The sequence below is a fragment of the Pelophylax lessonae genome, assembly GCF_965119305.1.
Source record: "Pelophylax lessonae genome assembly, chromosome: 5".
Taxonomy (NCBI): domain Eukaryota; kingdom Metazoa; phylum Chordata; class Amphibia; order Anura; family Ranidae; genus Pelophylax; species Pelophylax lessonae.
In genome coordinates, this window is record NC_138772.1 from 429,443,915 (window position 1) to 429,516,003 (window position 72,089).

Genomic DNA, 72,089 nt, shown 5'->3' on the forward strand with positions numbered 1-72,089 from the left:
ATCTATCCCACTAGACCCTAAATATTGTCTGTTGGTTATGCTGAGTGATCTTTTAACTGAGGACTACACAAGAGTGGAAGTTAACCATGCTTTCTTCCAAGCCCGTAAAGTGATTCTATTACTTTGAAAATCCCCAGACCCCTTCGCATTAAATGTGGGTGGCACACATGGGACACACCCTATTTTTTGTAAAAACTGGATTTTTGAATTACCGTAAAATCCTTTTCTCTTAAGCTCATTGACAGATGCAGGACTCATATCTTGATATCCGTATGGTATTGTTGCCCCCTACAGGAGTAGGACACTAGGCAGAACAAATGTTCTGACTACACCTATGGGCAGTCCCAGGGGGTATACCCTCTCTCTTCCTGCTATAGGATGCCAGCTATGTAACAAAGCAGAGTCAGAAAAAAAACACACCAACCCAACTCCAAGAAGAGAGGCGGGTGCTGCGTCTGTCAATGAGCTTAAGAGAAAAGGATTTTACGGTAAGTCAAAAATCCAGTTTTCTCTGTCACTCATTGACAGACTCAGGACTCATATCTTGATATCTGTAGGGAAGTCCCAAAGCAGTGCCATAATTGAGGGGTGGGATAGCAGAAAAAACATTCCATAAGGCCAAAAACATAGCCAACCAGGAAACATAGGAATCATCGGAACAAAAGGATGAGACCCACCTGAAACCCAAAACAGAACCCCCGAGGTAGACCAAGGGTCCCCTCAAACAGCAGCCTGCAAAACCTTGCGGCCAAAAGAGGCATCCGCAGATGCCAGCACATCAACCTTATAAAATGTTGTAAATGTATGAACAGACAGCCAGGTAGCCGCTTTGCAAACCTGAAGCACAGACGCCTGATGGCGGAAAGCCCAGGAAGCACTAAGTGCCCAATTAGAGTGCGCCTTAACAGGGAAAGGAGGAACCTGACCCTTAACCGAATAAGCCTGCACCACCGTCTGCCTGATCCATCTGGAGATAGTTGCAGCAGATGCAGGCAACCCTTTCCTAGGCCCATCCATGATCACAAAGAGCGAATTAGACTTACGAAAAGAGGCAGTAGTGGCCAGGTACACCCTGATTACCCGAACCACATCCAAGGTGTGCAATGCAAATTCCTTAGGATGGCTGGGCTTAGGACACAGGGAAGGCAACACAATATCCTCATTTAAGTGAAAACCGGAGACCACCTTAGGAAGGAAGGATGGATCCGGACGAAGAACCACTTTATCCCTATGAACCACCAGATAGGGGGAGCGACAGGACAACGCAGCCAGTTCCGACACCCTGCACGCAGAAGTAATAGCGACCAAAAAGGCCACCTTCTGGGATAAGGTAAGCAGGGGAATCTCCCTAATATTTTCAAAGGGAGGTTTTTGGAGAACCGACAGCACCAAATTAAGGTCCCAGGGCGGTAAGGGAGAGCGCACCGGAGGAACCAGGTGCCACACCCCCTGGATGAAATTTCACACCAGGGAATGAGTGGCCTCTGGAAGAAAATCGCCAAGGCCGAGACCTGACCCTTGATAGTACTCAAAGCCAGCTTCTGCTCAACCCCCCGTTGAAGGAAGGCCAAGACCCGAGCCACCGAGTAAGAACGTGGGGGGAATCCAGAGGGACTCACACCACGCAATATAAGGCTTCCATGTACGATGATAGCTCTTTCTAGAAGTCGCTTTCCTCGCTTTAAGCAGAATAGGAATAACAGAAGCAGACAATCCCCTGTCCTTCAGCACCTAGCTCTCAACAGCCAAGCCGTCAAAGCCAGTGACTGTAAAGCAGGATGGAAGATCGGTCCCTGAGACAGCAGATCCTTCCTGAGAGGAAGCTGCCATGGAGCGTCTGCGACCAGCCTGACCAAGTCGGCATACCAGGCGCGATGAGGCCAGTTCGAAGCCACAAAAATGACCGGAATCCCTTCCGCCTCTATCCTGCGAAGAAGTCTCGGCAGCAACTTGAGTGGAGGAAAGGCATACAGTAGCTGATACTGCCCCCACGGGGCCACCAGCGCGTCTTTGGCGTCTGCCAGAGGATCTCGGGATCGGGCCACAAACCTCTGCACTTTCCTGTTGAGCTGGAACGCCAACAGATCCACATCCAGGGTGCCCCAACAAAGGCACAACTGGTGAAACACCTCCGGATGAAAGGACCATTCCCCTTGATCCAAGGTTTGTCGGCTGAGAAAATCCGCCTGCCAATTTTCCACGCCTGGAATGTGAACCGGAGAGAGCTGGAACAAGGCGTTCCGCCCAACGGAGGATGCCGGTCACTTCCAAGGCTGCAAGGACACTCTTGGTGCCTCCTTGGTGGTTGACATAAGCCACTGCCGTGGCATTGTCCGACTGAATCCGCACTGGACTGCCCCGAAGACGCTCGGTCCAGTGAACCAGGCAAAGCCTGATCGCTGTCAGTTCCAATACATTTATCGGCAACCTGGATTCTTCCAGGGACCAGATTCCCTGAGCAGAAAACCTGCCGAGAACCCCTCCCCACCCGGATAGACTGGCATCCATGGTGACAATCGTCCAATAGATTGGAAGAAAGAATTTCCCTTGAATGAGCACCGGAGACCGAAGCCACCATATCAGGGACTCCCTGGTCCGCTCGCTCAGCCGGATCTGATTGTCCAGGGAATCAGGATTCCTGTTCCATTCGAGAGTGCGGCGTCGCAAATAAATTGCAGCCCCTGTACCATCTGGTCCAGCAACTCCGACACAGCAGGGGGGAGGTTTCTCCCCTCCAGGTCACAGCGTAGTAACTTGGTCCATTCCGTCAAAGTTTGCGAAACCAGGGCATTGGTAAACACAGGCCTGAAGGCAGACCCCGCCAGGGAGAACATAGTGCGGGACACAGACTCCGCCCTACGATCAACCGGATCCCTAAAGGACGGGGAAACCTCCACTGGGATCACAGTAGCTTTATTCAGCCTGGAAACCAGTGGATCCACCGTAGGCGGCACCGTCCACTTTTTAATGAGGGACTCCTCAAACGGGTAGCGCCTAGCAATCCACCTAGGCATCCCAGGTGGACGTTTCGGACGGTCCCACTCTTTCTTAATGATATCGTCAAAGCATGCAGAAAAAGGAAAAACCTGTGTCACCCTGGAGGGCTTTAGAGTGCCAAATGCAACCTGCGCATCCATCGCAGCTGCGTCCTCCAGCTTTAGGGTATCCTGGATAGACACAATCAGTGTGTCCACCAGCGCCTTGTCTTGCGCGACAGCGGAGGCAGAAAGGTCATCCTCACTATCAGAGGAGACGGGGCGCGAGACAGCAGCCCCAGAGGGGAGACCTGTGTCAGCAGCGACTGGGTCAGATTCAGAATCTGAGGCATCAGATGAGGCAGGGGTAGGCGGAGGTCGTTATTTAGCACCTCGCCCCTGAAAGGCCACCTCCACCGGGTCACAAATGACTCCAGGACCGCCAAAAGTGCATCAATAGTGAGCTGGGAACCGGAGGGCCCTGCGGTCACCTCGAGTAGATCAGTTGGGGACACATGTTCAGCGGGGTCCATGGTACACCAGAGGAACCCGCTAGCAAAATTATTTTTTTCTAAATGTCTCCCAGCGCTACAGCGTCCCCCAGTGGCCAGGCAGCATGCCTAGAAACCCCCGCAGAGAGAGAGAGAGAGAGAGAGAGACCCCCCCCCCCAAGGCTCACCACCCACAGGGAGATGCACTAGAAGTCCTAGGATGTCTGCTCAGCAGCGTTCGTCCTCTCAAAAGGAAGGCCTGCAGAACGAGGTGCCCAGGTCTAGGGAGGGGCTCCACCCCCTCCCCGCCTTCAGGAACTCTCAGTAGCCCAGCTCTGAGGAAAAAAAGAGCTGGGTGTACCAAGATGGCCGCCGTCATGTAAAGCACATGGAGGCTTCAAGAAATTGGCAACTGCGGCGGTAAAGAAGGCCTCCGGGGGCCCCTCTCCTGACTGACAGACGATCGACCGGCAGGTGGGCCCTGGGGAGCCAGGTAGGACCCCCCCCCCGCACCACAGCCGTCGGCACCAGGTTTCCCTCTCCTGACTGACAGACGATCGACCGGCAGGTGGGCCCTGGGGAGCCAGGTAGGAACATCCCCCGCCCCCTTAGCAGCCTGCACGCAGATCCAGACTCTCCACATGTCCCCATGCGACAGAGACCCCCCAGGAGGGGGGAAAAGGGAGGGGGAGGAAGGGGGGCACCATAGGTGGGGGGTGCACAGTGGAACAGAGGGGAACCTGGAGAAACGGGGGTCCGACCGTCCCAGGGAGGGGCCCACGTCCACCCCAGAACCCGACATGAGGAAAAGGGGGGAACAGTTACTCACCATACCGGAACAGGCGGGCGCCAAACTCCTGACAGAACCCCTCGCGGCCGTAGTGGGGGGGGGGGGGGGAGTCGGCCAATAGGAATGCTGCGACCAGGTGAGACATTTAACCCGCGGGCCAGTCCCCGTCCAGTTGGACTATGTCGCGGCCGACCCAGTGTGGAGCTAGGGCCTGCACGCGCTCGCCGGCTGGGGTGACCACTGGATCTCAACATCGAGCTTGTTGCCCAGATCCGGCATAATTGCTTGTAGATCTCACAGTACAAAACCAGAGAAAAAAGCTAGCCAAAAAAAAAAAAAAAGAATTATCTAAAAAGCTCGCCAGGACCAGAGATCCCAGCAAGGAACTTAGGTCCTTACTCCTGACTAAGCAGAAAAAAAACTGCCATCCTATAGCAGGAAGAGAGAGGGTATACCCCCTGGGACTGCCCATAGGTGTAGCCAGAACATTTTTTCTGCCTAGTGTCCTACTCCTGTAGGGGGCAGCAATACCCTACTGATATCAAGATAGGAGTCCTGCGTCTGTCAATGAGCAACAGAGAAATATGTGTACCAGCACAGGGGTTGTGTGCATAAGTTTGAGAAGCTATGGGCATCTTGGCTAGACACCCCTGGACTTAGTCCATGGGAGCTGGTCCAGATGCGACTGGTGCAGTGTCCAGATGGGCCGACATTATACAGTTTAGGGGGCGGCAGGTGAGATGATGGAGGCTGGACATGGTGCGATAACAATAGAATTATCCAATGTATCTTGAGGTTTAATATATGAGACCTGTATATGTGTGCTCCAAATACACGTGTTTTTTTTCTACTGAATTACTTGGTCTAAAAGTTTAAACTGGATGTGGTTCATTGATATTGACTTGTATATCTGTCAATGTATGCATTCAACTCAACTTTTTCCAAATAAAAATACCTGTGGGATAAAAAAATAATTATGCTACCCAAATTAGTTTGTGCTGTAAAGTGCCTCAATTATTGCTCCCGTTTCTTCTTGCCGGAGGCTGTAATTTTACTGAAGCCAAGAGCCCCTGAACAGAAGTAAATCTTTAGGCTGTCAGCAGATTAGCCTCTACAAATTCAGCACAGTGCCTAAAAATAGAGAGCAACTAAGCATGTTCAGGACAGGGTGAGACACTATTTTAAACAGCAGAGACACCTATTTTTAATGTTGTACATAGCTATACCTGCAAAAGGGGCCAGCCCGAAGTGATCTAGCAGGACTTACAGTGGATATAAAAAGTCTACACACCCCTGTTAAAATTTAAAGTTTCTGTGATATAAAAATATGAGACAAAGAACTGCTCGAAATGGCGGCGTCACAGTCTGTGCTGCTCCAAGGACGTTGCCAGGAACGGAAGAGGACAACATCCACGGTCCTGCCCTCTCTGGACCTCGAGAACAGGAGACAGAGGTCAGCCCCTATTGCAACAGTAAGGGGTACCACACTTGGGCAGGAGAAGATGCATCTTTAATCCCGATCTTCAAGGACAGTCTTTAATGTGACCTATAAACTGTACAACTCACTTGAACAGCAATCTGAAATATTTTAGGTGGAGGGAAGGAAAAATTAAAAACAAAATTAATATGGTTGAATAAGTGTGCACACCCTTAAACCAATACTTTGCTGAGGCACCTTTTGTTTTGTTTTTTACAGCACTCAAGTCTTTTGGGTAGGAGTCTATCAGCGTTGTATATCTTGACTTGGCAATATTTGCCCACTCTTCTTTGCAAAAACACTCCAAATCTGTCAGATTGCAGGGGCCTCTCCTGTGCACAGCACTTTTAAGATCACCCCACAGAGTTTAATTTGGATTAAGGTTTGGGCCATTCCAGACCTTAAACTTTAATCTTCTTCTGGTGAAGCCATTCTTCTGTTGATTTGGATGTATGCTTTGGGTCATTTTTATGCTGAAAGATGAAGTTCCTCTTCATGTTCAGCTTTCTAGAAGACTGAAGTTTTGTGCCAATGTTGACTGGTATTTGGAACTGTTCATAATTGCCTCTACCTTGACTAAGGCCTCTGTTCCAGCTGAAAAAACAGCCCCAAAGCATAATGCTGCCACCACAATGCTTCACTATGTGCTTTTGGTGATGTGCAGTGTTGTTGTCCCGCCAAACATATCTTTTGGAATTATGGCCTAAAAGTTCAACGTTTCGCCAGACCATAACACATATTCCCACATGCTTTTGGGACCCTTCCGATGTGTTTTTGCAACATTTAGCCGAGCTTGGCTGTTTTTCTTCGTAAGAAAAGGCTTCAGTCTTGCCACTCTACCACATAGCCCAGACATATGAAGAATACGGGGGATTAATGTCACATGTACCACACAGCCAGTACTTGCCAGATATTCCTGCAGCTCCTTTAATGTTGCTGTAGGCCTCTTAGCAGCCTCCCTGACTAGTTTTCTTCTTGTCTTTGCGTAAATTTTTGAGGGACGTCCAGTTCTTGTTAATGTCACTGTTGTGGCATATTTTCTCCACTTGATGGATGACTGTGTCCCATGGTATATCTAATGCCTTGGAAATTCTTTTGTACCCTTCTCCCGAACCGATATTTTTTTAACAATAAGATCCCTCTGATGCTTTGGAGGCTATCTGCAGACCATGGCTTTTGCTGTAGGATGCGACTAAGAAAATGTCAGTAAAGACCTACTATAACAGCCAAACTTAATTTGGGGTTAATCAGAGGCCCTTTAAAACGATGGCAGGTGTGTACTGACTCTTTTAACATGAGTTTGAAAGTAATTGCTTCATTCTCAACACAACTCCATCCCCAGTTATAAAAGGGTATGCACACTTATGCAACCACATTATTTTAGTTTCTTATTTTTACTCCTCCAGCCCAAAAGATTAAGTTTTTCTTTTTTATTTGATTTTGTACAGTTAATAGGTCACAGTAAAAAAATAAACGTGTGTCGCTAAAAATAATGTGTATCATAAAATAATGATCAATACATATGAATCCAGAATAAAAATAAATAAAAGTGGATGGAAAAAGTCCATATAAAAGTCCATAAATATTCAAAAAAATAAAAAAGGAAATCAATCCAATGGTGAAAAAAAAGAAAAAAAACTTGTGCTTAAGGGATAACCACAAGTCCCAGCATGCAGATAGCAGTCTTCTCATGGCAAAACCGGAAGAAGCCACCAGTGGAATATGTGCAGACAAATGGCCGCTTACCAGATTATAGTGGCCTCCAAATTGATGGAAAAGCCAATCACACTTGAGGGGGATTAAACCCACCAGGTAAAGATCATCAGAAACATCCGTTCCAGTACACTTCCAGGTAGACACGCGAGAGCAAAATAAAAGTGAAATATATAAAGTCCTAGCCATCAATAGAGATGGCCCTTTCGGAGGTTTTTATGGAGGACGTGTTGGGCAGACAGAAGGGGTGGCATTAGGCCTGGAAATAAAGACTTTCTGGAGATGTCATCTCCAGAAATAAAACATGAACAAATGTGAATGTATTGCAAAGATGAATTGAATTTTTTTAAAGAATAATTTTGAGAACCTCACTTAAGCCACCAATAAAGTAGGCAAAAAAAGGAGCCAGAGAATACCTTTATATGTACACCCTCGCTGCCCTGCTGGAGCCCACAAATGTTCCAAGAAGATACAGATTTGCAGAAGGTAAATTCAAGAATTCAGAAAACAGTTTGTCAACCAAAGCAACAGCAGTCTGCTAGGGTCGTTTCTTTTACAGAGGTGTGCCTACAGGTTTCAGCTCTGACATATGCTAAATTTTATAGACAGCACTATAAAGCTTTTTATTTTATTTTATTTGAGGAACACTCTGAATTTGCAATTCAGATACATCATTTGCTGTGTCAAAAAGCAGCAACGCACTGTGCTTTTTATTATTCTTTTTAATAATGTTACTTAGAAGGCTGGAGTGAAAAAAAGTCACATTTTACTTAAAATAAGATTTTAGCTTCCACCAATAGATCTTCAAAGCAGAATCTTAATAGATGAACACTTTGTTAAATCACACATTCTCCAAAGTCAATACTACTTTTAACACAGTCCATATTACAGTCTCTTGAACCAAGTGCGGTCATTTTGGCTTCCGAGCTGCACAAACTCAGAAATTATACAGCAGAAAGTCCTCTGGTTTGGATACACCAAGCTGCACTGACAGTCAAACCATAGACTCAAATTTCAGTTTTTGTAAACAAGTCTTAAAGTATAGTGTATAATCTTTTAGATCTTCCTTTATTTATCGGTGATTTTTGAAGCTAACTTTTCAACAAGTGCATTATGGTCCATCCCCATGCTAGCTAGCAATCCTCCTTCATTTCCATCTTGTCCAGTATAATTTATTTCTTCTCCTTTAAGGTTAGTCATCTGACCACCAAGTGCATTGAGTATCGCATTTCCTGCACAAATGTCCCACTTCTTGATAAAGGTGACATGAATATACACATCAGCTGTTTCTTGTTTTTCATTCCCAGTCACATCAAGCAAAGAGAGAACTTTATAACCTTGGAGGGAAAAAAAAAAAAAAAGGGAGAATTATTCAAAAATTCTAACATCTGTAAAAGGAACATAAACTAGACTACTGAGGCGATCTTACCAATGACTGATGGAATGCAGAAACTACTACTATATCAGGTTTGGTGCGTCAAAACTATAAAAAGGAACATGTCAATGGCTTTAAAAGTTAAGGACTCTCTGACTTTGGTTCTCAAATTGATAATATCCCAAAGTTAGCAATAAGTTTCAAATCCGCATCTTTACATAAAGTCTTTATATAGGAAGACTAACTTTTTTCTGTATACAAAACTTAGGCTATGAATTAAGGACTTATTTAGCTAATTAGCTCCAGAGGATTTTCCTGCTTAACGTCCAGGCCACTTTTTTCAACTTGGCACTGCGCGACTGACAATTGCGCGGTCATGCAATGCTGTACCCAAACTGAATTTACGTCCTTTTTTTCCCATAAACAGAGCTTACTTTTGGTGGTATTTGATCACCTCTGCGCTTTTCATTTTTTGCGATATTAATAAAAAAAAAGAGCAAAAATTTTGCAAAAAAATTTAAATTTTCTACTTTGACAGTTAAAAAATATCCAATATATTCAATTTTTGTCATATATTTATTTAGGCCAAAATGTATTTAGCTACATGTCTGACAAAAAAATTCTCAATGAGAATATTTTGCGATTGGGCACTGCGTTACTTTAACGGACAATTGCGCGGTCGTGTGACGCTGTACCTAAATTAAATGAATGTCCTTTTTTTTCCCCCCCAAATAAAGCTTTTTAGTGGTATTTGATCACCTGTGCGATTCTTAATTTTTGAAAAAAAGCGACAATTTTGAAAAAAAAAAATATATATATTTTTCACATTCTGATATCAAACATTCCCCCCAAAAAATGTACAAATCAAAATTTAACATTTTAGGCCAATTTGTTTTCTGCTACATATTTTTGGTAAAAAAAAAAAAATCACAATAAGCATATTTTGATTGGTTTGCGCAAAAGTTATCACGTTTACCAACTATGGGAAAGATTTGTCATTTTTATTATTATTTTTTTTTTTTACTAGCAATGGCGGCGATCTGCGATTTTTTTTGCGTGACTGCAACATTGAGGCGGACAGATCGGACCCCTAACTGACATTTTTGACACTTTTGGGGGGACCAGTGACATTACTACAGTAATCAGTGCTAAAAATATGCACTGTTACTGTAATAATGACACTGGCAGGGTTAACGCTGTTGGTGATCAAGGGGTTAAATGTGTGCCTCACGCTTACTGACGTGTGTGGGGGGAGGGGGCTGTGTGACACAGACACAGATTGCAGGTTCAGCTATGCTGAATCCTGTGATCTGTCCCTGCCTGTCACAGAGGAGATCCGCCTGCTTTGTTTACACAAGCGGGCGGATTTCCTCACTCTTACCCCGACAATCGGGAAGAGCGACAGTGATCACCGCCTCTCCTCCCCTGGCCCGACTCCCGCTGTGTCTCAATACAGCGGGAGCGCGACGCCGAGAGAGGGAGGAATACGGTCTACATCGGTAGACCCAGCCGAGCTGCTCTGCTGCAGTAGCAGCAACGTGAGCAGTCGGCTAGTGGTTAAAATCCTTATAATTTGAGCATGCTGGGTCCAGAGATGATAGGTGACTAGCATTTTTTCTCCACAGTTAATAATGTATTATAGAAAGAGTTAAAGTGGTTTTAAAGCTTTAAGGCTTTTTACCTTCATGTATTTTTTGCATGTAGGGTAAAAAAACCTGTGTGTGCAGCAGTGCCCCCCATAATACATACGTGAGCACCATCTCGATCCAGCGATGTGCACAAGAGCCTCGGCTCTCCCAGTTCTCTTTCTCCCCATTGGCTTAGACAACAGCAGTAGCCATTGGGTCCCGCTGACAATCACAGACAATGAGCCAATAAGGAGAGAGAAGGGGCGAGGCCGAGCAGCGCTAGGTGTGGATTAGGACACAGAGCGGCAGCTCAGGAGCTTGCTCGAGTGCTCCCATAGCCAGCTGCTTACTACCCGGGCACCTAAGATGAGGATGCTCTGTGCAAAACCGCTGCACAGAGCGGGTAAAGTATAATATGTTTGTGATTTAAAAAAAAAACTGAACCTTTAATGTCAGTTTAATATATGAGTAATATCCTATTAAGTGAGAGGCATTTGTATATTGAGCCTTTAATTATGCTTTCAAAAACTGAGTAGGCAGGCACTTTTTTTTTTTGCAGAGGAGACATGCAATGTTTCTTCTGTAATAAGAGACCCATCTGCCTGCTCGCAGTCTTCTTAGCAATGTACACTGAACTGCGCAACCACATCTAGTTTACATTCTGCAACAGCATCTGTGTGCCGGGATGACTGCGCTCCTGCGCATGCACAGTACCAACGTCATTTCTTGCACTAGTCAATGAGGATGACTGCAGCCTGGCACCCAGAAGAAACCAAGTAGAAGATGTCAGAACCAAGGGATATCAAACAACTGAAGGGCACAATTTAGCTCTACTTTAAGCCTAAAATTGGCATCAAAAGGAGGCCTTAATATCCACCTGGTAGAACTTAAGTTTTTTTTTTTTGGTTTACAGAAGCCCAGGTGGCAGTCATGTAAAACTGAGAACTGATGCCAAAAAGCTCATGGGAAGGGAGGAATCATATCCTTCAGACTATAGGCCCTAAAAATAACTTGTCTGATCCACTTAGCAATGGTGGAGCGAGAGGCAAAAAGATTCCTGCAGGAATATTTATTAAGCACAATTTGAATCCGACTGCCTAAAATAAGAAGTAGCTGAGAGCTAAAAACTCACAGCACCTACCATGTCTAGAAAGGGAAAATACATTTAATTAGAACGTTTTGAAGAAGTAGGACATAAAAGAGGACAATGCCCTGGTTATGGTGGAAAACAGAGTGCTTTTGGGAGAAAGGAGGCCTAAAGGCCCGTACACACGTACCGATTGTCGGCCGAAAATGTTCGGCCGATTTTCGGCTTGTTAGTATGATGCTTCCAACAGCGCACTTTCGGCCGAAAAGAATCTGTCATGCAAGCATTAAAATTTTTGTTGGCCAACACAAGAACAGCCGATTGTTCGCCAGTCAGTACAGAATTCGGCCGACAGACAGCAGATTTGCAAGACTGGGCATGCTCAGAAAAGAAAAAACACACGGAAAGTTAACCATCACATGACATCACTTCTGCAGTCGGCTGTTGTTGGCCGACAAAATTCGTGTGCAGTCTTTTGCAGTTTTCAACAGACAAGACAGCCCTCGGACAAAAGACGGCTTTAGGCTCTTTGTCCTCGTGCAACACTAAGAAAGGATAGGATAAGGCTGCAAACTCAGAATGACTGCAAACTCACCATGCAATAGTGATAGCAACAAGAAAGGACAGACATAGGAATATACCTGAAAACAAAAAGGCAGCTTCTGCACAGCCAAGAGGACTAGGCTGAGGTCCCTAAGGGACACAAAGCAGCACACAAGGTGAGAATTGTAAGCCACACCCTGAACGCAGGCATATACTAGGGAGTAAAGCCTGTACACACGCACCGATTGTCGGCCGACCGTTCGGCCGTCTTTTGTCCGGTGCTGTCGTGTAGGTTGAAAAGTGCTAAAGACTGCACACGAATTTTGTCGGCCAACAACAACCGACTGCAGAAGTGTCATGTGATGGTTAACTTTCTGTGTGTTTTTTCTTCTCCGAGCATGCCCAGTCTTGCTCTTCTGCTTTTTGTCGGCCGAAATCTGTACTGACTGACGAACAATCGGCCGCTCTTTGTTGGCCTACAAATATTTTATAGCCTGCACACCAGATTTTGTTCGGCCGAAAAGTCGCAGTCGGTTGTCGGAAGCATCATACTAACAAGCCGACAATCGGCCGATCGGACGTTGGCCGAATATTTATGGCCGACAATCGGTACTTGTGTACGGGCCTTAAGAGGCAAAAGTGTTCTAAAACAGAACAGTCAAAGCTGAGATTTATTCTTTGATGGTACTCAAAGCCAGAGGCTCTCAAAAATTTACAGTTAGTGCTGCAGGAGTGCCGTGAAGTGGCTCTGCAGCTTAAGCTTGTATTTGCAAATGTGTATTACCTATACCCCTGTTTTTAACTCAAATGGTTAGGCAGGATAATTTGGTTGGTTGCAGGTTGGATGGTAGGTTGAGCTAGGAATTTACTTTGGCTTTGTTTTGCATGCATGGCCCTTCTAAGTGCTCCTTGCTGCGAAGGCCAGTATAAGGTGGGGGCAGTGGCCATTTGTTTGTATTCCAAGCCAAATGCTGATCCACACTGGATTGGAAGAAAGACCGAATAGGTTATACAGAGTACTTTTTAGCATGAAAGTTCCTCAACTCGCACCAAGCAAAAACAGGTCTCCCAGGTGCAAGTGTAGAATATTTGAAAAGTCTACTTCCTAGCCTTCAAAGAGGGAGAGATGACAAACGAAAAAGGCACCTGTCCATCAGGATCGTAGTTTCAACAGCCATGCCGTTAAAGCCAGCAGCTGAGAAGGATGGCATATTGGCTCTTGAGACAGTGGGTCTGAATGATCCAGAAGGGCCCATGAAGCATTTGCCTGGGCCCCATATCAATTTAGTGCAATGATATTAACCAGAATGCCCCCCATCTTGAACCTGCAAAGTAGGCGAGCAAGTATCTGGAGTAGGACTGATTCCATGGCATCACCAGAACATCCACTGTTAACACCTGAGGGTCCCTGAACCTGGCAGCAAACCAGGTGTCTGTCTTTTTTTTTGTCAACTCTGTATGCTGGAGGACCCACAGCTGGTCTCCCCCACCTTTGCCAAAGTGCGTGAAATGCTTGAAGATGGCAAGCCCATTCCGAAGGAAGGGGAAGAGGCAGGGTGCAGAAACCCCAACAACAGACAGCGCAGTAGATTCCGTAAGCACTCGGTTCATACAGACACACTAGGATCCACTCAGGGGATATGCGCAGGTACAGCAGTGCCCAATGAATGTACTAGTGTAATACAGGTGGCACCAATTTTAAAATAGCACTAGCAAGCTCTCTGAGGCCACCCACAGAAGGGGGTCTAAAGAATAAGAGCCACCCTGTACTCACTGGGGGATCTAGTAAGCAGGATTTAACAGGGGATTAATGCCATCCTGGCTTCACCCTCCATGACAGGCTTACACATGCAAGAATCTTCAGGGTCAGGCTATGCCTCTGGCAGACCAGGGTCCTGCACCTGCAATGCACCCTGTGTCCAATTATCCAAGCTGCTTTTCTTGCCAAGGGGAAAACTCACAGTAGGATCCAGTGCATAGAAGCAACAATACAGCCAGGCCCGCACCTTGAATCTTGGGGTTCTAGGCATGATCTTCCAAGACTCCGCTGAGTAGTCAACAGATTCAAAAGCTGCATGAGGAGCCCAAGTGGCTATTGTGCAGGAGGAATCCTGATAGAAGAATCATCTTGGAGGAATATCATATTGTCATTCAGTGAGAGAAAGAGCTAAAGAGAAACAAACCACAGAAAAAGGAGGTAAGCTTCTCAGAGGGGAAAAAAAAAAAAAAAACAGGATTTTTTGACTTACCATAAAAACCATTTCTCTGATGTTCATTGACGGACACAGCTCCTGATCGTCTTAACCATTGCATTTTACTGCCCATTACAGGAGTAGGACACTAGGCATAAAAAAAAGTCTGGCTATGCCTTTGGGCAGTTCCAGGGGGTATATGCCCTCTCTCTGCTATTAGGTACTCAGTTTTGTTACAAGCAGTGTCAGAAGAATTACAACTCCACAGAGGGGTGGGTGCTGTGTCCGTCAATGAACATCAGAGAAATAGATTTTACAGTAAGTCAAAAATCCCACTTTTTCTTTTGTTCATTGATGGACACAGCTCCTGATCTTCTTAACAATTGGGACGCCCCAAAGCAGTGTTAAACATGCGGGGTGGGAACAGCGAAAACAAACTCCCAAGGCTAACTATAGCCAACCAGGTTAACAGGAGCTCAACCAAAACAACTGGAGCACATCTGAAAAAAAACAAACACACCCTCAAAAGAGGTCCAGGTCCTCTAAACAGCAGCCTGCAAAACCTTGCAGCCAAAGGAAGCATTCGCAGATTCCAACACATCCACTTTATAGAACTTTGTGAAAGTGTGTACAGACGACCAGGTGGCCATCTTGCAAACCTGCGTCACTGACGCCCAATGAGGGAAGGCCCAGGACAGGGGGAAGGAAGAACCTGACCCATGATGGAATAGGCCCGAATCACAATCTGTCTGATCCATCTGGAAATAGTCACAGAGGAAACGGACAACCCTTTCCAAGGCCCATCCGTGAGCACAAATAGGGAGTCTGACTTCTAAAAAAAAAAACTCTATAGCTGCCAGGTACACCCTAATTGCCCGAATCACATTCAAGGCATGCAAAGCAATTTCCTTTGGATGTTTTGACCTGGGAAACAAGGAAAGCAACACAATGTCTTCATTCAATGAAAATCAGAGACAACCTGAGGAAGGAACGATGGACAGGGGCAAAGAACCACCTTATCACTGTGAACCACCAAGTAAGGTGAACGTCAGAATAACGCAGAGAATTCCGACACCCTGAGCGCAGAGGTGAAAGCCACCAAAAAAGGCCACCTTCTGGGACAGCGTAAGCAGGGAGGCTTCCATAGGCCAAAGCACCAAATTGAGGTCCCAAGGCGGCAACAGAGACCACACCAGAAGGGTCAAGTGCCTAACTCCCTGAAGAAAAGTACGCACCATGGAGTATGTGGCCAAGGACTGTTGAAAGACGGCCGCTAAGGCCGACACTTGACCCTTGACCTCAAGGCCAGTTTCTACTCAACCCCCTGTTGAAGGAAGGTCTAGATTTGAGCCACCGAAAAAGGAGAGAGGATGAACCCCAAGAGACTCACACCACGGAATGTACGTTCTCCATGTATGATGGTAGATCTTCCCAGAAGTAGGATTTCCTAGGTTTTAACAGCGTTGGAATCACCAACTCAGACAAATCTCTATCCATCAGCATCTGGCATTCAACAGCAAAGCTGCCAAAGCCAGCGAATGTAAAGCAGGATGGAAGATTGGTCCTTGGGAGAGCAGATCCTCCCTGAGAGGAAGCTACCAAGGAACGTCGGCGACCAGCCGCACCAGATCGGCGTACCAAGCCCGGCAAAGCCAGTCAAAGGCCACTAAAATGGCAGGAATCCCTTCTGCCTTAATCCTGCATAGAAGTCTGGGCAGAAGCTTAAGAGGAGGGAAGACATAAATCAGACGATACTGACACCACAAGGCCACCAGCACATCTGTGGCGTTCGCCAGAGGATCCCGTGACCGAGCCACAAACCTCTACATCTTTCCGTTTAGCCGAGACGTTGAAAGATCCACCTCGTGGATGCCCCACCAGAGACAACTGATGAAACACCTCCAGATAAGGGGATCACTCCCCTTGGTCCAACGCCTGCTGACTGAGGAAATGCGCCTGCCAGTTTTCCAACCCAGGAATGTGTATGGCGGAAAGAGCTCGAACAAGCGGTTCTCCAGAGCCGCCAGGACACTTCTTGTGCCCCCCCGGTGGTTGACATAAGCCACGGCCGTAGCATTGTCTGACTGAATGCACACTAGACATCCCTGAAGATGAATCATCCAATGTTCCAGGCACAGTCTGATCACTTGAAGTTCCAAGACATTGATCAGTAGTCTGGACTCTTCCAGTGTCCCGATCCCCTGAGCAGAATTTTTGCCGAGGATGCCTCCCCAGCCAGACAGGTTGGCATCTCTGGTGACCACTGTCCAATACAAGGGGGGTAAGGATTTTTCCAGCTGAAGCACGAAGCCACCATAATCAGGAACTCTTTAGTTCCCCGGCTCAGCCAGATCTGATTTGTCCAGAGACTGCAGATTCTTGTCCCAGCTGGCCAGAATCTCCCTTGCAGGGACCTCGTATGGAACTGTGAAAACTGAACCGCCTCAAAATAGGTAGACACTATCAGGCCCAGCACCCGCATGCAAGTCCAGAGGGATGACCTTCTGCTGGACAGCAGGAGACGAATTGCAGCCTGCAGCTTCTGGAGTTTGTCCAGAGGAAGGAGCACTCTGGCTAAGAGTTTGTCCAGAGTCAGACCCAGATAATCCAGCTTTGTGGAAGGAACTAGAGCAGACTTCTAAAAATTCAGAACCCAGCCAAACTCCCTCAAGCTCGTATAGTGATTTCCAGGTTTTCCACCAGAGCATTAGGAGACTCTGCTCACAGAAGGAGGTAGTCCAAATAGCCCAGTACCGAAATCCCCCATTGACATAATGCTGGCACCGGGGCCAACACTTTTGTGAAAACCCGAGGAGCAGAGGCGAGATCAAAGGGCAATGCCAATGCCTGGGGCCAATCCTGTTTAATTTATTCATAAATGATCCAGAGGAGGGGAAATCGAGTAAAATCTCAGTATTTGCGGATGATACTAAAATAAGCATGCCAATATCTTCTGGGCAGGATGTGGAAACCTTACAAGCGGACCTGAACAAAATAATGGCGTGGGCAACTACATGGCAGATGAGGTTTAATGTTGAAAAATGTAAAGTAATGCACTTGGGTGCCAGAAACCAGAAAGCAAGCTACTCATTAGGGTGGGAACCTCTGGGTGAGTCTAGGATGGAAAAGGACCTGGGGGTATTGGTAGACAACAGGCTTGGCAGTGGCATGCAATGCCAAGCCTCTGCAAGCAAAGCCAACTGAATACTGGGATGTATAAAAAAGGGGATTCACTCCAGAAATAAAGAGATTATTCTCCCACTCTACAAGACTCTGGTCCGGCCACATCTGGAGTATGCTATCCAGTTCTGGGCACCTCAGGAAGGATGTCCTGGAACTGGAGACAGTCCAGAGAAGGGCAACAAAAATAATTAGGGGAATGGAGGACATCAGCTATGAGGAAAGACTACAAGCACTGAACTTATTCTCTCTGGAGAAGAGACGATTGAGGGGGGATATGATATCAATGTACAAATACTGTACTGGCAACGCTAGCATATGGAAAAACCTATTCAGAGAAAGGGAATACAATAAGACACGTGGCCACTCACTACAACTAGAGCAGGGGTGTCAAACTGGCAGCCCTCCAGCTGCTTTGGGACTACAAGTCCCATCAGGCCATTGCATGTGGGAGTCAAGCTTGTAACTGTCAGCCTTGAAATGCCTCATGGGACTTGTAGTTCTGCAACAGCTGGTGGGCCGCTAGTTTGACACCTGTGAACTAGAGGAAAGGCTGTTTAACCTTAAAATACGCAGGGGGTTCTTCACTGTAAGAGCAGTAAGGATGTGGAATTCTCTTCCGCAAGCAGTCGTATCAGCAGGGAGCATTGATAGTTTCAAAAAAACTATTAGATGGGCACCTTAAAGACCACAACATACAGGGGTATACAATGTACAGTTAAACACACACATCATAGGTTGAACTGGATGGATTGAGGTCTTTTTTCAACCTCACTATGCAACTATGCCAAACTGATAATGTTCCTCTCTTAAAGGCAAAGCAGAGAAAGCGCTGGAGACCGACACATATTGGAATGTGAAGGTAAGCGTCCTTGACGTTGATGGAGGCAAGAAAATCCCCCCTGATGCAGGGAAGCCACCACCATGCGAATGGACTCCATTCTGCACCTCTGCACCAGCACAAAGCAGTTCAACACCCTAAGGGCCAGAATTGGACACACTTTGCCTTCCTCAACAGGTTTGAGTAAAACCCCTAAAAAACATTCCGAAGTCGGAACTGAGACCATCACCCTTTAAAGTAAAAAGGTCTTTAACAACCCCAAAAAGAGCCTGTAAGCAGACCGGGGACAGTCACACATTGGAAGAAGAAGAACCTTACCCGGAGAGTAAGAACAAAACTCGATCTTGAAGCCAGACCGAATGACCTTGTAGACCCACTTGTCTTGTACCAGGGGAGTCCACGGGTTGGGAAACCAGCAAAGACGCCCCCCCACCTAAGATATGGGTGAGGATACATCTGCATGCTGAAGGGGCCCGCTTTTGACTTGCCAGACCAAGTTCGCTTGGATCCTCCAGTCAGTCAACCCTGAGGGCCGAAAAAAAAAAAAAACCTATGAGCTGAGGAGGAGGGCCCACATCTACAACAAGGGTCCTTTGCCCTTATGCCTCGCTTCCACTGAGCGGTGCGTTTCAGTACATTTCAGTACGGTTCGGAACGATACACCTTGATCAGGCTTGCGTTTCCACCGCCAACAGTACCTCAGCTCAACAGTACCTCAACAGTGTAGCTCCACCCTGTTGGTACAGTACTAATCTGCTTGGTACCCCAACGAAGGTGGCCCAAAAAAGTGGTACGGCACGGTTTGGAATTCGGGTACCATTCACAACTTTTTACAATGGAAACGGCAAAAATTGCGTACTGTACCGAACCGTATTGCTCAGTGGCAACGAGGCAATAATAGCCTGCAACGAAATGTACTCTCCCCCCCCCCCCCCCCCCCCTGTGAGACCATTAATGATGTCATCCTGGGCAGCACCAAACAGGCGATCTCCTTGAAAGGGAAGATCAGTTAGGCCTTTTTAGAAGTCTTATCCGCAGACCAGCTTTTGAGCCAAAAGACATACCAAAGGACCACTGCCGAAACAGAGAGCTGAGCCACTAGGGGAGCCGCATCCAAAGATGCATCACAGATAAACCTGCAGCCCCTGGACCAGCTGGTCCGCGAGCTCAGTAAAGGCAGGGGGGAGCTACATCACCCTCCAGGGTCATGGCACAAAAGCCTAGCGCATTTGGTCAGAGTCTGCAACACCAGGGTAATGGTGAATATCGGTCTCAGTGCCAAACAAGCTAGGGTGTACATATTGCAGGCCACAGCCTCCGCATTCCTGTCAGCCAGATCATTAAAGCCTTGGGACTCTTCAACCGGAATCATGGTTGCCTTGTTTAATCTGGAAATTTGAGGGTCCACCACCGGTGGAACGGTCCACTCTTTAAGAAGGAACTCCAAATAGGTGTAATCGCCCAGCAAATCGCTTAGAGGCCCAAGGGGACGCTTTGGTTGACTCCCCTCCTTAGTGACAATTCTGACAAAATAGGAGGAGAAAGGGAACACCTTTTCCACTCTGGCTGGCTTGTCCCAGCTGCCTCCTCCATCTTTAAGGTCTCACGCACAGCTACAATTAGTGCGTCCACCAGCTCCTTTTCGTACGTGGTTATAGAAGTGGAGAAATCCTCCCCACTATCTGAGGATTCAGGGCACATGATCGCAGACCCAGCAGGGTGACCCATGTCCACGGCAGCCTAATTAGATTCAGGATCGGATGAGACAGATGAGGTAAGGGAAGACAGGGGTGCTTTTTGCCAGCCCATCGCCAAAAAGCCACCTCCACCTAAGACACAGGGGACTCCAGGACCGCCGTCAGTGCATCGATGGATGAATGGATGGGACCCGCAGCCTCAGAGAGGCGACCAGGTGGGGAGATGTGCTCCAAAGACTCCATGAGTCACCAGGGGAATCTCACAGAAAACAGGCACCGCAGCCACCAGGAGAATCTGCACTGCACGAGCGGCGATCAGGAAAAAAAAAGGATCCAGGAGTCAGCACCAGGGAATGAGGGGCTCCCACTGCCAAAAACGCAGCCCGGAAGGCTCCACAGACATGGCCCCCAGCTGTTTTCTATGGCAAACACCGCAAAATGCCCACTGGGCTACACAAATATGGCCGCCATGCATTGCAGCACACAAGGCTACAACAAAATGGCGGCACCACGAGGGACCCAGGAGGAATCCCTAGGCCTCAAGGACAGGCCCAAGCAGGATGTGGAGTCACGCAGGAGACCCCACTAGGTGCAGCCCCCCCCCCCGCAGTCGATCATCCGTTTGCACCCCCCCCCAATCACCAGCATAGCGCCCTGCCCACACCCCTTGAGGAGGAGCAGACCACCCAACACTGCCCAGCATAAGTAGGGGAGGTAGGATGGGGGGACAGATGAGGGGGGTGCCTGACAGGAAGGAGGGGAACCCAGGGGTCCGACCGTCCCATGGAGGGGCCCACGACCACCCCAAAACCCTCTAGGAGGAGAAGAGGGACAGATATTTACCACACCAGGAACCAGGCGGGCACCTCTCCAGACAGAACCCCTCACCATCGAAATAGGGGGCTGACGGCCAAGAGGAACGCTGCGACCCAGCCATATGTGACCTCACAAGGCGTTTAACTCGCAGGCCAGCCCCCGTCCGGTTGGGCTATGTCGCGGCAGACCTAGCGTGGAGCTGAGGTCTGCCGCCCAGTCTGGCAGTTGATTATAGATCTCACAGGGAAAAGAAAAACAAAAACTTTGCCAGGACCAGAGATCCCAGCAAGGAACTAGGTAGGACTAGGCAGAAAAACTGAGTACCTATAGCAGAGAGAGGAAGTATACTCCCAGGGACTGCCCATTGGTGTAGCCAGACCTTTTCTGCCTAGTTTCCTACTCCTGTAGAGGGCAGTATAACCCAATAATTAAGAAGATCAGGAGCTGTGTCCGTCAATGAACGAAAGAGAAAGTATCCTTAGGTAATGGACCGAACAAAAAAAGGAGCTAGCTGGGAGAAGGAGGTGTTGTCCTTGCTGCCTTTTTTGCATGACTCCAAATATCAAATTGGATTGTGTGAAAATGACAGCTTCCACAAACTATGGTATATATTAGAGAGCGACCGATTATCGGCAACACCGATATATCGAGGGCCGATATGCACTTCCCCTGATATATTAGAATCGGCTCCGGCGGTTACCGATATTGCCGTGACGTCATTGCGTATTTTGCGCCACACTCCTCCGCGCACTGGGAGTCTGTAACAGCTTCTGCGGCCTTCTTAGGCCGCCTCCCTCAGCCTCGTTTTGGAGTCTCACAGTGCACACAGTGTTTTTTCCAGCCGCCACGGCCACATACTGGAGTCTCTGCACACTGTAGTCGGGACAGTGAGTGATTCGTCAATCATACAGTACAGTGACCAGTCATAGTGCACCTCAAGACAGCTGCCGCGGCCCCCTACAACTGCCCGGTGCCAGCCACTCACCCACCAAAGGGTGCCAACCACTCACCCACCAAAGGGTGCCAACCACTCACCCACCAAAGGGTGCCAACCACTCACCCACCAAAGGGTGCCAACCACTCACCCACCAAAGGGTGCCAACCACTCTTTTTTTTTTTTAAGCCTATATTCAATTTCATCAGATTTCAATGGAGATGGATGCAGAAAGAAAAATTTAAATCGTATTCTGGGACTATTTCTCATCTCCATCTCCAGGAAAAGCAGCAGCAGTGTGCAACACGTGCAAAAACAATGAACGCATGAAAGCACGGGATCAATAACTGCAAAAACCAAAAATAGGTCAAATCTTTGGGCCCATCTAAGGCTCCATGCACACAGGGCGTCATAAAAACGTGCTCCAAAGCTGTTTACATAACGCCGGGAAACAGCAGCTGTAAAAACGTGCTTTCAGTAGCTTTTTCTACTAGCGTTATTGCACGTTTGGCCACAGTAGCTGTTAGCAGCGTTTTTTTCTGCCTCCATTCAAAATCAATGGTTCCCTATGGGAGCCTATTGATTTGAATGGAAGTCACACCGCAGGTCGGATCAGGGTGATCCGACTTGCGGTGCGACCTGCACTGTGAGAATCTTAAGGGGGAACTCCACGCCAAAATGGGGAAAAAAACGGCGTGGGGTTCCCCCCCAGGTTCCAAACCAGGCCCTTCGGATCTGGTATGGAATTTGAGGGTAGCCCCGCGCCGAAAAAAACGGCGTGGGGTCCCCCCCAAAATCCATACCAGACCCTTATCCGAGCATGCAGTCCGGCATGCCAGGAAAGGGGAGGGGACGAGCGAGCGGCCCCACCCCCCCTGGATCATACCAGGCCACACGCCCTCAACATGGGGGGGTGTGGGTGCTTTGGGGCAGGGGGGGCTCTGCACCCCGCACCTCAAAGCACCTTGCCCCCATGTTGATGAGGACAAGGGCCTCATCCCCACAACCCCGGCCGGTGGTTGTGGGGGTCTGCGGGCAGGGGGCTCATCGGAATCTGGAAGCCCCCTTTAACAAGGGGGCCCCCGATCCCGGACCCCCTCCCTATGTGAATGGGTATGGGGTACACTGTACCCCTACTCATTCACCCCATAAAATGCAGTGTATGGAAATAACGACAGGAGACGTTTTGGAAAATTTATTAAAAATCTTCATCCGGCTCTTGTCCTCTCCGGGGGTCTTCTCCTCTCCGAGGGTCTTCTGCTCTTTTGCTGTCCGCCCTTCTTGTCTTCTCCTCTCCGGGGTCTTCTGCTGTCTTCTGCTCTTTTGCTGTCCGCCCTTCCTGTCTTCTCCTCTCCGGGTCTTCTGCTGTCTTCTGCTCTTTTGCTGTCCGCCCTTCTTGTCTTCTCCTCTCCGGGGGTCTTCTGCTGTCTTCTCCTCTCCGGGGGTCTTCTGCTGTCCGCCCTTCTGCTGTCCAATCTTCTTGTCTTCTCCTCTCCGGTCTTCTGCTCTTTTGCTGTCGGCTGTCCTTCTTCCTCCGGTCCTCCTCCTCCGACGTCTTCAGCGATTATGCCGGCCTCTGGTCTCTGCAGCTTATTATATAGCCATTAGGGGCGTGGTCGCCAGATGACGTCATCGGGAGACCACGCCCCCTTGTGTCACAGATGACGTCATCTGTGACACAAGGGGGCGTGGTCTCCCGATGACGTCATCTGGCGACCACGCCCCTAATGGCTATATAATAAGCTGCAGAGACCAGAGGCCGGCATAATCGCTGAAGACGTTGGAGGAGGAGGACCGGAGGAAGAAGGACAGCCGACAGCAAAAGAGCAGAAGACCGGAGAGGAGAAGACAAGAAGATTGGACAGCAGAAGGGCGGACAGCAGAAGACCCCCGGAGAGGAGAAGACAGCAGAGCAGAAGACCCCCGGAGAGGAGAAGACAAGAAGGGCGGAGAGCAGAAGACAGCAGAAGACCCCGGAGAGGAGAAGACAAGAAGGGCGGACAGCAGAAGACAGCAGAAGACCCCGGAGAGGAGAAGACAAGAAGGGCGGACAGCAAAAGAGCAGAAGACCCTCGGAGAGGAGAAGACCCCCGGAGAGGACAAGAGCCGGATGAAGATTTTTAATAAATTTTCCAAAACGTCTCCTGTCGTTATTTCCATACACTGCATTTTATGGGGTGAATGAGTAGGGGTACAGTGTACCCCATACCCATTCACATAGGGAGGGGGTCCGGGATCGGGGGCCCCCTTGTTAAAGGGGGCTTCCAGATTCCGATGAGCCCCCTGCCCGCAGACCCCCACAACCACCGGCCAGGGTTGTGGGGATGAGGCCCTTGTCCCCATCAACATGGGGGCAAGGTGCTTTGAGGTGCGGGGTGCAGAGCCCCCCCTGCCCCAAAGCACCCACACCCCCCCATGTTGAGGGCGTGTGGCCTGGTATGATCCAGGGGGGGTGGGGCCGCTCGCTCGTCCCCTCCCCTTTCCTGGCATGCCGGACTGCATGCTCGGATAAGGGTCTGGTATGGATTTTGGGGGGGACCCCACGCCGTTTTTTCGGCGCGGGGCTACCCTCAAATTCCATACCAGATCCGAAGGGCCTGGTTTGGAACCTGGGGGGGAACCCCACGCCGTTTTTTTCCCCATTTTGGTGTGGAGTTCCCCCTCAAGATTCTCACAGTGCAGGTCGCACCGCAAGTCAGATCACCCCGATCCGACCTGCGGTGTGACTTCCATTCAAATCAATAGGCTCCCATAGGGAACCATTGATTTTGAATGGAAGAAAAAAAAAACGTACAACGTGGCTTAACGCACGTTAAGCAACGTTATGGAGCCTTATGGAGCCTTTAGCAGCGTCAGACGTTTTTTGCAGCTTGACGCTGGAGCTCCTGAACCCACAGTTCCTGGGTTTTTTTTGGAGCTGTAAAACGCCTATGCCACTTGGAGCTCCTAAAAGCTCTATGTGTGCATGAGGCCATAGAATAACATGGATGGGCGTTCTGCAGCTGCAAAAAAAAACGTCTGACGCTGCTAACAGCAGCTGTAAAAACGTCCAGTGTGCATGAGGCCTAAGAGTTCATCATGTTGAATTGTATAATGCAGCACAGAAAAAACAAAATGAATCACAAGGTGAAACATCACTATCCAAGGCAACAATACCAGATATGTTTCAGAAAAAAAACAGGTGGCTAAAATCGGATGGAAGACCCCAACTGTTGGACAGAGTAATCACAGAGATGATAGTCACTGATAACAAGCCATTTACAATAGTATCGGACTCTGGATTTAAGCGGTTGATGTCCATAGTTGAGCCAAGGTACACACTGAAGAGTCACAAGTTTTATTGAACTGAAATGCTGGAAAATATTCACCAAAAGGTCGTTAAGTAAAGGCTATGCAGCAACCAGAGAATGCTGGCAACTCACTCTCATTTCACGACTGACTGCTGGTCAGAATAAACAGTATCACTAATGAGTCTTACATGCCACTTCATTGAAAGCGGATGGACAAGAAGACATTTGATGCTGAATACAAAAGTGATGCAAAGATCCAACACTGGGGAGTACATTAGAGAAATGTTTCTAGACATGCTAGAAGAATGGGGAATCACCAAAGACCGAGTGATGCTTGTGCTTCGAGACAGCGGAGTGAACATGGTGAAAGGAATGAGACTTGCTGAAGTGTCAGACCTCAGTTGCATGGCACACACCCTCCAACTTGTGGTGAAGGATTTTTTATTTTTTTAAATTTTGTTGTTACAATAAAGATTATTGTAACCGCAAAGTTTTCAACTGTCATGAATGGGTTAACAGGGTGCCGTGATTGGCCCAGTTACCATGTGTTTGCTGTGGGCCAATCACAGAATAAGCAACACAGCTGGTATGAATGAATTTGTTGAGAGTGTGATTAGGTAATCAAATAGCGATCAGGATTACAGAGTCCCCAGGTACCAGGCAGACACAGTAGTCTCAGCACATTACATACATGTATGCGATTGTGCCTGCATTTGCCGTCCCGCTTCATTATATGTATTCTGGTGGGTCGGCAAGTGGTTAAAGTGCCTGTTCCTTGTACTGTACACCTAGGAAAGAGGAATGTTCATACTTAACCTTGAATACTGCCTGCAACAACAAATACTGCTCTGTTCAAGAGGAATTGTCCGCTGAAGTCCATCCTCCCCAAACCCCTTACTGTTTTATGCTACCAACCCCTGCATCACTGGTGTGAACAATGTCTACGAGCTCTGAAACTAGTCTTCCAAAGGAGATACAGTAGTTCTAGCTAGCTCAGTCGAATGCTTCAGGAAAAGGGCTGGATATGTTTTAAAATGCAAAAAAACTTTTAAATGTCTAATAGTATTTAAGAAAGAACATAGCAGACTGTCGATCCAGGGAGCATCTGGTTGCCTTTGAGGATCAGGAAGGAATTTTGTCCCTATTAGAGCAAATTGAATCACGCTTTAAAAGGTTATTTGCATTTGTCTGAAACAAATGCAGGTTCAGGTTTTTAGGATGTATGGTTGTGTTTTATACTTGCCTTTTGTTTGAGTTAAAAGTGATTGTAAAGTCCCGTTTTTTTTTTTCTATTCAAATAACAAACATGTTTTACTTACCTGCTGTGTACAGTGGTTTTGTACAGAGAAGCCCCGATCCTCCTCTTCTCGTGTCCATGGTTAGAGCTCCTGGCCCCTCTTTCCTGTTGAGTGCCCCCACAGCAAGCAGCTTGCTATGGGGGCACCCGAACTGAGCTGCAGCTCTTTGTATCCATTTAGACACGGAGCTGCTGTTCAGCCCCATCCCTTTCTCCGATGATTGGCTAGCTGAGTTTGATTGACAGCAATGGGAGCCAATGGCGCCGCTGCTGTCACTCAATCAGGAGAGAGAGAATCCCAGAAGGCTGAGGTAGTCGTGCACATAGCTGGATAGAGATGGGGCTCAGGTATGTATTAGCTGCTGCACACACAAGGCTTTTGATCTTCATGCATAGAATAGATTAAGATAAAAAAAAACCTTTTGACTTTACCACTTTAAAGAGACGTGTCTTTATATGAACCTGCCAAGCTATGCAACTATGATAGTTAGCAAAGCTTAGTCAAGAAGTAAAAGTCTTTTTGGCTGTTCTTAGGAAGGATTGCTTACTTTTAGATTTAGTAAAATATATACTATATAAAACAACTTTATTCACTGGTCTTCTCAAGCTAGCTCAAGGTTATGCTGGGCATAACTCGCTTAGCGAAAGGGGCTCCTAAAAAAAAAAAAAAAAAAAAAAAGGGGGAAACACCCTAAAAACCAAAGTGGCTGATAGGTGGTAGGTAGCAAATATCCTGAAAAAGAAAAATTCAGAAGCGTGAGGGAGAATATCAACCGATTGTCATTGTTAGATACATTTAACCTTATCAAGATAAGGTTAAAGTGGAGTTCCACCCATTTTTAATAACTTGGATAACATAGATGTATGTAATCCCCTTTAAAACGACTTTTACCAAATGAAAACTTTTTTTTTTGCTAGTAAATACCTTATTTTCTTGTTTATTCCTCCACTCCTCACTTCCGGGTCCGATCAGCGATGACATCATCCGGCGATTCGCAGGGGGTGCTGGGATGTATTCCATGGCATGAAATCTCGCAGTATTACACAGGAGCTGAGCTATACTGCATGTACTGTATTCAGGCCGTGCTCTGCCCCGCCTCCACCCCCGCCTCCTCTCAGTGAGCTCAGTGAGGATATAATGCTTTCAGTCCTTGCTCACTGAGAGGAGGCGGGGCGGAGGCAGAGCAGGTCATGGCCTCAATACATACAGTACAGCTCAGCTCCTGTGTAATACTGCGAGATTTCATGCCATGGAATACATCCCAGCACCCCCTGCGAATCGCCGAATTATGTCATCGCCGATCGGACCCGGAAGTGAGGAGAGGAGGAATAAACAAGAAAATAAGGTATTTACTAGCAAAAAAAAAAAAAAAAAAAGGTTCCGTTGGTAAAAGTCGTTTTAAAGGGGATTACATACATCTAAAGTTACTAAAATGGGTGGAACTCCACTTTAACGATAAAGACTATTCAACCTGCTTAAATAATGCAAGAGTTCCCTACAAACCTGATCCGCCAGCAGATATGATTTTAGTTTGATTGCCAAACGTTTGGAGGGTCACTTCTTTGACTTTTCCAGAATGGCTTCGAGAGACAATGATTGTTGGACTTTTCTCATCATAAGATGCCCGCCTCTTCACATTTGATCCTCCATCTACCATTGCCCATGCTATGAAATGAAAAAAAAAAAAAAAAAACCCTAATTTTGAATGTTACTCTACAATGGTCGAGATTTACAGACACAGATGATGAATACAGCGATAAAAGAAACGCATATTTGTATGAAAACTCACGTGATTACTATTATCTTATATTCTCCTAGAGAATATAAAAAAGTATTTAAGAGTCATGGTGGGTCTTTTAAAGACTTTTTCGTCACGTTTTTGATAAATTCAGAAATATATATATATATATATATACACACACACACACACACACACACATACATACATACATACATATACACACACACATATATATATATATATATATATATATATATATATATATACATATACATACATACATACATACATATACACACACACACACACACATATACATATATACATACATACATACACACATATATATATATTTTTTTTTTTACACATTTTTTAAAATGTATTTAATAAGATATTTCACAACACAGCATAGGCATACTTAGGAGGCATAGTGGAATGTGTTTTTAGGTTGTAATTCTATTCCAAGTATGGCAATAACGTGTGTGACTTACCGATAAGCCAAGCAAGCCTAGCCTACTGGTACGCCTCCACCTAGGAATGCCATGTTCACTGGATAGGAAGTACAGAAGGCTAGAGTAAGATAGAACAAGGGAGTTCCTGTAGTTCCAGGAGTGCAGCTGTCTGCAGAGGTGGCTGGGACTGGTGTCTTGCAGGAACATAGTCAGTCAAGCGTGCAGATCAGTTCAGGCGGCAGGCAGGAACATAATCAGCAAACAGGCCAGGGTTAGTACAGGTGGCAGGCAGAGGCAACACTGCGCTTGAGTGGTGGTGATTAGAAACACTGTTGCTGGCTGTACTGGTCTGGTGACAGTGGGACTTGTGTAGCAGTGATCAAGAACAAGCTGGCTTACACTGATCTAGACATGTGCAGCAATCAGGGACACAGTTGCTGGCTTAGACTGGTGTGGCGGGGATAAGGAACATTGTGGCTTGCATACACTGGACTGGTGATACTGGGACTGCTGTGGCAATGATCAGAAAAACAGTTACTTGTTGCACTGGTTTGGTGCAATGGCAATCAGGAACAATGATTCTAGCTATACAGTTCTGGTGACACTATGGCTGGTGTGGCTGTGATTGGGGAACTGCAAAAGTAAAAACTTATGGTTGAGTCACAGTTTTTTAGCCCCTCAACCATTACCCCCTTTCGCTGCAGAGGCAGCGGGTGTACACATGCCACAGCTGTGATGCTTTGCGTCTCAGATTTGGAAAGAATTATACCCCCTGTACACCCGCCAATCGTGACCAAATAAATTGAATGGGGGTGCTTATGCGGGGTCCAAGAAGTAGGTGGTGAGGAGATACAATGCCTTCTCACTGCTGTCAAATGCTCTCTAAAGAATGAACTGAACACAGATGGCTCTTCAGAGACCATTAAACATATGAAGTCCTTATAGTCACACTGACTTGTGTAGCAGTAATCAGGGACACTTGTGACCGCGGCTGATATACAGTAATTTTAGAGCAGCCAGTCACTGTACATGATCACTGCCACTGCAGTACATTGTCACCGCATGCTCTGGCTACAGTACATAATAAAAACATTTTACATACGGTCACCAGAGCAGTGCTATGCTCTGGGGAGGAGGAATTTTTTTGTTTTGTTAACACTAGGATTGCATATACAGTCATGATCATCGTATAAGCAATCATTTTTTACTTTGTTCAGCTGTACTTATGCAGCCATTGCGTACTACGTTGATTGGCCACGACTTTTATAATGGTAAAAGGCTGCTGTGATTGGCCCTGTACCATGTGATCGTTGTGGTCAATTACAGAAATCACAGTAGTAAACAATAGTGTCATGAATGACAGCTGTCATTTACTATTGGTAACCTGATCACTGTGATTGGTCACAGTGATTACACAGTACCAGGGCTAAATCACAGCGGCCCCATACTCTGATCTGTGCTGTGCCCAGAAGGCGTGCATGAGGTGCGCACTGGGAGGACATACCAGTACGTCTCTTGTCCTGGCCAGCAGGAAGCAGTTAATCATATGAAGTACGCCATGTATTCATATTATACCAACACATACTTGCACAATGCACAAAAGCATAGGTATACGCTGCTAGGTTTATATTGGGGGGGGGGGGGGGGGGGGACACACTTACCGGTATAATGTGTGAAAGGTTTATGTATGACTCCTATAACAGGCTTTCCATCCACAGCAACACATACCATAGTTGTAACATAGTTAACAAGGTTCTCTTGGGGGGAAACAAAAAAAAAAAAGGTTAATAGCAAACACTAGGGAAACTGTAAAAAACAGTGATTTATTTTGCTTTTTTACTTTTACAAAAACAGCTAAATGTTGTGAAGTTAAGATATTTATATGAATAGCACTTTGCAGGTTATTGTCTATGAAGTGGACACCAAACTCAGAGAACTACTAGGGAATGATCTTTTTATAGGAAGTCACAAAAGATGAATGCTTTATAGGAGCTCTACAAAGCAGGCTTTGTATGCCGAGTGGCAATACAATATTATCCCATTACAAATATAGAAAAAGAGAACTCATGTTCAATGAAATAGTATATTTCATTTTTATCAGCCTTAAACTGGTACATTTTCTTAAATTACAGTTTTTAATCCTGTATATAAATTATGTATATGCAAAACACAGTTACAAACTGACAGGAAAAGACAATAAACTACCTAGAGTGCCCAGCAATGCCAAGGTAGTTCACTGAGAAGTACAAGACTACAGCCGCAAAAGGTAATAGTCCTCCCATTCACAGAACGTTGAACGAATGGCAGGGCCACGCAGGCGGAGCCCAGCACGGAGGCTTTTTTTCAAATAGTGACAGTGAGTTTGGGGAGAAGATCCCCTGTTTGCAGTCACTACAGGCAGCAGAATGGGAAGCGGCTGCAGGAGTGGGAACAGGTTACATGTTCCACCCTAAAAATGGATTGGAAAATCTAACAGGTTCCCAAAGGAGAACTTCCTTTAACACCCCTTCCCGTTACCTAGAGCTGTGCCCCTCCAAAGCTGACCTCCTGCTTCTGCCTGCAAGCTTTGGCAAGGTACTGCAAAGTACTGCCTATCAGCGCTTCCCCACTCCCATCAGCATCGCCCCATCATTAAAGAAAAACTACTTATTTGTAAAATTTGAAAAACAGAAACATGGTTTTTCAATATGTTCGGTCTTTTTTTGTTTAGCAAAAAATAAAAAACCCTGGTTATTATCCACTTCTGGACTGGAAGGTTTTACCCCCTTAATGACCAGGCCATTTTTTGCAATTTGGCACTGCATGACTTTAACTGGTAATTGCGCAGTCATGCAATGCTGTACCCAAACAAAATTTATGTCCTTTTTTCCCCCACAAATAGAGCTTTCCTTTGGTGGTATTTGAGCACCTTTGCGGTTTTTATTTTTTGAGATATAAAACAAAAAAATACCGAAAATTGAGAAAAAAAAACAAAAAAACATTTTCTACTTTCTCTTTTTAAAAATATCTAATAAACTAAATTTTTGTCATACATTTAGGCCAAAATGTATTTAGCTACATGTCTGATAAAATCTCAATAAGCATATATTTATTGGTTTGTCCAAAAGGTATAGCGTTTACAAACTATATACTGGAATTTACGCAGCTTTTATTTTCTGACTGCCCATCTCAACACAGAGGAACCCTTGAAATCAATAAATATCTGGTCTCGGGGAATCCCTGCTAAAAATCTACAACTCATGACATATTAGTGTGACAGTCAGTGGTAAGAATGCTCCTTACTCTTATCATTGGAAAGAATTACCCCCTTACAGAGAGCTAAAAGGAACAATGGCGCCATTGGAAACTTATCAGAGAGCCAGAAATTAACCATTGCTCAAGGAACCCCTAGAAATCTCAGGAGGAACCCTAGGGTTTCAAAGAACCCTGGTTGAGAAACCCTGGCCTATCTCATTCCTTGAAGTGATAAAATGGCAGGGCAGTACAAACAGCATTTTAAAACAATGCAGAGGATTACATTCCCTATTTTCCACAGTGAATATAACGAGCATGTTTTACTGCACTTACAGATTGATTTTACTGTAGTGGGTTTAGCAACACTTTACCACCAAAAGAAAGCTCCATTTGTTTGAAAAAAAAAAAGAAAATTATAAAAATTTTATATTGATACAGTTTTGCATGCCGGCGCAATTGTCATTCAAGTGTGACAGCGCTGAAAGCTGAAAATTGGCCTAGTCAGGAAGGGGGTGAAAGTGCCTGGTGTTGAAGTGGTTAAGCATACACAAAAGTGAAAAAGTATTTGCTTCCTTCCTGATTTTTTTTTTTTTTTGCATATTTGTCACACTTGACATATAAATCAGGTGAAAGAAATGTTTTTACACAAAGATCAACCAGAGTACATGCAAAATGCAGCTTTTAACAGAGTATTTATTTATTAGGTGAAAAAGCTGTCCAAACCTGCCTGGCACTATCTGAAAAAGTAATTGCCCACCCTCCCTTGCTAAATCATGAATGAACTGTGATTAACCACGGAGTTAAATTTCACTTGCCACACCTAGACCTGATCACTTACAAAGCCATTTCTAAGACTTTGGGACTCTAGCCAACCACAGTGAGAGCCATTATCCACAAATAGAAAACTTGGAACAGTGGTGAACCTTCCCAGGAGTGGCTAGCCTACCAAATGACTCCAAGAACACAATGATGACTCATCCAGGAGGTCATAAAAGACCCAGAACATCTAAAAGAACTACATGCCTCATTCGCCTCAGTTAAGGTCAGTGTTCATGATTCAACAATAAGAAAGACTGGGCAAAAATGGCATTCAAAAGGGAGAGTTCCAAGGTGAAAAACCACAAAGAACAAAGGCTGATCTCACATTTGTCAAAAAACATCTTGACTTTTGGGCAAATATTCTGTGGACCGATGAAACAAAAGTTGCAATTTTTGGAAGATGTGGGTCCCATTATATCTGGCGTAAAACGAACAAAGCATTTCATAAAAACAAGACAATACCAACAGTCAAACACGGTAGCGGTAGTGTGATGGTCTGGGGCTGCTTTTCAGCTTCAGGACCTGGATGACTTGTCATAATTGATGAAATAATGAATTCAGCGCTCTACCAGAAAATCCTGAAGGGCAATGTCCAGCCTTCAGTTTGTGACCTCAAGCACACTTGGGTAATGCAGCAGGACATTGATCCAAAACACGCCAGCAACTCCACCTCTGAATGGCTCAAAAATCGGAGTTAGACTTACTGGTAACCCCTTTTCTGAGAGTCTTCCAGGACAGCCCATGAGACCTAGGGCTACTCCTACAAGGACAGGAAACACGTCCCCATCAGATAAAAGGTGGGGTAGGACGTCCCTGCAAAACATATGTACAATACAAGACATAACCGGGTGTCCTGGAAGACTCTCAAAAAAAGTTACCAGTAAGTCTCAAGCTTTTCTCAAGTCATCTTCCAGGACAGCCCATGAGATGAGCCAGAACTTACCAGTCTAGGGAGGGACCCCTGCCTTGAGGAACTTTCGACGAAACGCCTGCTCCTAAGAAGCAAAGAGGTCCAGGAGATAATGTTTAACAAAAAGGTCAAAAAATTGGACCAGGTGGCCGCCTTACATACTTGTTCTGGTGAGGCTCCAGCCCTTTCGGCCTAGGACGCGGACAAGGCTGTTGAATGCGCACTGACAAAATTGCGGAGAAACCTTCATAACTCTATGGCTTATCCAACTGGCTATGGTGGCCTTAGAGGTTCAGTGCCCCAGTAAAAAAAAAGTACAAATGAGGCATCGGATTTCCTAAAGATTTTGGTAACCTCTAGGTAGGCGAGAAGAATTCTTCTGACATCAAATAACTAAAATCCCCCTTTCTCATTCTTAGAATTGCAAAAAAAATTGGTAGCACAATATCCTGGGACCTATGAAAGGAAGTGGCTACCTTTGGCAAAAATCCCAGGTCTGTTTTTAACATCATTCTATCGTCAAAAATAGTGAGGAAAGGTTCCCCAACAGAGAGCCTGTAATTCGCTGACCCTGCAAGCTGACGTAACTGCAACCAGGAATGTCATTTTTAGTGCGAGTAATTTCACTGACAAATCCTTCAGGAGGCTCAAAGGGAACAATCACCAAAGCTTGTAGAACTAGAGACAGGTCCCAGGTAGGACATGCTCTGACAACCACTGGTTTTGACCTAGCGATCGACTTAAAAAACCTGGCTATAACAGGATTTTCCAAAAGAGAACACTGGATGAAAACACTAATAGCCACAGCCTGAACCTTTAAAGTACTTAAAGGTATAGACCCTTGTCGGCACTCTCTTGAAAAAACTCCAGAATAGACAGAACATATTGAGAAAAATCTCTGAATTCTTAGACAACCAAGAGTTAATTCTCTTCCAAACCTTGGAGTATATAGCTTCCGGCAATTAACCAGGGTCTTGACAACTTTGTCTGAGAACCCCTGGAAGCTTAATATCTGCTCTTCAGATAACAAGCTGTTAAGTTTAACGATGACCCTACAGGTCCTGTCTCCTAGGGAAAGTCACTGGAGGTTTTGAATCTAGGGCCTGCAAGAGTGAAAACCATGGCCTTTATGGCCAAAAGGGGGCTATCGGGATCAGATTGGTTCTTTCTAGAAGGAATTTCCAGAGGACTTCCAGGATTAGCCTGATAGGAGGGAAGGCCTAGCAGAGGCTGAATGACCAGAAATTCGCAAGAATGTAGATCCACAGAGAGTGATCCCCTGTATTCAGGGAAAATAAACTGTTTTGCTGTTTATTTGGGTTGCAAAAAGGTCTACCTCTGGTGATCCCCCACCTGCTAGCAATTTCTGCAAAAATCTCCGGGTTCGACCAATTGTCCCAACACACCTGGTAGCAGTTAAAGTAATCTGCCAAAAGCTGTGAGCCCCTTTCTTGGTGAATTGCTGAAAGGAAGGCTAGATTCACCTCGGCCCAAGATAGAATTTTCTGGGCTGGGAATTGAAGAGTCCGACTTCTCGTACCACCCTGCTTGTTGAGGTATGCTACAGTAGTAATGTTGTTGGATCGAATCTGCAGATGGTGATTGCTGACCTCTGCATGACAAGTGTCTAAGGCCCTCTGAAATGCCAGAAGCTCCCTCTGATTTGATGACGCCCTTATTACCAAACAGGGACCATTTTCCCTGCACTCTCGTTGGGTAGATGAGCTCCCCTCCCATCAGAGCTTGCATCCATCGTTCTACTCTACGATACTGGAATGACCTATTCCAGCCCTCTGGTCAGATGAAGTGGCAACCTCCACCACCACAGGGTTCTCTTTACCTTGGAGGGCATTTGTACCTTCAGATCCAAAGAACTTGTAGACCCATCCCAGTTCTCTAGAAGGAACTGAAGTGGACATTCGTGAAACCTCGTCCATAGTACGGCAGGAAAGAAAGAGGTCATATGGCCTACAGCCCTTGAGACATCTCTGAGCGAAACCCAGGGATTTGGTTTGCAAGGATGCAATCATTGGAGTCATTTTTTAAATCTTTTTTTTTCCTAGAAGGAAAATCATTTGATCCAGCGAAATCTCCAATCTCGTACCCAAGATATGTCACTCTCTGGGCAGGATTTAGAGAAGACTTATTTTTTGATTAGCCAGCCTAGCGACTGGAGAAACTCCTGAACAGTCTGTATGATCCTTCCGATGCGACGACTCCACTACTAGGTGGTCGTCCAGGTAGAGGATCATAATTAATTCTAGTCTTAACAGGGCCAATATTTCCCCCAGGACCTTTGTAAAGATGCATGGGGCCGATGACAACCCGAAGAGCAGCGCCCGGAAATGAAAATGACGGATCTCTGATCCCAATTTCACTGCCAGTCGGTGCCCATTGGTCACCAGATCCAAATTGAAAGGGCTTGAGGTTAATGCTGCCCACTGCAGGAGGAAGGCCCTTAATCTTCCTCCCATTGTGTGGAGGGAGTCATTGCGGCTTGGCGGACCCCACCTCTGCCTTTGTGCCCTGTCCAATGCTCTGGGTCTGGCATCTTTTTCTTGCGGACCCTGCAGTCTGCCCCTGACCTCAAAAACATTTTTGGCCAGTCGGTTTCTTTTTATTTTCTGGAAACTACTTCCGTGTACTCCAGTGCTTCTTGTAACCCAGGGCCAAAGAGCTTAGCAGAGTCCCCTGACCATGTCATGAGCCAGAGGCTTCTTCTGGCCGAAGTACTCAAGGCAGAGGTTCTAGCTGCCATCCTAACCGACTCAGCAGAGAAGTCAGCTAGAAAACCTACAGACCGAAACAGAAGTGGGAAAGATTTAAGGATCTGATTCCTTGCTGTCCCTGCGGAGAAGCGAGTCTGTATCTGTGATAACCATAACTCAAGGTCTCTGACTACACACGTAGATGCCAAGTCTGGTTTAAGACTGACAATCGGTGAATCCCAGGCCCTACTCAAAAGGATATCATCTCTCCTATCCATTGGATCTCTAAGCGTGCCCATGTCATCAAATGCCAGATCCATATTGTTGGAAATTTTTTAAAGAGGCACGTCCAACTTCAGGTACTTGTTCCAAGGCTGCGCCGTGTCTTCATCAAAAGGAACCTCTTTTTCAGGTTGCTGGAAAAAAAAAAAAATGGTTTCCTCTCTGGATTCTCCCATTAGAACTTAGTATCTAGAAGGGAGCTGTGCACAGGAAAAACCCTGGCCTTCTTATGCATGCCTTCATACACAAGATCGTGCTTGGATAACTGCACCTTCTCTCCAATTTCAAGTGTCGCATAGATAGCTTTTAATAACTCAGTGACATCTTCAAGCGATGGTTTGTACCTAGAGCCCCTGGCAGATTTCCTATCCTTAGGCTGCTTCCAGGATCCTAATTCTTCCTATGAAGAATGGGGAGACCTAGTCTCCTCTTCAGGATCCTCACTTTCCACACCCTGCAGTGAAGTGCCAGACAAAACTGCAGTCCTCTGAGAGGGGACCTGCATCTTGTCAATCAGGGTTCTGAAAGAACTAAAAAGGTAGAGGATAGCTCCTCTCTAACTGAAGTAAGCATCTTCTGAGAAGAAACTGCTGGGTCACTTTAACTAAGCTATCTATGCATGTGCATCAAACTGATTTACTCCATGAGGAGCTTAGTTAGGCCACGCAGACTGCACATTTCCTCTCTGGTGGTTGCATATGGACCTTGTCCTGAGTCTTGACCTGTAATCAGAAAACAAATTACCCAGGTTGAAAATCAGGCCAGTTCTCCAAACACACCCCAGTGCAGGAGAGAGGAAAGATGCCCCCTTCATCAAGCCCCACTAAGCCTATGGTGAAGGAGAAAAGCCCCACAGGATATGCAAGAGGGATCAGTCCGCTGGGTTACCTGTGAGGTGTTGGTGCCAGAGCCTGCGTCCACTACCTGAGCAGGTTCTGCAGAGGAATCCATCCTGCTCCCCTTGTGTTCCACAGCCTCTGTTGGTCGTCTTAATCCACACCACCTACCCAGTATTACCGTTTGCACCTTTAATGAGACTGGAACCAGCGTCTCTGGCACCCGCTGATGACATCATTCCATTCAGCTCTGGGCCAGCGTGGAAAACAGGAGCTCTGCCCCTTCAGAAATACAGGGTAATTGGCGATTCTGCTCTCCTCCCCCCCCAACTTGGCCAGCTACGCTGCCAACCCGGGATGCAGAACACCAAGCAAAGCCGGACTGAGGCCATCCCTCCTGCTCACCCAGACGTCACCAGTGGTCTTGCCCCTCCCCAGGTACTGAGGACAGGGGATTAGCAGCCACCCCCCAACCCTGCAGGATGAGGTATCGCACTAAGGAGAAGGACTGTACAGGATTCTTACAAAGTCTATATAGGACAGTCCATAGGACAGTCCATGAGACCTAAGGATCCAGAAACATGCTGACCCCCCCCGCCCAGAGGAAAAACTTATACTGAAAGGGAGACCAAGGAGGAGGAGACCCAACACCATTTATCTTGTAGGGTTAATGTGTTTCCTGTACTGGTAGGAGCAGCCCCAGGTCTCATGGGCTGTCCTGAAGGACAACATGAGAAAATAAGGTTTTGGAGTGAATGGTCAATGTCCAGACTCAAATCCAATTGAGATGCTGTGGCATGACCTAAAACAGGCCATTCATGTTGGGAAACCCTCCAATGTGGCTGAATTTAATCACCTGCAAAGAAGAGTGGGCCAAAAATCCTACATAGAGATGTGAAAGACTCATTTGCCACTTATCGCAAGCGATTGATTATAGTTGTTGCTGCTAAGAGCGGCACAACCAGTTATTAGGTTTAGGGGGCAATTACTTTTTCACATATGGCGAGTCAGGTTTGGACAGCTTTTTTTCCCCCCTTAATAAATTCAATCATCATTTAAAAACTTCATTTTGGAATAACTTGGCTTATATGTGTAATAATAAATGATTCAGATCATCAAACACATTTTAAGTGTAATAAATATGCATGCAAGAAAAAAAAAAATCAGGAAGGGTACCTTTTCACAGCACTATACATGAAAGGCGGATATCCTAATTTTATCTGCTGAAAGGCAGCCAACTGATGATTTTTAAAACATATATACCTGTATACTCATGTGTTGCATCCAGTGGATCTATCCATACAGTAATACTTTCTTTGGGAACTAATTTTGCATTCTGAATTTTGTCTTTAATATCATCTGGCATTTTCTGATCCCACTTGATTGATTCCTTATCATCTTCCTCAAGATGCTCTTCAGTATTCACCTGAAACAAAAAATAGAACATTTGAATTGTTCTCCTCAGTGTAAATGTACACTCACGATGTGTCCAAGATTTGTACCCTACCATAACAGCTCACCACAAGCACAGAATGCTATTCAAATAATAAGAGCCCCTGAACACATCCTCCGGAAAAAACAGAAGCTGGGAGGATCTTCTATTTTCTATTTTAAAGCCCAACTTCAGCAGTTTGTTTGGGCCAAGCTGGGCTAGGGCTGCTGTCAGGGCTGTATAAAACTGTACCATCAACTAAATAATGTATAAAGCACTGTGCTTCGGCAGTGATATGAGGACCTTGCATCCCATTCCTGGAACAAAATCAAGTTGGTGATAGATCAGGCTTGGTGATTAAATCACTTTTCTGTAGCTGAAGGAAACACTCTCTCAAGGGAAGCCCATTGACAGCTGAACCTTGAACTGTAAAGCTGGATACACACTATACAACTTTTGTGATTAGATTTCCTTTAGATTTACCTTCAACTATGTAGTGCAAGGGCCTGCCTGATTGCATACAAACTAAAATTGTTTAGATTTGACCTCATATTATATGGTTTTGGTAAATCTAAAGGAAAAAAAAATCTAAAGACAATTGTATAGTGTGTATGGATCTCTGGGTTTTTGTGAAGGTGGAAGACACAGTCCGGTGGAAGGTACTCTGTACAACTTCCAGCTACTCCATTTTTTAGCCTGTCAAGACTCTTACAGGCTGATGGCAGTGGAGATGGATGGTTCCTCTATGCCTTCAATCTGCATGAAAACAATGGTATTGTTATACGTCCAGTGTGCATGAGGCTTTAAAAACTCTCATTGCTAGGTGTTTCACATAAATGTTACCCAACATGAGTTCTGCTGAGCTTTCAGTTATCCAATAGCCTTCTTCACTCCCAATGAGACCACATGACAGTGCACTGTGTTGTATTGTCTTCTGCATGTTACTCAATGGGCCTGTGTGAATGGTATTTATTATGTAATCTCCAGCTGTTGGAGGTGGATATCGTAACCAGAGCAGACAGATGATATATGATTAAAGCTGAACTCCAACTTTATTTTCACTAGAACTGAATGGAATGATCAATCCCAGCATAGATCATACCTCTGTACCATGTTGCTTTGTTGTCTGCAGAACCCCTGATATTATGGGTTTAGTTGTGGCTTTGTACCATGTGACACTCTGTATATCCTGCTGATAGACTCTGTCCCTTCCACAGCCACTTTCTGTTCTGCCAACAGCTAGAGTCCAAGGGTCCATTCACACTAGCGCGACTTGTCAGGCGACTTGGTCGCCTGACAAGTCGCGGTCGGTCGCTCGCCATTGAATAGTACAGGACCCGTTCTAATAGGAGCGACACAAGTCGCTCCGACTTAGAAAAAGGGTCCTGTACTACTTTGGGGCGACCTGGAGGCGACTTTAATTGACTTCAATTATATGAAGTCCCTGCAAGTCGTGCAGAGGTCGCGGTGCACGCTGTGCACCGCGACTTCACTGGTCGCCCCAGCAAGTCGTGTCGCGCCAGTCTGAATGGGCGCTAACACTCCCCTCTGTAGTCTTTCAGGCACTGCAAATGATGAAACTTCCTTCACAGCTCTGATGGTGGGTAGGATGGAATACACCCTAATTAGCATTCGGTCCCGCCCAGTCACACCTACAGACAGTCCAAACCTCCTAAGTCCTGCCTCATAGATCACAGCATTATTCAAGAAGGAAACCCCTTCACACACATCCTGTTTTAAAAGCTAGTGGTGCTGCTGCTGGACAGGATTGAATGAATCACAATTTGAATTCAGTCCTGCCCAGTCATATGTGCCGAACAGTGTGAACAGTGAGTCTAACCCCTCAGATCCCACCCTTCCAAAGCCCTGCTTTCTGTGACTATTATTTACATATGAAGGAAACACCTTCATAATACCCTCCCATAGCCCTACCTCTGTAGTTTTGCAGTTAGCCATTATTCTTTGGCATGCTAAAAGACCGGAATGACACAGGAGGAGGTATGACACATTTACAGCTTTCACCACTCACATGAAGACCCAGAAACACCCAAAGTAACCCTAGGACCCATCCACTCAACCTCCAGAACTAGCAAAAGTGACTCCCATAGCTATAGAGGCTCGAAGCATCATGGAAGATGTAGTATCAGGACTGAAAAAAGAAGCAAACAGGAAGTAGGAGAAATTCAGCCCGGAGGAGGAGTGATATCACAGATACAGAAACTTGCTGTAAACAGCTAAAGGAGGGAAGTTACACCCAAACTGACAGTGGGGCTGGGATTCATTTACATGCACAATGCATCTGTTTTGAGGAAAAGCTGGAATTCTTCTTGAAAGCATAAACCAACCTCTGAGTTGGAGGTCCAGGTTTCTTCTACCTACATCGTGCAATGGAAGTGCCTTTTTTGCCTCTTTTTGGAATTTATACTGCGGACTATAGATCATCTTCTTGCAAGCTGACAATTTACAGCATTTAAGAAAAAAAACACACCACAATTTTAACCACTTGACAAGCAGCAACATACCGGTACGTCACTAGACTTCAATTGGTTATACTGGGATGATGCCTGCAGCTGGCATCATTCCGGTACCAATGGTCAGCTCTCTTGTAAAACGCATCCTAGCTGCTATGACCTGACCACTTTTGGTTTACCTGGATGTCAACAGCGCCAATTTCAAAAATTAAAAACATTTAAAAAACACACCAAGCTTGGCGTGATCACATGTTTTTAGGGGAAGGAGGAGAAATTTGGGGTCTTAAAGACCCCAGATCTCTCCATAAAAGGACCTGTCACGTGCCTATAACGGTCACAAAGGATGTTTACATTTCTTGGGACAGCAAGTGATTAGAAAAGCGGCAGTGAAAAAATAAACAGAGTGGGTGGTGGTCCCGAGCCATGCTGTGTTCGTAACTGGACAAAGAGCCCAGCTCAGAATCGAGTCTGCACGATTGCACCTGTAGCAAGCGGCTTGCTATCAGGGGCACTCAGAAGAGGGGACAAGCCAGAAGCGAAGGACCCCAGAAGAGGAGGATTGGGGCTTCTCTGTGCAAAACTTTTTCACAGAGCAGGTAATGATGACACATTTGTTATTATAAAGGAAAAAATACAATCACTTTAAAAAGCCGACCGTCACCCTACTGATCAGGATCCCTTAATCCCTACTCCAGTACTAGGTGAACGATGTGCATGCTCCTCCCTTTGCCTCCTGGGATATGCACATCACATATCCCAGGAGGTATAGCCATTTATTGAGGAAAAGAGGAGGTTGTGGACCTGCAGCATGTCATTGGGAGGCATGCCAGCTGATCACGGAACAGCCGGCAGCCACAGGAATACTTGGTGGTGGTCTTCTGGCGCTGCCAGAAGAGGAGAACCGGCTCTCAGCTGGACAGTGCTCGATCCACCAGGTGGGTGTCTAAACTTAGAACTCTCCACCATGTAGAGTTTTAAAAAAAAAAAAGCCCGGTCGAGGGTGAAAATCCTTTTTATCAAAAGCTACAGAATCAGTAGACTCTTCTCTGCACAAAGCCCCACTATGTGAAATATTTCTGTTGCCAGAGTAATTATAGGTAGGCAAAGAAATGTGAAAGACTAACTGGAGTACAACACGTCAAGTTCACACACAAGTGTCGCATTATTTCTACGCTCCGTGGAATAAGCAGTTTCTGCACGTCAGCTCAATTCATTTCAAACACGCTTTCTTTAAATAATTAAATTCACGGTAAACTACAACTTTAAACAAAATATACAGTGCCTGGATTTTGGTTTGATTGGTATTTATACCCCTTGAAAATGTTCCACATCATGTTACAACTAAAAACGTAAATGTCTTTCATTGGGATTTTGTGCGATAGACCAACACAAAGTGGCTCATAATTGTGAAGTGAAAGGAAAATGATAAATGGTTTTCAAATTTTTTTTACAAATAAAACATTTTAAAAGTGTGGAGAGCATTTGTATTCAGCCCCCTGTACTCTTCTACCCCTAACTAAAATCTAATGGAACAAATTGCCTTCAGAAGTCACCTAATTAGTAAATAGAATTCACCTGTGTGTAATCTAATCTCAGTATAAATACAGCTGTTCCGTGAAGCCCTCAGGTTTGTTAGAGAACCTTTGTGAACAGCATCAGGAAGGCCAAGGAACACACCAAACAGGTCAGGGATTAAGTTATGAAGAAGTTTAAAGCTGGTAGGCCGGGCAAAGAAAGCATTGGTCAAAGAAGCAGCCAAGAGGCCCATGGTAACTCTGGAGGAGCTGCAGAGATCCTCAGCTCAGGTGGGAAAATCTGTCCACAGGACAACTATTAGTCATGCACTCCACAAATCTGGCCTTTGTGGAAGAGAGGCAAGAAGAAAGTCATTGTTGAAAGAAAGCTATAAAAAGTCCAGTTTGCGAGAAGCCATGTGGGGGGGACACAGCAAACGTGGAAGAAGGTGCTCTGGTCAGATGAGACCAAAATTTGCCTAAAAGCAAAACGCTATGGTGTACTTTTATGAACGGGTGAATTTTTTCTTTTTTCTCCGTTGGCTTCTCTACAGTTCTCCGGGGAAAATGATCACATCTGGCACCCATTTTATGAATCGGAGAACTTCAGTTCGCCCAGGGTGATCAGAGGAGAACGGTTTTCTCGGAGATCTGTGTAGAAGTCAATGGGGCGTCTGTAATCTCGTGAGACAAAGCGAGATTACAGTAGTATGAAAATCTCTGGCGCGCTTTAACAAGCAGAGATAAATTATCACTGCTGAGTACACAAGGTTAATAAATAATAGTCCCCTTACATATATATATATATACATATACACACACACACACATTGTATTATATATATATATATACACACACACATTAAATATATATCTACATGTATGTATGTATGTATGTATGTATGTATGTATGTATGTATGTATGTATGTATGTATGTATGTATGTATGTATGTATGTGTATGTATGTATGTATGTATATATATATATATATATATATATATATATATATATATATATATATATATATATATATATATATATACACACACACACACATATACACATACATACATACATACATAAATATGGCAGGGGGACATGATTACTGTGTTGGGGGGTCTGAACGAGGAAGAAGGAAGTCCATAATCTTCCTTTTTCCACCTCAGTTCTCCCCCGATTCTGTCTTCACTCCCCGCTTCACAAGCTCCAGGCTGGTGAACCCGGGAGTGTGAATTCTGGCACAGATCGCCAGTGAAGTGCGGGGATCGCAGCTTCATAGCCTGGCCATTTCTGTGTCTGTCAATGACAGATTCCCATGTGAAGAGATGATCAGCGGAGAACATGTTCTCCCCCGATCATCTCTGTTTCATAAACTGAGAATGATCGGAAATGAGCTGTGATCAGCAGGATCACTGGTCATCTCCGTTTCATAAAAGGACACCTATGTGTGGTGGAAAACTACACACTGCACATCATCCTAAACACACCATCCCCACCATGAAAAATGGTGGTGGCAGCATCATGTTGTGGGAAAGCTTTTCTTCAGCAGGGACAGGGAAGTTGGTCAGTTGATGGGAAGGTGAAAGGAGCCAAATACAGGGCAATCTTAGAAGAAAACCTGTTAAGGCCTGTACACATTTGACGGAAATCGGACGAAATATCCTCCGATTTTTCTCTTGCTCAGCGGTCATAACTGTTTTTAGTTGACAGTGCATAAATGTTCACGAAATTTCTCGCCCGATTTTTTTTTTTTTGGGACATTTGTTCCTAGACTTCCGGGTTGTCAGCAACTTCAGATCATGCGCAGGGTCTTTCATATCCGATTTTTCACGGACCTCCTGCATACACATTAAACGAAAATTGGTTGTCTGGGGATGGACGATAAAAATGTTGGTGTTTGTCCCTCCGTGTTTTTTTGTTGAAAATGTCAGCATCGGCTGCTGAAAGTTGTGTACACACTAGCCGAAAATCCTACGATTTTACCTCGGATGGGAATTTTCGGCAGATTTTCTACTAGTGTGTACCCCACTTTAGAGTCTGCAAAAGACGTGAGACTGGGGCGGAGGTTCACATTCCAGCAGGACACTGACCCTAAACATACAGCCAGAGCTACAATGAAATGGTTTAGATCAAAGCATATTCATGTGTTAGAATGGCCCAGTCAAAGTCCAGACTTAAATCCAATTGAGAATCTGTGGCAAAACTTGAAAAGAAAAAAAAAAAAATCGCTGTTCACAGATGCTCTCCCTCCAATCTGACAGAGCTTGAGTCATTTTGCAGAGAGGAAAAAGGCAAAATTGTCACTTTCTAGATGTACAAAGCTGGTAGAGACATACCCTAAAAGACTTGCAGCCGTAATTGCAGTGAAAGGTGGTTCTACAAAGTATTGACTCAGGGGGGCGGAATACAAATGCAAAAAAATTGAAAACCATTTTCCTTGCACTTCATAATTGTGTCACTTTGTGTTGGTCTATCACATAAAATCCCAATAGATTAAATTACGTTTTTGGTTGTAACATAACAAAATGTGGGAAATTTTAAGGGGTTAGAAAACTTTTTCAAGCTACTGTATTTCCTAAAAAGCTAGAATTAATTCTGCCAACATTAAAAATAACAATACTCTGGTCTTTGGCTGAAATAAACCATATCCACAGAATATGACAGGTCATATATTAAAATGTATTATATATACACAGTTGTGCTCATAAGTTTACATACCCTGGCAGAATTTATGATTGCTTGGCCATTTTTCAGAGAATATGAATTATAACACAAAAACTTTTCTTTCACTCATGGTTAGTGTTTGGCTGAAGCCATTTATTATCAATCAACTGTGTTTACTCTTTTTAAATCATAATGACAACATAAACTACCCAAATGACCCTGATTAAAAGTTTACATACCCTGGTGATTTTGGCCTGATAATATGCACACAAGTTGACACAAAGGGGTTTGAATGGCTATTAAGTGCCGGTTCACACTGAGGTGATCCGACTTCGGGGGGCGACCTGTGGAGTCGCGTGCACCGCGACTTCGGCACGACTTGCAGGGACTTCACATAGTCTATGCAAGTCGCTCCGAGGTCGCCCCAAAGTAGTACAGGACCCTCTTTCTAAGTCGGAGCAACTTGTATCGCTCCTATTAGAACGGGTCCTGTACTACTCAATGGACCGCGACATACCGCGACTTGTCAGGCTGACAAGTCGCGCTAGTGTGAATGGGCTCTAAAGGTAACCATCCTCACCCATGATCTGTTTGCTTGTAATTAGTGTGTGTGTATAAAAGGTCAATAAGTTTCTGGACTCCTGACAGACCCTTGCATCTTTCATCCAGTGCTGCACTGACGTTTCTGGATTCTGAGTCATGTGGAAAGTAAAATAATTGCCAAAGGATCTGCTGGAAAGGGTAGTTGAACTGTATAAAACCGGAAAGCGGTATAAAAAAAGATATCCAAGGAATTGAGAATGCCAATCAGCAGTGTTCAAACTCTAATCAAGAAGTGGAAAATTAGGGGTTCTGCTGGAACCAAACCACGGTCAGGTAGACCAACTAAAATTTCAGCCACAACTGCCAGGAAAATTGTTTGGGATGCAAAGAAAAACCCACAAATCACTTCAGGTGAAATACAGGACTCTCTGAAAACATGTAGTGTGGCTGTTTCAAGATGCACAATAAGGAGGCACTTGAAGAAAGATGGGCTGCATGGTCGATTCGCCAGAAGAAAGCCATTACTACACAAATGCCACAAAGTATCCCGCTTACAATACGCCAAACAGCACAGAGACAAGCCTCAAACCTTCTGGCACAGTCATTTGGAGTGATGAGACCAAAATTTAGCTTTTTAGCCACAATCATAAACCCTACATTTGTAGAGGAGTCAACGAGGCCTATGATGAAAGGTTCACCATTCCTACTGTGAAACACGGAGGTGAATCGCTGATGTTTTGGGGATGTGTGAGCTACAAACACACAGGGAATTTGATCAGAATTGATGGGAAGATGAATGCAGCATGTTATCAAAAAATACTGGAGGAAAATTTGCATTTATCAACCCGAAAGCTGCACATGGGACGTACTTGGACATTCCAACATGACAATGATCCTAAACAAAAGGCCAAGTTGACCTGTCATTGGCTACAGCAGAATAAAGTGAAGGTTCTGGAGTGGCCATCTCAGTCTCCTGACCTCAATATCATTAAGCCACACTGGGGAGATCTCAGACATGCAGTTCATGCAAGACAGCCCAAGAATTTACAGGAACTGGAGGCTTTTTGCCAGGAAGAATTGGCAGCTTTACCATCTGAGAAGATAAAGAGCCTCATCCACAAATACCACAAAATACTTCAAGCTGTCATTGATTTTAAAGGGGACAATACACGGTATTAAGAACTGGGGTATGTAAACTTTTGATCAGGGTCATTTGGGTAGTTTCTGGTGTCATTGGGAATTAAAAAGAGTAAACACAGTTGACTGCTAACAAATGGCTTCAGCCAAACACTAACCATGAGTGAAAGAAAAGTTTTTGTGTTATTCATATTCTCTGAAAAATGGCCAAGAAAACAAATTCTGCCAGGGTATGTAAACTTATGAGCACAACTGTATATGGCGTATCCCATAAATAAACTAAATAAAATTCATCCCCAAACTAAGTAATTTGCTCATCTTCCCCTAACCCGCCCCCAGCAGTGTATTTCAATCGCAAATTAAATCTCAGGGCAGGTACTCTGGCAGGAATATTAGGGTGAGCTGAACGGTTGAGGAAAATTTAAATAATGTTCATAGCGTTGACCCATTTTTTTTTTTTTAAGGTCATGTTGAAACAAATCATCTTTACACAACCACTTGTTGATTTCAAAGATCTGTCCATGTCCGAAAAAGCTAGGCCATGCTGCTCCAAAAGCTTTAAAACTGTGCAAGGCACTGACCCAAAAAAAATAAAAATAAAAAAAAAATAAAACTAAAAAACGTAGATGATAAGTTCTGATTTTACTCTGGCTTTCTAATATGCATTCTTATTCCAGGTCAGTGACTCAAAGTATTGAGGCTAAAGAAAGCCAGAGGAAGTCTTGAAAAGCAGCCCCATACACCTCTCACTACAAATTGTCTTTTAAAAGAGAACCTGTCATCAGACAATTTATCATTTCAACAACATTTTTCCATAATATTATATGTTCATTATGCATGATATTTACCTGTAAAATCCACCCTTGTGTAGACATCCAAAAGTCCAGAGACTGTTGTTGGGCACTGCCACCATGAATGCAATGTCAGCAGCCCCAGCAGACTCAGAGCTATCACACATTTCACTCTCTTTAGCAGTAGTCCCCAAACTGCGGCCCTTTGCTTGCCTCTTATCTGGCCCTTGAGGCACTCTTCCTCCCACCGACACCCAACAACGGGGCACTCTTCCTCCCACCGACACCCAACAACGGGCCACTCTTCCTCCCACCGACACCCAACAACGGGCCACTCTTCCTCCCACCGACACCCAACAACGGGCCACTCTTCCTCCCACCGACACCCAACAACGGGCCACTCTTCCTCCCACCGACACCCAACAACGGGCCACTCTTCCTCCCACCGACACCCAACAACGGGCCACTCTACCTCCCACCGACACCCAACAACGGGCCACTCTACCTCCCACCGACACCCAACAACGGGCCACTCTTCCTCCCACCGACACCCAACAACGGGCCACTCTTCCTCCCACCGACACCCAACAACGGGCCACTCTTCCTCCCACCGACACCCAACAACGGGGCACTCTTCCTCCCACCGACACCCAACAACGGGGCACTCTTCCTCCCACCGACACCCAACAACGGGGCACTCTTCCTCCCACCGACACCCAACAACGGGGCACTCTTCCTCCCACCGACACCCAACAACGGGGCACTCTTCCTCCCACCGACACCCAACAACGGGGCACTCTTCCTCCCACCGACACCCAACAACGGGGCACTCTTCCTCCCACCGACACCCAACAACGGGGCACTCTTCCTCCCACCGACACCCAACAACGGGGCACTCTTCCTCCCACCGACACCCAACAACGGGGCACTCTTCCTCCCACCGACACCCAACAACGGGGCACTCTTCCTCCCACCGACACCCAACAACGGGGCACTCTTCCTCCCACCGACACCCAACAACGGGGCACTCTTCCTCCCACCGACACCCAACAACGGGGCACTCTTCCTCCCACCGACACCCAACAACGGGCCACTCTTCCTCCCACCGACACCCAACAACGGGGCACTCTTCCTCCCACCGACACCCAACAACGGGGCACTCTTCCTCCCACCGACACCCAACAACGGGGCACTCTTCCTCCCACCGACACCCAACAACGGGGCACTCTTCCTCCCACCGACACCCAACAACGGGGCACTCTTCCTCCCACCGACACCCAACAACGGGGCACTCTTCCTCCCACCGACACCCAACAACGGGGCACTCTTCCTCCCACCGACACCCAACAACGGGGCACTCTTCCTCCCACCGACACCCAACAACGGGGCACTCTTCCTCCCACCGACACCCAACAACGGGGCACTCTTCCTCCCACCGACACCCAACAACGGGGCACTCTTCCTCCCACCGACACCCAACAACGGGGCACTCTTCCTCCCACCGACACCCAACAACGGGGCACTCTTCCTCCCACCGACACCCAACAACGGGGCACTCTTCCTCCCACCGACACCCAACAACGGGGCACTCTTCCTCCCACCGACACCCAACAACGGGGCACTCTTCCTCCCACCGACACCCAACAACGGGGCACTCTTCCTCCCACCGACACCCAACAACGGGGCACTCTTCCTCCCACCGACACCCAACAACAGGGCACTATTCCTTCCACTGACACCAACGATGAGGCACTATTCTTTCCACTGACACCAACAATGGGGAACTATCCCCTTCATTGACACCAACGAATTTCTCCCCCTAATACCAAAGATGGGGCATTGTTTTCTCCAGCTGGGCACAGGCCGGCCTCTCTTAAGTCTGAATGACAGTAAACTGCCCCTTTGTTTAGAAAGTTTTAAGCCCCCTGATCTATTGTATTCCCCTTCACTTGTCCGCAGCAGCTACATAAAAGGGGATGTAGGGAGGGGAGGGGAGGGGAAGGGCAGACCTGTAGTTTTTTTTTTTTTCTTTTTTAAATTGGTGACAGGGTTTTTTTTTTTAACTAATATTGATCTGGTTATGAATCTTAACAATAAAACAGCTTAAAAGGAACATTTCTAAAAAGATAGACTTTGCGGAGGTTTATTTTTGGTGCAGAGAGCCCTCCTAAATTCCAGATCAAGAAAGAAGGAAGCTGGAGCACGGTCTGCCAAGTGAAAGAAGAAAAAGGGAAGTATTCTTCTCTATTGCATCCCTCTAGACCAGGGGTCTCCAAACTTGTCAAACAAAGAGCCATTTTGCAGTCTTTTAGATTTTAGGGGGGCCGGATTGTGGCCAGGAGGGTATAAAATGTCCCAGGCCCAACATCAGTGAAAATAAACATGGCCTCCGAGTCAGTGTACAGTAGGAGTAGTGTCCCATTATTGGTATTAGTGGGAAGAAATTGTGCCCTGTTATTGGTGTCAGGAGTAGAAATAGCGCTTCATATCATTGGGAGGAATAATACCCCAAGGGCCAGGGCTTCATCCGGCCCCTAGGCTGCAGTTTGGGGAACCCTGTGCTAGACTAACCAAGCATCATATCAGAATTACACAGTGCTTGTGTAGTGTGAAAGGGGCCCAAAAGTGGAAGAAGCATTTGTAGGAGTTGTCCCCTTCATGTGCTGCACTTCCCACCCATATCCCACCCTGGCATAGGCCTCCAAGGCCTTATTTATGCCAGTGGGCTGAGGGAGGGTAGATCAACCAACAGTTCTTTTCAGCCCTCTTTTAGCTAACATGGGGGCCAAAGGGTGGTACACATGCCACAGCTAAAATGTATGACAGTTTACATCTGGCAAACGCCACCACTGCCAAACTCCACCCATACACGTGAATGGGGCTGCAACATAACCGCCCTGCACATGTGTGTTGCACAAGGTTTCAGGACAGTGCTGTGTCCTTTCAAATGGTTAAAACATTACTTGTCACCCCGAAACCTGTCAAATGCCCATAAAAAGTGATCCACCACAAATCACTTTTCAGAGGGGTGGCAATGACAGCTGCAAGTGTAAACAAGCCGACACAATGGTGCCCTGCGGGTAAATGATCAAGAACAACAATGTGCCCTAATGCACACTGGATGTTTTTGACTACAAGCGTTTTTTTTCTACAGCCAGTAAACTCCCCAGCATGTTATCCTATGTGTGCATGCAAACACAGGCTATTAGCAGCAGTTTTTAGTAGGAGCGTTTTCTAGCTGGAAAAAAACCCAGAACTAGTGGGAGTTTTTTTAGCTGAAAAAATGCTCTAACTGATAGAAGCATATAAAAAAAAATCAATAAAAAAATATGCTGAAAAGCGCTGTTTTTCGCCATTTATCAGCTTTTTTGAGCCATAAGCTTTTCTGGGAGTATAGCTTTGCTAAAAAAAAAAAAAAGCCAGAAAAACCTGAAAAACTCATTCTGCAGCTTTCTACAGCTAACTCTACTGATGTTTTTATAACATCCAGTGTGCATGAGGTAAAAAAAATGCAAAACGCCACCACCGCCAAACTTGACCCATTCGAGTGAATGGGGCTGCAACATTACCGCACTGCACACAGGTAATGCACAAGGTTTCAGGATAGTGCTGTGGCCTTTTAATGGTTAAACAGGGCATGTCACCTCCAACCTGTTTGTCAAATGCCTATGAAGTGATCCACCACAGATCGCTTATCAGAGGGAGCGGCAATGACAGCTGCAAGTGTAAATGAGCCTCTAATCACAGCCGGAACCATGGTGCCCTGCAGGTAAAAGATCAACAACACTGTCAGAGTCAATAAAAGGGAAGTGTAACAAAAAAAAAAACTGGATTCTTGAGCTTGAAACATTTCTGGTTGAACCTGATGGACGTGTCTTTCTTTAACCCGACTCTATAATATGCAGTTGTATTTTTTTTTTTTTTTTAAAAGGAACTTTAATTACTTTGTAAGTCAATTCCGTCCATATTTAACCACTTTACCACCGGAGGATTTTGCTGTCTTACGTCCAGGCCACTTTTTGCGATTCGGCACTGTGCAACTTTAACTGACAATTGCGTGGTCATGCAACGCCGTACCCAAACGAAATTTACGTCCTTTTTTTCCCACAAACAGAGCTTTCTTTTAGTGGTATTTGATCACCTCTGCGATTCTTATTTTTTTGCGATATTAATTAAAAATGCGACAATTTTATAAAAATAATATTTTTCTACTTTGACAGTTATAAAATAACCAATATATTCAATTTTTGTCATATATTTAGGCCAAAATGTATTTAGCTACATGTCTTTCACAAAAAAATTCTCAATGAGCGTATTTTTAACCGCTTTAAGACCGGAAGATTTTACCCCATTCCTGACCAGGCCATATTTTGCGATTCGGCACTGCGTTACTTTAACGGACAATTGCGCGGTCGTGCGACGCTGTACCCAAATTAAACTGACGTCCTTTTTTTCCCCACAAACAGAGCTTTCGTTTGGTGGTATTTGATCACCTGTGCGATTTTTACTTTTTGCGCTATAAACAAAGTGCGACAATTTTGAAAAAATAACATTTTTCACATTATTTTATATGAAATCATTTTTTTTTTTACATTTTAGGCCAATTTGTTTTCTGCTACATATTTTTGGTAAAAAAAAAAAAAAAAATAAATCACAAGCGTATTTTGATTGGTTTGGGCAAAATTTATCGCAGCTACTAACTACGGGAAATTTATGTCATTTTTATGGTTTTTTTTTTTTTAACGAGTAATGGCGGCGATCTGTGATTTTTTTTTGCGGGACTGCGACATTGCGGCGGACAGATCGGACCCTTGACTGACATTTTTGACACTTTTGGGGGTACCAGTGACATTACTACAGTAATCAGTGCTATAAATATGCACTGTTACTGTAAAAATTACACTGGCAGGGAAGGGGTTAACTTTTATTGGTGATCAAGGGGTTAATGTATGCCTGGTGCTTACTAACGTGTGTGGGGGGAGGTGACTGAGTGACACAGGGACAGATCGCAGGTTCAGCTATGCTGAACCCTGCAATCTGACCCTGCCTGTCACTTAGGAGATCCGCCCGCTTTGTTTACACAAGTGGGCGGATCTCCACACTCGATCCCCGACGATCGGGGAAGAGCAGCGGGGGTCACCGCCGCTTCTCCCCTGGCCCGACTCCCACTGTGACTGAACACAGCGGGAGCGAGCCTCCGGCGCCACGCACGCGCCGCAGAGAGAGGGGAATGTCTGGCGACGTAGGTCTACGTCGCCAGACGATAACGAGCCACTGTGCCGCAGTAGCAGCACAGTAAGCAGCATTAAAGTGGTTAAGCAGCCTGTTTCTGGCCTAATTACAAATCAGTGACAGAGAAAAGGCAAACATGTCATAGGGAGGCGTTGGCACTACTGACTTCCTGTGACCCGGTTATTATTGTGACCCCGCTTGCTTCAATAATTTGAGTTGCTGACCCCAAACAAGTAAGTAGATAAGGACCCGGGGTCTTTCTATTATTTGCATACGTTCTCCAGGTAGATCAGCCATGATAGTACATAAGGGGTCCATATAGTAAACTTGTAAAGTTATTCACTTTCAGGTCATTACAGAGGACAAGGGGGCAACTCTATGTCTGCAGGAAGAGAGAGAATTAAAAAGGAGAAGGGTGCGGATTAAAAAAAAAAAAATTCTAGAGCCCTGGGCTGTGGAGGGAGGGGGTAGGAGGGTCTGACTTAGGCCTCTTTCACACTTGTGCGACTTGTCATGTGATTTGGGACTAAAAAAAAAAAAAAACGCATGACAAGTCGTTCTCCATTACTTCCAATGAGTACCATTCATATCTGTGTGACCTAAAGCGCACCGACTTCAAAGTAGTCCCTGCACTACTTTGGCACGATTTTAATGCGTTTTGGAGGTCCAAAGACATACAACCCCAGTCAAACTCGCATCAAAATCGCGGCAACAAAGTCTCGGTAAAATCGTTCGACTTTGAAGTCACACAAGTGTGAAAGGGGCCTTAAAGTGATTGTAAAGTCTTTTTTTTTTTTTTTTTAACAAACCTATTATTATACTTCCCTCCTCTGTGTAGTTGGTTTTGCACAGGGCAGCCCAGATCCTCCTCTTCTCCTCAGGTCCCTCTTCGCTGCGCCAAGCCCCTCCTCCTGTCGAGTGTCCCTACAGCAAGCGGCTTGCTATGGGGGCACCCAAGCCAAGCTGCAGCTCCCTGTGTCCATTCAGACAGAGAGGTGTGGTTAGTCTCCGCCCTCTCTCCTGATTGACTTACTTTGATTGACAGCTGCAGGAGCCAATGGTGCGGTGGCTGTGTCTCAGCCAATCCGGAGGTAGAGTCCTGGATGGCCGAGGGACATCGCTGGATAGAGACGGGGACTCAGGTAAGTATTAGGGGTGCTGCCTTTACAACTCCTTTAAAGTGATTGTAAACACCTTGTAAAACAACCAATTCAGTTTAAAGCGGAGTTCCGGGCACAAAATCGATATTTTTTTTTTGTGCCCATCCGCTTCTACACCTTTACCTGAAAGGGAATTGGATAGTTAGGTTTTTTTTTTTTTTTTTATTTACTCACCTTGTAATTGAAGATCGAATATACTCACCTATTCTTCACTTCCTCCCTCTGTGCCGAGGCTCAGTCATCACTTCCAGGCTTGCACTGATTCCTGGGAGCTGAACGTCATCGCTCCCAGGAATCAATGCGACGGCACCGGCCCCACTCGTCACTTCCGGGCGACGCTGCATTCCCCTGCTAAACAGCTTCTGGGCATGCACAGAAGCTGTTTAGGAATGCGGCGCCACACCGGAAGTGACGAGAGGGGCCGGTGCAGGCGCATTTTGGGAGAAGACGACGCGGAAGAAGACGCCGAAGAGGACCGCGCCGGCTTCAGCTGCCCACAAGAGATGGAAACGCTGTGGAAGAAATTTTATAAGTAAGTATTTCTTCTAAAAGGTAAGTGCGAACCGGGACAGATCAGAGGCTAGCCATTGTGGAATGTACTAGCCCTAACTGTCCCGGGGGTATGTTTGTTAAAAAATGACTTCTGTGCCCGGAACTCCGCTTTAAAATAGAAATGAAAGGCAAAACATTTTTGAATAGATATGGAGAAAAAAAAAAAAAGCCATAAAAAAGCCATAAATACTCTTTTCCCCCCCTTTTTTTTTTTCATAAAATGATCACATTCCCTCAGTTTTGATCTGCATTAAAAGTAAAGCTTCATCACTGGCGCATGCACTTTGAAGGAATGTCCGCCTGTGCCGTTTCTTCAGTTCCCTGTGCCATGAATGGCGTCTCTCGCACGCACGCGGCCAATCACATCGCTGGAGGCCGCAAACACGGAAGAAACACTGGGGAAGAGGTCAGCTGTGTCAGCAGTGTGCGTGCACCGCTGCGGTGGCTTCATTCTAAGGTATTTCATAATATGTGATGCACACCAACTCATTATGCCATTGTCTTACAGGGTTTGCTTTTTTTTTTTTTTTTTTTTTAAATGGGTTTACAACCTCTTTAAAGCTGAGGGGTGGAGAAGCAACAGCAGCACACTGAGTTTCCCAGTGAATGGCTGCGGAGCGGGGGCATGGCAGGAAGAGTCTGATCATTGGAGGAGAGTACACTGAGTTTGCAGCATAGATAGAGAACTGACCGCGATGTGCTCTCCTGCTTAGTGTGGTCAGTTTTAAGAAGAATGCAAGAGGGACTGGCAGGAATGCCAGGGATTTCACATAAAGGAAGCAATACAAAGACAATAGAATAATTTCTCACACAAGTACATGGTTCAGCGGGCACATATCAGGAATATGAAGTGTTGGGGTAACAAACACTTTAAGCTCTCAGTGGTGTGGTGGGCCGGCTGCTGATCAGGTATCTGGGAGGATCCCAACAATATGGTCAGGATCCTTCCAGAACATGGAGTGGGTCTGTGATGTCAGCCGACAGTTGGCTGATTTTATGTCTCTGGAGAGCAAAAGTGTGTGCACCCCTGTGGCTTCACAAGAGGCGTATAGCCAAAAATGCTTTGGCCATACCTCCCCTTTAACATTTATAGGTAATAACAGGAGGGGTATTTGGTCCAGGGAATATCTTATTCCCCTTTGAGGGATCAGGAAGGATTTTCTTTCCCTGTTGGTGTAAAATTTGATCACGTTGTATTAGGATTTTTTTTACCTTCCTCTGGATCAACTGTAAGTATAGGATTGTGTATATGGAGGCTATTTGTTTTTTTGTATCTGCTGGGTAAACTAGACAGACTTGTCTTTTTGATGATTACCGTACTTTAACCTAAAGTGCCAGAAAAAGTGCTCCTCTGTTATAAAGTTGCATTTAGCTATTATAGATTTTTCTGCTCAATAAACGATATTATGTCACACCTATTGTATATACAGCACAAAAAGATACACACAGGGCAGTGTTCTAATATAAAGCTCAGCACCTGTGTAACCAACTAATCAGAGGTGACAGGACCACTGCCCTGCCAAACATTGCCCATAACGTCACTTTTCCAGCAATCTCAAATGACAAGCTATGACAGCTGCTTTCAGCATAGTGACACAAAACTGCCTGTGCGATTTTTATCAGACTCTTTTCTGATCAGACTGTTGGAACCCGCACCTCTGTATGGCCAGCATTCGAGCGCTGTTGGCGGGCTCTAAGTGTATGTTGATGGCATTAGGCTAATATATGTTTGATTCAAAGATCACTCAAAAATCACACAGAGTGTCATTAACATGATAAGATGCCGTGCCCCTCCCCCATATAGACAGGATCAGACATTGGGGAGTCCCCCCCCCCCATATAGACAGGATCAGACATTGGGGAGTCCCCCCCCCCCATATAGACAGGATCAGACATTGGGGAGTCCCCCCCCCCATATAGACAGGATCAGACATTGGGGAGTCCCCCCCCCCATATAGACAGGATCAGACACATTGGGGAGTTCCCCCCCATATAGACAGGATCAGACACATTGGGGAGTTCCCCCCCATATAGACAGGATCAGACATTGGGGAGTCCCCCCCCCCATATAGACAGGATCAGACATTGGGGAGTCCCCCCCCCATATAGACAGGATCAGACATTGGGGAGTCCCCCCCCCCATATAGACAGGATCAGACATTGGGGAGTCCCCCCCCCCATATAGACAGGATCAGACATTGGGGAGTCCCCCCCATATAGACAGGATCAGACATTGGGGAGTCCCCCCCCCCATATAGACAGGATCAGACATTGGGGAGTCCCCCCCATATAGACAGGATCAGACATTGGGGAGTCCCCCCCCCATATAGACAGGATCAGACATTGGGGAGTCCCCCCCCATATAGACAGGATCAGACATTGGGGAGTCCCCCCCCCATATAGACAGGATCAGACATTGGGGAGTCCCCCCCCCATATAGACAGGATCAGACATTGGGGAGTCCCCCCCCCATATAGACAGGATCAGACATTGGGGAGTCCCCCCCATATAGACAGGATCAGACATTGGGGAGTCCCCCCCCCCATATAGACAGGATCAGACATTGGGGAGTCCCCCCCGTATAGACAGGATCAGACATTGGGGAGTCCCCCCCTATAGACAGGATCAGACATTGGGGAGTCCCCCCCATATAGACAGGATCAGACATTGGGGAGTCCCCCCCATATAGACAGGATCAGACATTGGGGAGTTCCCCCCATATAGACAGGATCAGACATTGGGGGGGGGAATCAGACATTGGGGAGTCGGTGGTGAGTGATCCCGGTGTCTCCGGTGTGGACTGACCTGCACCCCGGGGAAGGAGTTCTTGATGAGGCTGGCCATCTTCCGGTTGGAGAGGAGGTCCCCCCGGGTCATCTTGTCATCCGCCCCCTCTCGGGTCTTCCCCTTGGAGTTCTCGTTCAGCTTGTTGCTCTCCCGCACCGTCCTCACCTCCACCCCGCCCAGCTCCGCCGCCTGCACCGCCGCCGCCAGCAGCTCCCGCAGATCCACCGTATCAACCCCTCCGTCACCGGCCCGATCCCCCAGCATGAAGGCCGACAGGCGCCATGTCAGCAGCCCCGAATAGACATGATAGAGGACACCGAGCCCCAGCAGGCAGAACACCCCGATCCCCAGCGGGGACAGGCGGATGCCCATAGGTGCCATGTGTGAGCGGAGCACAGGACCGATCAGCGGCTCATTCTACTCCCCGGCCACAGATCCGCCGACACCCGGCCACTGCCACCCACACCGACCGCACTACATCCGGGTCACAGGAGGGGGAGGAGCGCCAGCCGGGATCACACGGGGAGACTCCATAGACAGACACACATGTCCCTGACCTGTCCACACCTCCTCCTGTCATTGGTCACACCCCCTCCTGTCATTGGTCACACCTCCTTCTGTCATCGGTCACTGCTCATTGTGTCTCCATGGATTCATTTCTCTAATCATTAGTGGGGTGACACTGATCTCTGTTTTGGGCTGCATTGACTAAAAATTTCGGTAGATTTCATAAAATCCATTCATTCCGAAATCAAATGTTAAAGTAGAGCTAGAGGCAAAACTTTTTTCCTGTTGGATAGAATAAAAAAGTGTGATAACCCCTGTCAGGTTTTTCTTTTTCACCATCTGTGTTCCATTGGGGAGATTTCCCTTCACTTCCTGTCTCATAGCCAAACAGGAAGTGAGGAGAAATCTCTACAAATTAAAGGAATATTTTGGAGCCCCAGGTGACCAGAACATTTGTCCCCATTGGGAAGTTTACCCTCTATTTTCTGGGGACATCACGGGACACAGAGGTCCCTCCCCTCTTCTATTGGGCCTTTATTGCTTGCTACAAAATGGAGGCACTTCCTGTGTGGGAGGGGTTATATAGGGGGACATCCAGTGTCCTTCTCCTGTAGGTGGCTATATAACCCATATGTTATGATTTATGGTACAGGATGAGGCCACATAGAGAGGGTGAATCTCTGTAACAGGGACACAGACAGCAATAAAAACTGACAGGGGTTCTAATCCTTCACTCTATCCAAATGGATTTTCAATACATACGTACCTGTAAAATCCATTTCTTGAAGTACATCAAGGGACACAGAGCCATAAATCATAATATATGGGTTATATAGCCACCTACAGGAGAAGGACACTGGATGTCCCCCTATATAACCCCTCCCACACAAGAAGTGCCTCCGTTTTGTAGCAAGCAATAAAGGCCCAATAGAAGAGGGGAGGGACCTCTGTGTCCCGTGATGTACTTCAAGAAAACTCCTTTGCCATGCATCTCTCTGTGTGACAGGAGCAGTGGCTAATAAGGGAGTTGCTCTGAGGAAGGAAGGTTCCATATTTAAAGAGGTTCTTAAATCTCCCCCCAAAGAAAAACCTAAAAGACAAAGGCATAACGAGCTAGTATTCATCGCATACTAGCTCATTATGAAATACTTACCTTAAAACAAAGCACCCGAAGCAGCACCACTACACTCACCGTTTACATGGCGTTGATCTATACCCTTCAGGGTTCGCGTCGTCCGGCCATCTGATTGGCTGGAGTCACGGTGACGTCACTACCGCACGTGCACGCAGGAGCCGCCGTTCATGGCACAGGGCTCTGAAGGAACAGCACAGGCCGCCGTTCATTCAGAGCGCATGTGCCAGTGATGTCACTGGCGGCATGCAAAGTAAATATCTCCTAAACGGTGCAGGAACCTTTTCAAAGTTGGTGCAAGTCAGAGTCACACCAATTTAAACATTTCCATAGCCAGAAATAGGGTGCGACTTGTCATGCAACTCTGATCTGTCAAATCGCATGACAAGTCGCACCAGTGTGAACAGGGCTTAAGGCTGCTTCACACTGGTGCGACAAGCGCGGCTTCGAGAGCACAAGTTGCAGGACATGTCAAAATCAACGGTTCCCTATGAGAGCTGTTTTAACTGGTCCGACTTGTGTCGGTCCAACTTTGGAAAAGGTTTCTGCACTACTTTGGTCCGACTTCTGTCCAACTTCAGCCCATAGAATTGAATGGAAGTCGCATCCAAGTTGGATCAGCATCTTAACTCATCCGATTTGTGACTCCGGCCACTGGCTGCATGCAAAGTAAATATCTCCTAAACGGTGCATGGTTAGGAGATATTTACAGTACCTATAGATAAGCCTTATCATATCCTTACCTATAGGTACAAAGTACAGAGGAAGCTTTACTTCCTCTTTAACCACTTGCCTACAGGGCACTTTCACCCCCTTCCTATCCAGGCCAATTTTCAGCTTTCACCGCTCTCACGCTTTGAATGACAATTGCGCGGTCATGCTACACTGTACCCATATGAAATTTTTATCATTTTTTTCACACAAATACAGCTTTCTTTTGGTGGTATTTAATAACCTCTGGGTTTTTTATTTCTTACAAAAAAAAAGAAAAAAGACAGAAAATTTTGAAAAAAAAAAGTTTTTCTTATTTTCTGTGAGTAAATTTTGAAAATAAATACATTTTTCTCCTTCACTGATGTGCTCTGATGAGGCGGCACTGATGGGCACTGATAGCCTGCACTGCTGGGCCCTGATGAGGTGGCACTTATGGGCATTGATGAGGTGGCACTTATGGGCATTGATGAGGTGGCACTTATGGGCACTGATGAGGTGGCACTGATGAGGGGGTACTAATATGCCGCACTGATGAGCACTGATAGGTGGCACTGATCGGCGGCACTGATGAGCACTGATAGGTGGCACTGCTGGGCACTGAGAGGTGGCACTGCTGGGCACTGAGAGGCGGCACTGACGGGCGGCACTGATGGGCACTGAGAGGCGGCACTGATGGGCACTGAGAGGCGGCACTGATGGGTTGCACTGATGGACACTGACGGATGGCACTGATGAGCGGCACTGATGAGCACTGATGGGCAGCACCATCAGTGCCCACACTCAGTGCCCATAGTGCTGCTAGTCAGTGCCCATCAGTGCCTAGATGAGCAGGCACTGACTGGCAGCACTATAGGCACTGATGGCGGGCACTGTGGGCAGTTATGGCATTTTTTTCCCCTCTTGTGTAATCAGGGCACTGGTGATCAGTGCCCTGATTACATTCCTCTGTGTCCCCTTACCGCTGATCGGCTCTCCTCTTCCTCACACTGCAGTCTCTGTGTGAGGAAGGAGAGCTGGCGATGAGAGATGATCTCATATGTTTACATTTGAGATCATCTCTCATTGCACGGTCCGATCACGTGGTAAATGGCCGCTGTGATTGGCCATTCACCACGATCTGTGATTGGCTGTGTCCAAGGCAGTGGTGTATTTAAGTTTTGCGCTGCCCTAGGCCTGACTAAACTTGGGCACCCCCTAATTTAAATATGACCCACCCCTTCCTGTAAATGCCACACCCCTTCCTGTTTATGACCCGCCCTGTCATCTGTAAACCACAACCACAGACTATCGGTTCCCATAAGTTTAGCCTCATCCGTTCCCATAAGTTCAGCCTCATCAGTGCCCATCAGTGCAGCCTTATCAGTGCCCATCAGTGCAGCCTCATTACTCATTAGTGCAGCCTATCAGTGCATCATATCAGTGCAGCTTATTAGTGCTGCCCCATCAGTGGTCATCAGCGCAGCCTCATTAATGGCCATCATTGCAGCCTAATAGTTCCCATCAGTGCAACATATCAGTGCCCATCAGGGCAGCATATCAGTGCAGCCCCATGAGTGAAGCTCATCAGTGCCGCCTCGTTCCCTTCAGTGCAGCCTCATCAGTGCCCATCAGTGCAGCAGGTCAGTCATGCCTTATTAGTACAGCCTCATTAGTGCCCATCAGTGCAGTTTATCAATACCCACCATTGCCGTCTCATCAGTGGCCATCAGAGCAACATATTAGTGCCCATCAGTGCAGCATATCAGTGCCCATCAGTGCAGCGTATCAGTGCCACCTCATTAGTGGCCATCAGTGCCCCTTAGTACAGCCGTATGTCACTGGATTGGTAAGATTACTCCTTTCTTTTAAGATATTTGGACTTGCGTTTGCTCCCACTGATTGTAATTCTAGGATTATTTCACTTATAATGACTAGGAAGTCCAGAGTCATTAAAGAAATAGGTGAAATAATCAGTAGCAGAAAACACAAGTCCAAATATCTTATAAGATTGGAGTAATCTTACTAACCCAGTGACATATGAGGTGAGCAGGTCCAAAATATTATTGCCATCATATACAATTAAAGTCTTAATTGTATATGATGCAACTCGGTATGCTCACTCAAGGACAAGAAAGTTTAAAGAAATGAAAATATATTATTGACGTGATGCTTGTCATACCTGGGGGCGGAAGAGGGGAGGTGGAGCATTGGGCTGCAGTGCCACTCGGCGGCCTGCGGTCTGTCCGAATGTCCTCACTGGTTGGTATCATCATACCCATAGGTAGCAGTGTGACCGCTTTATGGGGCTACAAGACTGATTAGCCTCCTGGACCCTACCCTCCAGCCGCATTCGCCCCAAAGAACTGGCACTATACTAAAAGTGTAGCACAAGCTGGTGGGGACCTTTTTTTCCTGCAGGAGCCAGGAGAAGGCTGTTTTTTTTTCCTTTCGGGGGTGAAGCTTTTTTGCTGCCCCCCTGCAAAGTGCCGCCCTAGGCCTGGGCCTTGTTGGCCTAGGCCAAGATACAGCAGTGGTCCAAGGGATACGGCCTACACAGATTTTCCCCGATGCGCGCTCGCGGGAGCGCACGGGGAGCCTGTTACTGGGAGGCCATATAAAGACGGCCTCCCGGAAATTAGAGCCGGCACTGTAGCCGTCTTTCGGCTATAGCGCAGGAGGCAGGTGGTTAAAGGCAGAAAATAAAGATAAAAAAAAAAAACCTTCTGTGTTCAGTACCCCTCCTTAGCCCACCTAATACTTGCCTGAGCCCCATCCCGGTCCAGCGATGTTGCACGAGAGCCTTTGCTGTATGCAACTCTCCCTCCTCATTGGCTGAGACAGAAGCAGGCACCATTGGCACCAGCTGCTGTCAATCAAAGTCAGTGAGCCAATGAGGAAAGAGAGGGGGCGGGGCTGAGCCGTGGCTCCGTGTCTGAATGGACACACAGAGAAGCCCCTCGGCTCCGGTGCCCACATATCAAGCTGCTTGCTATGGGGACACTCGGTAGGAGGCAGGGTCTAGGAGCACCAGCGAGGGACCCGAGAAGAGGAGGATCTGGGTTGCTCTGTGCAAAGCCATTATGCAGAGCAGGTAAGTATAACATGTTTCTTTATAAAAAACGAAAGTGACCAGCCCAGTACAAAACCACTTGTCCCTTTCTCCCAGCGCCTGTGGAGTAACAATGGCAGAAAATATTTGCATATATCAAAAAACAATTAAAATATAAACATACAATACACCAATCCTTGTCACAGAATGGGTACAACCAGGGGAGGGCTGGCAGCCTTTGGCCTGGGGGGCAAGTCCAGTCAAGTGGCCCATTGAACCACCAAATCAGCTCACCATCCATGCCCACCTGGTTTTAAAATGGATATTGATGTTATATAGCAAGACAAAAATTATACAATGTGGTAACATAATTTAATTTTAATAGTAACAAAGGTGGTTTAACAAAAATAAAATTTACAGTTTTAACAAATGAAAGTAATGTATGTACACAATACACTAAGGGCTCTTTCACACGGCCGCTCCGGTGTTTTGCTCCGCTGCGGGACTTTTTTTTTTTTTTTTTTTCACGGAGCGGATGACATTTGTGTCATCCGCTCCGTATGCCCGCATATCATCCCATCCGTTTGCAGATGATATGCGGACATAATGTAAGTCTATGGGGATTGCGGATGTCAGCGGATGACACCGCTGACATCCGATTTTCCTTCCTTTCCATTTTTTGAATGGAGGAAAAATAGGGTTCTGTTCCGTTCCAAAAAACGGAACAGAACTGAAAGGAAGGAAATCGGATGTCAGCGGATGGTATTCCGCTGACATCCGCAATGCCATAGACTTACATTATGTCCGCAAATCATCTGCAAAAAAATAGGATGATTTGCGGACACACAGAGCGGCCGTGTGAAAGAGCCCTAAGTGTCCATTCACACTGATCCGACTTGGAACGCGACTTGTCATCCTGACAAGTCGCGGTCCGTCACGCTCCCATTGTGTAGTACAGGAGCCGTTCTAATAGGAGCGACACAAGTCGCTCTGACTTAGAAAAAGGGTCCTGTACTACTTCGGGGCGACCTGGAGGCGACCTGCATTGACATTTATTTTATGAAGTCTGTGCAAGTCGTGCCGAAGTCGCGCTGCACGCGACTTAACAGGTCACCCCCTAAGTCGGAGCGACGTAGTGTGAACCGAGCCTTAAAGAATATGTGATACATTTAGGAATAATCGATAAACCGTCACACTCAACTTTTTCAGAAAATACAAAAGCCTTTTGGTGGCATTTGATTACCTCTGCGTTTTTTATTTTTTGCGTTATAAACAAAAAAAGACCGACAATTTTGAAAACAAAAATTTAAATTTTTTACTTTCTGCTATAAAATATTCCCAATAAAAAAATGTAAAAAATAAAAAAAATTTGATCAATTTTGGCCAATATGTATTCTACTACATATTTTTGGTAAAAAAATCCTAATAATTCTATATTGATTGGTTTGCGCAAAATGTATCACGTCTACAAACTTTGGGATACATTTATTTATATATTTTTTAAATTTTTTTTACCAGTAATGGCGGCGATCAGTGATTTTTAGCGGGACTGCGACATTGCGGCAGACAAATCTGATACTATGTGGCACTTTTTAGGGACCAGTGACACCAATACAGTGATCAGTGCTAAAACAAATGCACTGTTACTGTATAAATGGCACTGGCAGGGAAGGGGTTAACACCAGGGGTGATCTAGGGGTTAAGTGTGCTCCTAGGGAATGCTTTCTAACTGTATGGGGAGTGGATGTACTAGAAGAAAAGAGAGATCTATGTTTCAACTTAGCTGAAACACAAGATCTCCATCTTCTTCTGTGACAGAACAGCCGTCTGCCTTGTTTACAAAGGCAGACCGCCATTCTGTTATTCTCCTGCATGATCGCGGGTGGCCGGCGGACCTCTGATTGGACCTGCTGATTTGCTCCCGCAGTGTCTAATCATAAGGGGAGCGGCGCCCCAGCGGCACCCGTGTGCCCCCAAGAACCGTGCACAAAATCACCTACCAGTACGTGATTTTGCGCAGCTGGGCCCCCCTGCTACAGTATATATGCGGTGTGTGGTCTGAAAGTGGTTAATTTGGGAGAGTGGGACCTGTAGTCCTTCACTAGTTGGGAGATCAGGCGTGTGTCACACATGCTGTGCTCTGAGGGGCTCATGCTGGGATCTGTAGTCCTTCACTTTTGGGGGGGTTACATCCCCAAAAACAAAGGACTACAAGTCCTAGCTTGAACCCTGGCTGAGATCTAATCATGTGATCTCCTCCTCTGCTGCCAGCTCATGATCCCATGACACAAGGGGGAGCCCTATGGGACTTCAGGGACCCAATCACTTTAACTGGACCGTATACAGTCTGTATATTGATGTCTAGTTGCTCCTGGCACTATATACCGGTCTCATACCTGTAACAGGTATGGGACAGGCATATAGCGCCAGGAGCAGCTAGACATCAATATACAGGTATGGGACAGGTATATAGTGCCAAGGGGTAGCAGGGAAATATCGCAATGCTCCACATGACACATTTGTTGTCACTCACTGTTCTGCTCCTGACCACCTCACCTCAGGCAGCTGGTTGACTCTGGAGAGCAGTGCTAGTACAAGGTCATCCAATGCCCAGGGCAAAAATGGGAAACTGCACCCCCCCGTCTATCACCCCCCACCAGCACCTGCTCCCTGTTGGATGGAGAAGGGGGTGGGGCTGATATGGTGCCATGCGCCAAAATGTTTGTATTGTTTGTGACATGCAACTAAATAGTACCAATATTTAAGGCACACTACTGCAAACCAAAATGTTTAAAATTGGTACACCAGTATGGGACTAATATTGACAAATTGTCCCTGGGTTGGTGGGTCACTAAAAGGAAAAAAAAATTGTCTGCATTAGCGGTGTCACTGAAATTAAAAAATGTACCCCAGTCGGTGGTGTGACTGGAATGAATAAATGTCAGTGGTGAACACCACCACAAAGCTCTACCCCCGTATCCCCCAGTATAAAGCTGCTCACTCAACCCCTCAAACCCCCCTCCCCATACTATAAAGCTCTTTCTTAAAACCCCCACATACATAGCCCTTCCGCCCTCTCCACCCCCAGATACTTACCCAGTCCTCTGTATAGGAGGCACACTGTCACTTGTAAACACAGAAACCGGCAGAGGAAATCTGATTATTTTTTTAGAATAAATGAATGCAGTGAGAAGAGTGGCAGTGCTGGAGGTGGTGGTATTGTGTACCACCCCGCTGCAGACAAAAAAAACAAAACCCTGTAGATAGGAGTGATACTGCAGTCAACTCTTATAAAATGTTATGTATACAGAGATTCTGTATATAGATCACCTCACTAATATAAGGGATCTGTGAGGTATCAGTGTGGGAACTAAGTGTATGTTCCCACAGAAACAAAATCCTGAATTCATGTATAAACAGGTTGCTTTTGGTGGGCAGTGCTGCCACTGAATGCAAATAATGTAGTTTAATATGGCCAACCTGCAACCGCCCTGCATGTGACTGTTACATGGTAGTACGTAACTATTGGGTTAAACGGCTCTGAAAAGCAATTGAAGCATGGTTCACTTTTCAGAGGAGTAACTTCCACACATGTGAATGAGCACTTTAAAGAAAAATATCCCATTTGGTCTTTATTAGTGAAAAATGCCATGATATCTAGGTGAGGACTGGAATGTTTAGGAGAGGACCTTCTCTCTTTTCATTGAAAGTCTTCATAATGGACTACTTCAGTCCATCAGTCAAGTCCACATAAGAAGGCCAATCAAAAGATCACCAAACAGACAAAAGGTACCTAAGTAAAAGCCAAATTATTAAATGATAGGTGCTTATTATGAACAAAAGCATGAAGCACCAGCCCTGGTTTTAGGAGGTGATCCTTCTCCTCCAGTTTGCATTAACAGAAGCCAACCAAACAAATGCAGGGAAGTAAAGGGTTAACCTCCTCACCTGATAACAGAACCTTTACTGCACACTCAGACTCAGCCTTATTTATTGCCAGGGGACAGTATAACTCAGCAACTGGAGATAAGTTAAAGAAGCAGTGCAGGGACAGCTCAAGATAGCAGAGCTCCTCCATCTTCCTGTAACATTGGAGATCGAGATATCTGTGTCAGCCTGGCAGTAAGGAAGGCTGAGCCTAATGTGCAGTGAGCTCTGTTATCATGTGAGGCAATTTATTGCTTTACTTCCCTGCATTTGTTTGTGGCAAGCCTAGTGTAGAAGAGCTGCTCCAGCTCCAAGTGCGTCCCTGCATCAACACAGAGCCCCCCCGCCCAGAACAGGTGACCCTTCTGGCCATACCTTGTACCGGCCATGCTGGACTGGAGAAGTGCTTTTGATGTTTGTTGCTGTTTCAGTCCTGGATTCCTGCAGGCAAAAATTTCGCCAGTTCCTCTTCTCTTCTGCAGTGGCCTGCACAGTGGGAGATGGAGGGAGGAAGTGGGTGGAGCCAGTAATAGGAAAGGAGGAGGACTAAGAAGATCCTTCTCCGCTCTGCATGCTGGGTCCCTTCTCAGCCTCTTTTCCTCCTCGGGACCATGACATCACTGGTTGCTAGACGCCAAGCGGCTGGCTATTCTAGCAACCAGTCTAGCTCAGACTATAGGGCCGGGCGGAGGAACAAATGGGTCTCGGGGCCGGCGCCGGCTAGTCACCATGTAAGTGAAACTTACTAAAGAAACTGAGCTGATGCTGCAGTGGCCTTTTCTGGGGGGATCAGACCGGCCTGGGGGGAAATTGCCCTCCTTCCCCCTGGCCCAGTCCGCCCCTGGGTACAACATAAAAACATATGAATCTTCAAAATAGCTTTTTTTTACACTATTAGCAGCTGTTATAGTAAATACCAGTCATGTTAACATGTCTACATTATCCCTACAGAAATAATGTTTGCATTAGCAGCACTCTTATAGAAGCAATATAATTCCTGTGCCTTTAAGAGGCCTTTGCAACTCCTTAAGAGTGTCAGTGATGATAAACACTTAAGCGTGAAGTAGTCCAAACGAAAACCACTGGCCTGTCACCACACCAAGTGAGACCTCTCCCTTATGTAATCAACACTCACCAGAACTCAAATAAGGCAAGCCTTTATTAATCATCCATAGGATCATGCAGACTCCTCTCCACCAGCACACCTCTTCTCACCAGATTAGCTCCAGAGCTCAGATAAAGCAGGCCTTTGTTAGGTCATTCATAGGATTGTGAAGACTCCTCTACGCCAATACACCTCTCCTCACCACATTGGCTGCAGATCTGGTCAAAACTTGTTAATGGCTTCTGGATGTCCAGATTGTAAGGAGTGATAGGATTGAAATAACATCTTCCAGTAGAATTGTAATCAGTAACAAATTATTGCTTTCATAACTGTTGTAGTCAGCTTGTAAGCGTTTTTTAAAAATAACCAGTTCTGGACCAGAGAGTAGGCGTTAATGCTTTTCCAGTTCTTTGGTCTTTTTGCGGGTTTTCTCTGGGTCCAACCCACTGATCCTTTTAAAGCTAAGCAAAATCTCAGTCTTTTCCACATGAAGTTTAAAATCTTGTCAGTTTATTTGAATTTTTAAAACGATTTTCAGATTCCATCACTTCCTCAGAGGAGGAAATATTCACAGTACCTACAGATAAAGCCCCGTACACACGATAAGAAATTCGGAAGGGAAATTTAGTCCGACGACCGATCTGCCGATTTTCGGATTGTTAGTATGGTGCTTTCGACAGCCGACTCCGACTTTTCAGCTGACAAAATCCTGGTGTGCAGGCATTAAAATTTTTGTCCTCCATCAACACACGTCCGATTTTCGTCTCATTAGTACAGATTTCGACGGGGAAAAATCTTATGAGCAAGACTAAGCATGCTCAGAGATGAAAGAACACATAGAAAGCAATCCAACGCATGACATCACTTCTGAAGTAGAATTCTGTCGTACGGGAAAATTCGTGTGCAGTCTAGAGCACATTCCAACCAATGGACACGCACTCTGGACAAAAGACAGACGACCGGTCGGCGGAAATTCGTAGTGTGTGTACGGGGCTTTAGCCTTATTATATAGTAGGGGTGGTGAGGTAATTGGCACTTCCTAAAGGTATGATGGTATAATGAATTCTTAATATCACAATAAAATGCAGTACGATCAAATAACAAACCATATATAAATACTGTAAATATAAAGTGCAATATAAAGTGCAATAATGTAAACAGTGAGTGAATAAATAATTGGATATAAAAATATAAATATATAGTGCTTGGTGAACAAAGAGTGACCAAATGGAGTGAAAAAGGTGTCAGAAAAGGCTATATATCGGTCACTATAAATTGGAATAGGGTATGCGTGAAAAAGATATACAAGAGTATCATCTAAGGTTGATAAATGAAATGGTAAAGTGATTCCAATAAAAATTGGATAAAGTTAATAGTGAATAAATATGAAAAAATCAGAGAAAGTGATCAAGTGCAAAAAGGTCCATTAAATGGACCAGTGAACTGAAGAAAAAAGAAAAAATGGCCAAAGCCTATAAGTGGTGGTGATGGTGAATAAATATATCAGGGGAAAAAAAGTGGTCAAGTGCAGTAGGTCCTACCAAATGTGAATTTGATGGAAGGACCAGTAGAAATTACAAAAAGTACAAGAAATTGGCCAAAAAATATATATAAATATATGAAAGATCATTAAAAAAAAGTGGGCAGAAAAGTCCATAAAGTTCATAAAGTGATTAAAGTATCAGATTGATGGGGGACTCTTGAGGTGATCCAGGTGTTGGGTGCCGGGTGAGGAAACAGTGCTCCCCTTTCAATTTCTCCCGCACTCACCAGAAGTCGGCACCCCTGCAGGGGTAACCAGCGTGTTGGTAACAAGGTATGCCCTCAGTAAGGAGTTTATCCTACGTGCCGATCACTTCAATGGTAAATCATGAATCATCTTTCCCATATATATATATATTATATTATATATATATTCAGATGGTATCAGTAAGCCTCAAGTACGGTTCATGTCCATCATATCCATCACAAATAAATCCAGGGTCATGTACAGGAGAAAAGAGCCTCATATAGTGAAGTACTGATTAAAAATATTTTCCTTTATTGTAAAATAAGAATAGTATTCACATTTAATACAGGTAAATAGGAGCCTGAAGACGTCATTGATGACGAAACGCGTAGGGCGTAACTACGTAATTTCAGCACCACTAGAATGCAGATCCGGCGGTTGGCTCGCACAGCATCCTGGAAGTCACCGCTAAAGAGGGTCTTGCGGTCCCTAGCATACTGCTTGCCTATTTACAATATCTGGAAATGGGTCTGGTGGAAGTGGCCCTTATGAGGTTGGCTAAACATATAAACAGGACTAGTGCAAGGATTTTTTGACACCCTGGGCGAAACCTCCTTTTGCCTCCCCCTTGGCTCCGCCCCTGACTCCACCCCCTGTACCCTGCTCATGTATACGGTGAAGGTGGTGAGGATGGAGATTTTTGTCAAGCCTCTCCACTTATTTCTTCGGCCACAGTCTGCAGGCCTGCCCCTGCGTCTCTAGACCTGGCCTGAAGGCAAATAGTGGCGGCTAGGGTAGTATATAGACCGGTTAGGGTATAAAATACACAGGCTAGAGTAGAATATACACATGTAAGGGTAGTATAACGGCAGGCTAGGGTAGTATATGGACAGGTTAGGGTAGTATATGGACAGGCTAGGGTAGTGTATGGACAGGCTAGGGTAGTATATACACAGGCCAGGATAGTATTTGGATCGGTTAGGGTAGTATACGGACAGGCTTGGGTAGTATATGGACAAGCTAGGGTAGTATATAGTCAGGCTAGGGTAGTATATATACAGGCTAGGGTAGTGTATGTACAGGCTCGATTAGTATATAGACAGGCTAGGGTAGTATACAGACAGGCTCAGATAGTATATAGATAAGCTAGGGTAATATATAGACAGGCTAGGGTAGTATATACACTGGCTAGGGTAGTGTATGGACAGGCTAGGGTAGTATATATACAGGCCAGGGTAGTATACGAACAGGCCAGGGTAGTATACAAACAGGCTAGGGAAGTATATAGACAGGCTAGGGTAGTATATAGACAGGCTAGGAAAGTATATAGACAGGCTAGGGTTGTATATATACATAGGCTATCAATGTATATATATAGGCTAAGTTAGTATATAGACATGCTAGGGAAGCATATAGATGGGCTAGTGTAGTATATGGACAGGCTAGGGAAGTATATATACAGGCTAGGGTAGTATATAGACAGGCTAGGGAAGCATACAGACAGGCTAGGGAAGCATACAGACAGGCTAGGTAAGTATATAGACAGGCTAGGGAGGTATATAGACAGGCTAGGGAGGTATATAGACAGGCTAAGGTAGTATATAGACAGGCTAAGGTAGTATATAGACAGACTAGGGAAGTATATAGACAGGCTAGGGTAGTGTATAGATAGGCTAGGGAAGTATATAGACAGACTTGGGTAGTATATAGACAGGCTAGGGTAGTATATAGACAGGCTAGGGAAGCATATAGACAGGCTAGAATAGTAAATTGACAGGCTAGGGAAGCATATAGACAGGCTAGAGTAGCATATAGACAGGCTAGGGAAGCATATAGACAGGCTAGGGAAGCATATGGACAGGCTAGGGAAGCATATGGACAGGCTAGGGAAGCATATGGACAGGCTAGGGAAGTATATAGATAGGCTAGGGTAATATATAGACAGGCTAGGGAAGCATTTAGATGGGCTAGGGTAGTATATAGACAGGCTAGGGAAGCAAAAAGACAGGCTATGGAAACATATATAAGGCTAGGGTAGAATATAGACAGGCTAGGGAGGCATTTAGACAGGCTAGGGTAGTATATAGATTGGCTAGGGAAGCATGTAGACAGGCTAGGGAAGCATACAGACAGGCAAGGGTAGTATACGGACAGGCTCAGGTAGTATATAGATAAGCTAGGGTAGTATATAGACAGGCTAGGGTAGTATGTACACTGGCTAGGGTAGTGTATGGACAGGCTAGGGTAGTATACGAACAGGCCAGGGCAGTATACGGACAGGCCAGAGTAGTATACAAACAGGCTAGGGAAGTATATAAACAGGCTAGGGTACTATATAGACAGGCTAGGGAAGTA

General features: G+C 45.9%; 1 protein-coding gene across 1 annotated transcript; it reads right to left on the reverse strand.

Moving 5' to 3' along the window:
* Positions 1 to 8,153: 8,153 nt before the first annotated feature.
* On the reverse strand, positions 8,154 to 58,111 carry BPNT2 (3'(2'), 5'-bisphosphate nucleotidase 2). Its single transcript, XM_082259669.1, has 5 exons — positions 57,611 to 58,111; positions 38,573 to 38,735; positions 30,182 to 30,277; positions 27,831 to 27,992; positions 8,154 to 8,783 (listed from the first exon to the last, which is right to left on the reverse strand). The coding sequence occupies exons 1-5, from the start codon at positions 57,971 to 57,973 to the stop codon at positions 8,515 to 8,517; spliced, it is 1,053 nt and encodes a 350-aa protein (XP_082115795.1). The 5' UTR covers positions 57,974 to 58,111; the 3' UTR covers positions 8,154 to 8,514.
* Between the last annotated feature and the right edge of the window lie 13,978 nt (positions 58,112 to 72,089).

Coding starts and splice junctions, on each gene's coding strand:
- BPNT2 (XM_082259669.1), bottom strand. CDS start 57,973: ATGGCACCTATGGGCATCCGCCTGTCCCCGCTGGGGATCGGGGTGTTC. Junction 38,736..57,610: donor ACTCCTTCCCCGGGGTGCAG/GTCAGTCCACAC, acceptor TTTTTGTTTCAG/GTGAATACTGAAGAGCATCT. Junction 8,784..27,830: donor CATATCTGCTGGCGGATCAG/GTTTGTAGGGAA, acceptor TTTCCCTCCAAG/GTTATAAAGTTCTCTCTTTG.